Source organism: Prosopis cineraria, unplaced genomic scaffold (assembly GCF_029017545.1).
Source record: "Prosopis cineraria cultivar Desert tree isolate PC_DT_omini unplaced genomic scaffold, ASM2901754v1 PC2, whole genome shotgun sequence".
NCBI lineage: Eukaryota > Viridiplantae > Streptophyta > Magnoliopsida > Fabales > Fabaceae > Prosopis > Prosopis cineraria.
This window is the reverse complement of record NW_026555333.1, coordinates 21,822,210-21,894,298: the sequence shown is the minus strand read 5'-3', so window position 1 is coordinate 21,894,298 and position 72,089 is coordinate 21,822,210. Positions and strand designations below refer to the sequence as shown.

Sequence of the window (72,089 nt, the reverse complement as noted above, 5' to 3'; positions counted from 1 at the left end):
TTTAGCTTCAGATTCCTACTCAACTTTCTAATTTTTTAAGCTGAAATGCGAATCTGGAGGCTTAAAAATCAGGCTTTGGTTGTGGCCAAAGATCAAAATTCTAGATTCTAAATGTTGTTCATATAATTGAGCCCAAATGTGATCCAATGCTATTTAAGGTCCAATTCTAAGCCCTAATTAGGGCCCGATAGACTTATTAGTTATTCGTACATTATCTTTTAATCCGAATTAACTCTCAATTATCTAATTTGTCCTTGATTATCTAATTAACTTTAAGTTAAATTTTTCAGGATGCTACATTTAATACTTGGGTAAGATTCCTATCAACTCTCCTTCTTCTTTATGTGAAATTATATGAGTTTAGGTATTGTTAGGTGTTGATTTTGATTTTTCTTAGGTTTAGACCAAACCCATTAGCTTATTTAAGGTCTTGGACAGTTAAATTAAGTTTCTAAAGCTATGTTTGCATATTTTATAGTGATTTGAGATTTCTAGTTAGGGTTTAGATGAACCCTAAGTGAAATTTAAGATATTGGGAGCAATGTGGATAAAGGATTGATATTATCTATGTATTTGGGTGATAAATAAAATTAATAAAATATATTGGAAGTGTTAATGGAGTTATAGAGAGAACTTAGATATAGTGAGTACTCAAAATTAGACAAAAAAGGAGATTTAATTAAAATTATAATTGATTATTAGAGTTTAATCTTGTAGATTAAATATTAATAATGTGTTGTGGTGCAAGTGGACATTTGTGAAGTTGGTAACTGGCCACATTAACCCCTTTTTGTAACAAAAAGATTGAAGTAACTGAATAATCTAATCCTTTCACTTATGTATTTGAGTGATTGTGGGCTTGCAAAAAAAAAATATGTAATTATTTATGAAAAACTTGATTTATGTACGACTTGTTAATGTTTTAAAAAATTTATGTGAAGTGATGATCTAAATTATAATTTTATGAATAAAACCCTATTTATGTGTTTCACATGAATTGTGAATTAGATATACTATGAATTGTTAAGTGGACTTTGAATATTCATAATGAGAAAAGATGTGTATGTTTGAAATGACATGAGCATGATCATTATAAGAGGGTGAAGTTCACCTTAGAGTTATCAGGGGATATTGTTTGAATTCATATAGTACACTAGTATCGTAATGGCCTCGATGCATAGTCCTATTCTTGTTTGGAAGTCTTAGTACTATTTGAAATAGATTGGATATATGACACCCTAGGTATTTAAGGAAAGGGAGAATCTGTGGTCTATAATAGATGAAGGCGCCTTTGGCCCATATACCTCCTACGATTAGCGCACTTGGACTACTCCAATCACATGAACTTGGTCCTGTTATATTGTTAGCCCATAGATTTGATTAGAGGAAATAAAGTAGAGAATGTTGATCATACATTGTTTGGAAGGTTACATGATATCATGTGTTTGAAATGTATCCAATGCCATGTTTTAATTGCCACTGTACATACTATATACTACTCTGGTATGCTTATGAATAGATTAGATTATTTGACTACTGAGTCCTCAACTTACCTCATGGTTATATTTTATAGCTGAAGGCCAATAGGACAAAGGAAAAGAAGACTTAGCTAGGATTTGATGAGCTTAAGTTTGTATAGCTCTTTCCCTCTCTTTTGGTTTTTGGTAACGAATGAAGTGTATTAATATGCTAACTTAGGAATATATGTTGTTTAGATGCACTTGCATGAGAATATGTGAATTGTGGGTATCTCAGCCTATGAAAATGTGATTGTGATGAAATTATTGTTAGGGGTTAAGATACTAATGCAAGTGGTAATATTATGATATTTGTATATGTTTGGATGGCCAAGAGATGTTTATGTTTAGCTTTGTGAACACCCTTTGATTTATTGTGAAATTATGATTGTTCAATCAAGTTGATTATAGTCCAATTAAATTGGTTTAAGTAGTCTTAAAGTTATTGGCACTTGGTTGGTGGGTTTAGACACCCTCGTGGTTGTTTTAAAAGGAAAAAGGATAATTTTGTGTTTGGATGTCCAACTCTTAAATGTTTAAGTATTTGGTTATGAGACTAGTGCCAAAATTTAAGTGGTTTTAAGAGCTATGTAAAGACACTTGAATTGCTTAAAGTGGACATCGTGTCAAAATGACACATTCCAAAAGTTGGCTGAAGGTGCTATCATGACAACAATAATACGTCGCATCACACTATAGAGTGAGAGGACTCTCCTCTCTGTTCCATTCACCTAGATGGATGGTGCAATTTGGAAGATGTCTAAATTGTCCTTCTTTATTCATTATACGACTTAATTTGTGTTCCCATACTTTAGTTACGTCATTTTACTTGTTTTAATCTATAGTTTAAACTTAAACATATTTTTAAAAGGGTTTCTTAGGATCTCAACTTTTAAATTAATTCTTTTTAGAACATTATGTTATAATAACCTTATATAATGATTTAATTAATCCTGATTATCATAACAGTGTTATATGTTCATATATTGTGTTTTGGTAACATCAAGGCAGGAATTACATAATACTTTAGAATTATTACTACATCGATCCCGTGCACTTGTGAGAGCAATCAAGTTTTTAGTGTCGTTGCTAGGAAAAGCATGTAACTTTGTTATTTTCCCCTTTCCTTTTATTTTTTGGGTTAAAAACAAAAAATAAAAAATAAAAATTCCATCCTTGTTTGCTTGACTTTATAGCTATCTCCAGCTAAAGATGTTAAACTTAGTGCTTATTAGGAAGGAACTCATTTTTTTATTTGGAATTTTTACTTTTAGTATTTATCTCATTTTTTATTTTATTTTTAGGTAAAAATTCCGTCCTAAGATTTTCTTTGATTTTCTCCTGTTTGAAATACCTTGCTCTCTTAACCTTGATGACTATTTTGAATTGATTACCTCTTCTTGACTTTGCTTATTTGGATCATTTTGCCTCAATGAGCCTTATAAGTGATAGTTGCTATCATGCTTGACCATTTGTGTTTTTTTTTGGGGTGATCACTTGTTATCATTCTCTATTTTTTGTGTGCTCATTTTAAATAACACATTTTGTGGTACTCGATTACTTGTTCTATAATTGTTGTAAATTCTTGAATAAATCATGGTTTTGTTCCCATACATGGCCATGTTTTTGCATAATCTTATGCATTTATTCATCGCATTTTTTTAGGACATGCTGAAAGTTGCGGCAACCAACTTACTAGGCATTCCTCCATCCTTGCATAATTGCACCACCTATTCCAATGGGAGTATTAGTTTCTTTTTCTGTCCTTCTCTTGTTCTTGTTTCTTTGCATTTAAGTGTGGGGCGACTTGTTATTTATAAGGTTAATATGTAATTTTGCCCCTAAATTATTCATGGAGGAGTATGCCTCTAAACTATTCAATATAGTAATGTGGCATTTAAATTAATTAAATTGGAGTAATTTGCCCTCGCCATTTAAAATCTAAAAATGTCCATCATCTAAAGCAAGTGGGCTTCATTAGTCAAACTTCTTACTTAATGGTTAAACATTTAGGTTTTAAATGGTGAGGGCAACATTGCTCTGGTTTAATTACTTTAGGGGCTACATTTATGTTGAATAGTTTAAGGGCAACCCTCCATGAATAGTTTAGAGGCAACATTGCACCTTGATCCTTATTTATAACACTTGCAGGTTTAGCTCTTTAGCATTGGGATCGTAGTTTACAAATGTGATCCTTATTTTTGGGCTTATTTTTAAATTTCTTTTAGAATGATTGTTTTTATTTAATTACTTAGATCTTTGAATGAACTCAATTGTTTTAGAGGGAGCAGCTAGACTACATAGGATCCTTTGGGGTAATATAGGATAAAAAGGAGACAAAGTATTAACTATTTTTATTTTTTTTCTTTATATTTGAATGACTCTTGCTTCTAAGAAGTTTTAGGAGTATGATCCTGTGAAATAGAAAAAATGGGAAAAAAGAGATAAAGTAAAAGCTCTAAAATCCATTCCGCTAACTCAATTGTGCTTAGTAACTAGGGATCTTCATCACTAATGTCGATGTTTGTATCAAATGGTGCAGTTGAAGCCATGAGTGTGCTAGTAGCACTTTAGTGCCATGGTTATCTAATTTGAGTAATCAAGCCTCTGTATACAAAGATATGAAGGTTCACATAAAAAGACTTATAACGGCCTAAGGAAGTCATAGAGCTAAAAAAAATTGTGCATGAGTGAAAAGAGGGAGAAAAAGGAGAATTAAAGACAAGTCCAACATGTGGTGACCCCATTGCACAAATTGAGAAAGCAGATATGGTCTAAAAGATATAATTTTTTTTTGTTTTTGTAGACAATACCAAGTTAACCTTGAGGTTGAATTTCCCTTAGTGGTGGTTTATTGTGGGACTAACTGGAGCCTCTTTCTTATTGAGTTTAGTAGAACATTTAGTGTTTGTTTTTTTTTTAGCATTCTTTGTCCTTTTTTTGGCCAATTTGTCTTTTTTTTATTTCTTGGTTTTGAGGATGAGTTTGGAATACTTTGATTCTATTGCTTGAGGACAAGCAGCAATTCAAGTATAGAGAAATTTGATAAGTGTATATTTTATTGGTAAATAAGCATAGATTTTGGATTATAATCAGTTAAATTTATTATTATCTTATACCTATTTTACTAATTTTTATATATTTTCCTCTAATTGCTCTATTATACAATAAGAAGAGATTTTGATACATAATCTACTCATATTTTTTTTTCATATTGTGCAGGAAATATTAAAAAAATTAAAGGACTGAAGAAAATAAGAAGATGGAGCTCTTATTGTATGCATGCATGCATGTATTTCTAAAGAGAGAATATATATTTATTGTATATACACACCCATGAAATAGGAGAGAAAATAATATATCTTGGAAGAGAAAATATTAGATTTCAAATCAAATAAAATCAAGAGAAAAATAATATTTTGGTATTTTAGAACAATTAGGAGATTTTATCTACAGAATATTATAAATAAGGGCTTCAAAGGTTGTTCAAGGAGAAACTTCATATTTGAGAGTAAGGAGGCAAAGCACGGATTCAAAATGAGTTCTTCCTTGTAGGAGTTTTTTTTTCCTTTTTTTATTCTTCTTATTTCTTATGTATTTTCTATTGAAATGTTTTGTATTGACTCTGTAAGTTGTTGTTAAACTCCCAGTCAAGGTAAGGAGTAGCTTGATTGGGATGTTTTTTACTATTTTATTTAGTTATTTTATTTTTCCCATTAAACTTGACATCTTGTCTATGAGATTATAATTTTTCTATTTATATTTATCTCTATCCTTTTAAATTATTTTTTATATTGATGGCCGCTATAACGATTGTTTGTAGGTAGTTTGATGAAATGAAATGTGAAAAACTTACCTAGTCCTAGAGAGATTGATACAAATAACTAAATTATGAATTAAGAGTTTATGATGGCTTAGGTCATAGCTTTACGATTTACTTGTAGAGTAGAATTTAGCAAAAGTTAGATTTAACTCTAATTACATACATCTTAAGATACTGAAAGGTAGTTATGACATATTAGAAATAATTGTCACTATAAAAGAAGGGAAAATGATTAATGAAATTATAATAAACCATTCTAATATGTGAATCATGATCCCTGGTGCTTATCTAATTGGTTGGTCCATTTCTTTTTATTGCTTTTATTATTTGCATTATTTAATTATGTATTAAATATCTTTTTCAAAACTATTGTTCTTTTTTATAAATAACAAAGTTAATTGCTTTCCTCTAAGTTCAACTTCTGGAATACTTTGAAAATTATTACTATATCGATCTCGTGCACTTGTGGGAGCGATCAATGGGTTAGGCTTGCAATTGACACATCAACAAACAACTATAGTGCGGTTATTTACAGTGGACTCATCTAGGATGACAAAGGGAATTGAATTACAAGCTTTTTGAAATACCTTAAATATCATCCTAGGATAGCTGTTGAGTTCATAGGTATTCTTAAAAGTCTTATCATCTACTAAAATAGAAAGTTTAACAAAGTTAACATCTACTTGGACTTTATTAAAGCAATTACACTCATCCATAACGAGTTCTCTATTAATCATTTGCTCACTAAAACTATCAATAAAATTAGAAAACTTACTATAAAAAATTAAATGATCACCTTTGAGCATATCTTTAGAAAGGTAAATAATTGCATTGATTGGCTGGCTCACTTGACCTACATTAATAATATAGAAGTTTAAATTTTTTATATTCTAGTGGTTGGTTGCAACAACCTTTTGTTTGCTGACACAATCTAAACTCCCTTCCTGCACAATTTTTTACCATGGTCTTGTATTTAACATTATATAAAAAAAAAAAAACACCTTCAATTCCTTGCAATCATGAAAAAGCAAGCGGCACAAGACACGCATATAAAACATTCCCTACGCCACAACATGTAATTTTTTTTTTTTAAAAAAAAAAGTTGTCCGAACATATTGCTTTTTTCCCAGTATAAATGTGCGTGTGTGAGAGAGAGAATGCCTATCTTACTTAAATGTTAATTAAGGAAGAATTAAAACGCCTGTCTCTGCGGATATATGTTTGAAGTACATGCATAACAAAATTTCACTTTTTCCAATATTTTAAAAAATATTTTACTGACTATCAACAGTGAGTTTAAGTGATTTGAATTTGTATTTTCCTTTGAGCAGTAAGTGTTATTATGGACAGGCTAAAAAAAAAAAATTACGCCCATATGATTTGACCTCACATGACCTAGATTATTCAGAATATTTCATATATATCAATCAACATTTTGAGCGGGGAAAAAAAGGAAGAGGAGAAAACGTCCCTATTTTATCACCAAGCTAAATCTCAAGGTCATTATTACTTGTATTTTCAAGTAAAAATTTTGTAGAGCAGTTACCCAATGACATGATCAAAATCTAAAAGCTTGTTTGTGTATAGAGTTGCTAATAAAGTCTCCCACCCCTCCCAACTGCTGGTACCTTCTCTTCCATTATTGACTTCCATATTTGTTTGTTATATCTTATAACTGCTTTCCTGCTAAATATGTTGTAGTTAATACATAACCTTCAGAATATCCTAGCAACACAAGAATAGCAATAATCAATATTCAACATCATGTTACAATAGGAGTTACATATTTATAGAATGTAAAGTGATGAACATAGAAAGAAAAAAAAAAGTGATACATCACATTTAAATTTTAAGCTTGATCAGTATGATAATAATATATACAAGTACTTAAAATTTTTAATAAACGACAATAGAAATTGGTTAGATAGTTATAAGTTCATGTACGTGCTAGTTGCCAAACCAACATTCTTTTTCCTGACTCTTTTATCATAATCATCCCATTCAACGGTCAAGAATTGTTGCTACGGGATAGGTAATAGTTTTTTGACGTAAAATTTGCCGGCAACAGTTTTTTTTTTTTTTTTTTCCATATTTTAGGCTAAAAATCATAAAATTGTTGCCTATAGTAGGATAATAGGCAACGATTTTGGGATACCGAAGTAAGTAACAATTTTTGCCTGATCCTCACTATATAACTATAGGCAACTTCAGGCCCAAAAAAAAAGTACAGGCAACTCTTAAAAATTATTATAAAAATATTAAACAGTTAAAATTTAATATTTTTTTTTCACTTATGATTTGAACTCTATTTACTTGAAGTGATGAGATGGCCCTAACTACCCTTCCAAAAAAGACTTTTAGTTATAGTAGTACAAAAATATTTTACATATATATATATATATATAAAGTAATTGTTAAATTAAATTTTTAAATTAATAAATAAAAATTAAGAAAACAAAATAAATAAATAAATAAAAGAATATAGATAAGTTATAAAAAATGAAAATAATTTTTTTATTAATAGAAAAATTATAGGCAAAAAATTTTAAAAATGACCAAAAAGAAGATTTATTGAAAACATTTATTTTTTATGCTTATTAAAATATAGGGAATAGTTTTAAAATATTGCGATAAAAGTGTAATTATAAACAACAGTCTTTTGTGTTGCTTATTTAAAAATTTTATTATAATACTTGAAAACTATTGATTATTCTACTTTGCGAAATAATTTTCAAACATTATCAAATATTAATTGTTTAAAGTAAGTATCAATAGTAACATATAAAAATTGTTACTTATACTTATATTAGGTAATATTTTTAAAGCTGTACTGTTGCTTAGGGCAAAAAATATTGTAGTGTGTTTTACAAGAACTAACATGCTTTTTCTCTTAAGTCCAAGCAAGTGTGAATCTTCTTTTGCTTTTCCTTGTGAATTCGCTACTTATTTGTTATGCAGATTTTCTTTTTTCCTTCAAGTCTTCATCCTCATATACTGCACGTCGGGAGATTACAGTGCTCCACCCCCAATCTTTATTTTTTATATTATTAGTAAAAGGGAACTTTATGAAAACATATTTTAAAATAAAATGAAAATCTATTTTATTGTGACTATTGAATATGATGAATTGGCAAAAATATTTTTTAACAAGTTATTATCCATATTTTAATTACTCGTAATTAATCAACTGTGGAGAAAGATCCAATCATTCTTCATGGCTGTCAAGCTACATTGTTTACCTTGTTATTCACATAAAAGCATAAGTGAATGTGTGTCTGTATTTATAAACTACATTTGATATATGTGTGTGTGTATATATATATAGTAACTAATTTGCTATATACCCTACCTGAAATAAATTATCTGTCTTCACATATTTATCAACTTGTTGCATAAAGTTAATAACAAGTATGCCACATCATATCTACAAACGAATAATATAGTTATGTAAGGCTGAGTTGAATAGTTTTTCTTCCTTTTAGTAAAGCTAATAATTTAAAATAAAGTATAAACTCGAGTAAACAAGATAAAATAATTAAAATTATAAAGAAGTTAAAGAAAATGATAAAAGATGATGACACAAGAAATTTAATGAGGAAGAACCCCCAATGTGAGGAATAAAAAAACTCATGGGCAATGAGCAAGGAATTTCACTAAAAATAATAATTACAATAATTATCTCTATGATAAAGGATAAAGAAACAAAATATATATATATATATAGAGAGCTTTTCATCAGTTAAAAATTTTATCTTGGACAATAATAAATATCTCTGAAAATATTACATAAAAAATATGATAAATTTATATCAAAATAATGTATAAAAATAATTATAAAAAATTATAAAGATTTGAATTATAATCTTATCTTTTTCTTGTTGGACCTCATATAAACTCTTCAAATTTTGTGAACATGACATCCTTGAAGAGTAAAGTTGTTGGGCTTCAATTCATATCGTTGTTGCGTTGTTTTCTTTTTCTTTTTTCTTTTTAACGCCTCTGTTGTTGTAGTTGACACCTATGTATTTTCGAGAACACTTTTTAGTTGTAGCATTTCAATACGTGGGCCTACATTCAGGACCTTTCCTTATGGGTTAAGGGTTAAGCCCATTAGTGACATGGTCCTTTTTTCCCTCAGAAATATCATACTTTTATTTCCCATCTCGGGTGCCATATAGCGGCCCAATAAACATATTTTGCTACATATAAAGAACTTAGCTTGATTATGGCTCTAGAGTATATCATAGAATTGGACTCCAGCAAGTGCTTTGGAGATCTGGATTTGAGGGTGCCTATTGTGCTCTTTGAACTAGTCTGTGCCCAAAGACGCACCCACATATATATATATATATATATATATTTATTTAAGGGAAAATATTACTCAAAGACTACTAAGACAACTTAATATTTAAAAAAAAATAAAAAAATTTAAAAGGAAGAATCACATTTAAGGATATGAGAAGATAATTATTCATAGATAAATACCAACACAAAATGAATTATTGTTAAAATGGGAACATAACTTTTTTTTAAATGAGATTTATTATTAGTCCTTACCTATGAATAAATTTCTTCTCAAGTCCTTGTATGTGATTCTCTGATTTTGAAATATTACTACAAGATGAAGACATTTATTTTAAAATGATTTTAAATAGGAAAAGACTATAATAGCCCTCCTTTTCTTTTTTTTTTATTTGTCAATTAGCAAATTATTTTTTATTAAATGTTAATGAGTACTTATTAATTAATTAATGACTACTTTTTAAAACATGATCTATTTTTATCCCTTTTCATAACCAAGCTTCTCTAAATTCTTAAAGTTATCAATTAGTGAATGACTTCTTATTGCATGCGAATGAGTATTTGTTAATTAACAAAATGACTAATTCTTAAAACATGAATTATACTTATCCTTTCCTACAACCAAGTTTTTTTATATTTTTGAAATTGTCAATTAACATTATTTTAAGCAAGGGTTTTATATTCTGTTCCCATCTAAAATAATTTTCAAATCAGTCCCTAATCCTACAATAATATTTTAAAATCTTTTAACCTTTGTTTGATATTAAATAATCTCAACAGTGCTCCTACGATATTTTCCCTATGCTTAAACTTTCTAGCAAAATACCTACATCATCAAACTAATTGTATTGTTTAAGTAAGAAACTAGATAGATTTTACAAGGTCTGGTAGCCTCATAACCAAAATAAGCATTTAGTCTGTCGGCATGATGAGCCGTCCGTGTGAACCTCTTCAGTGTCCCTGCCAAACAAAAATTCATATTTTCTATCCTCAGGAGACACAAGATTGAAAATGATTTGTGTAATGTTGCTGTAACTTCAAATCTCTCTCCGTGCTGTGAGCACCAGTAACTCAACCCATTAAATTCTTAACTAGAAGTCAATCTACTTTTTTTTTTTTAAATCATCATTTGTAGGTTGCCATCGTATCAGGAATTTTTTTTTTCCTTTCCTCTACTGTTCAAAACTGAATGAGAAGGACTTTAACACCCCCAGCAATCAGTTGATACGCTATAAACGTTTCATGAACTATGACATCCTGCAAAGTGCATTTAATTTTATGTCCCCTGCAAAACAGGCTATTATATCAGTTCAATATTTCTACTATAATGATTCGGATGAACGTGAAGACATCGTTGTTTTTTTAAGTACATAACCTCGTATTATCTCTCAGGAAAAGTATCAAATTTGATTTAAAACTATCCCCCCCTTTGAAAGTTTCATATCTCTGAATCTCATCAATTATTCCAACTACATCTGCAAGGGAGGAAGATTTGTTTCTATATTATAATAAATTAGTTAAATGAGAGTGAACATTGTAAATAATCGAAGATGTGCTCATAAAACCATGTTGATAGTGCTGTGAGGCAATTCCTTTTCAGTTGTGTCTTTAAGTACGGGGATATGTTGTTGTAAGCATTGAGAGGAATATCATTGTGCTCATACAACCATGTTGCCATTAAATATGACAACAAATGAATGTGGGCATGGGCTAGCCATAGATTGATTTTGATCCGTTATAAAATTCCTAAATAATAGCTGCCTCTTTCTTTCTTTCTTTCACAACCATTTGAAATTTCTGGATCCATCAGGGCTTCATCAACTACGTTTGCCCAAATTTTGTTTTGCTAGACATTTTGATAGTGTACAAAAAGGAATAAGACATGTTATTCTTATCGTTGGTCTACAAAGGAATCAGGGTAGAGAGAGCACAAAATAGGAAAAGTATGAATACAAAACTATAACGTATAATACTTTTCATCATACCTCTCTGTCCATTAAACATCATCTAACACATACTAATTTTTGAGTTGTCTCACCACGTTCTATGTTCGTCATGTATGAATTTGATAGAAAACCCATATTTCAAACACTTCATCCTCTTTATAAATAATGTATCAGTAAAAAAATCTATTTCAATTTGGCCCAAGGTGAGTAGGAATGAACATATGTAATAGATGGTGTTGTAAATTAAATTAACATATAGTTATGTAAACATATGTAATCAGAAAAATAAAAGAAATCTAAATTTATAGAAACGTAACACCTTTTTACAGTCAGAAAAAGGTTTGTTTGGTCCTGTTTTCTATTTTTAACGTTCACAAAACAATTCTATAGAATAGTTTTTCAGACCAAGTTCTGAAAATAAAAAAAAAATATGTTTGAATTATTATTTTGAAAAATGAGTTAAGATATATTTTTATCCCTAAATTTTTCCTTGAGAAGCACTAAACATCTTGTATTGATAAGTATAGCAATTTCATCCTGAATTATTTTGTCAAGGAACGTTAGCCACTTTGTAGAAGAGATTTTTTGCTCCTCAAAAAAATAGTTTAAAGGTAAAATTACCCCATGTATTAATATAGGATATCTAGCACTTTTTGAAAAAAAGTTCAAAAGTACAAATGCACTATAACCCTTAGAAAATATATCTAAAATGGTGAAATAAAAGGTGAAAGAATAATTTATTTTATTAACATAATTGTCACTAATGAGAACATGATATTTTTTACTTTTTCTTTTGTTTTGCATAACAAAAAATGACAAAATATCTAAAAGATATTCTGGTTTTTTTTGGTTCTGCAAAACAACCTTTACTTTTTTTGTTTTTCAGAATGGATAACAGAAAGCACATTTTCAAATTGGTCTGATGAGAATAAAAATTGGTCTGATAGGAATTACATATTTCTAGCACAAGTACTGATAAGAATTTAAATATAAAAAAAATTCAATATATCATACTTAAATTTCAAAATTGGTTAGTACAATAATATATATATATATATATATATATCATCAATAAATGACAATAAAACCAAGTGTGATTTCAAACTTGATTAGTACAATAATTTTTTTAATAAATATATAAAACCATATATATATATATATATATCAAATGAAAAGATATAAGTAAATTACTACTTGATCCAAAACTATGCAACCAATTACATATATAAATTAAAGTTTGCACATCTGGAAGAATAGAAACAATAGTACTTTGTAAAAAAAAAATCAAGTATAATTTGATTTTCAATTCTTTTAACGTGTGACCAGTGACATTTTTTTAAGTATAAAGAAACATTATGTTAAAATTATTTATAACTTCTTAATTAGAACCTATTAGGGATTACATTACCTCTATGTTGGTTCTAACTCTTCCGAAATGATTTCCAACATCTTTCATTAACTTTTCAATTACTCCTACTGCATTATTTTAAACTACTAATGATAACCCATTAGCTATCACATTACCTCAAAGTTTTTTCCAACTCATCATCACCCAACATGGTTTCCAACCTCTTCTGGGAGAATTTCCAATTCCTATCGCATATGATTTCCAATCCCTAAAGCATTTATAAGGGCATTTTTGTCCTTTCAATTGCACAGATGAGCTAACTGAATATTACACCTCCTCATCATCATCAATTTAGAGTTGGTAAAATAGGCTAGCCTTGCCCTAAAGAGCTAGCCTCTTTAAGCTTATTATTTGAAACCCTCATATGCTAAGTTCAATCCTTAGCATAGTAGGCTCAGGGATGGCTCATTGGCTTTGAGCCTTTTTATCTTTTTTTTTTTTATCAAACTGAAAGTATTTGAAAGGCGTTAAACAGACTTAGAAGTTTAGTTTAGGATTATTTTTATAAAAAAAATATAATATATATATATATATATGCGGGCTTAAAAGAGTAGCCCTTGACCTGTTCAAGCTAGCCCGCTTAAAATGAATCCTATTAGGGCTAACCTTTTTTGTAATTTTAAGATCTTATATGTAAGCTCGACCCTCTTATTAAAGGGGCTTAAGTCCTAGCTCTAGGGATATATATGTACATATACTACTCTATATATACTACTCTATTTTTATTATAAGAGAAGCTATCAACTTATTTTTTTTATATAAACAAAATTACATGTTTTAATAAATATTTATTACATATTTTTTAAATCGTCCCTTATAATTTACATTAATGAAAAATAATTAATGTATGTTTATGTAATTAACATAAGACATTTTAATCTAATTTTTTTATTTTTAAATATAATTATTATAATTAATTAATTTTTTTAAATTGTGTGATATAATTTTTTTATATATAAAAATAGAGAGTATATATATATATATATATATATATAGCCCAAGGAAGCAACACAAACAATACAGGAAGAAGTAACAGAATGAAGCTAAACTAAGCCCAATACAAGGAAAGCCCAGACTGATTTTGTGTCGCACATCCCAATATTTTCATCACTTTCCTTTGAGTTATGGACTTCGACACTTAGTAGTTCCCCAAATTTGAGGTCCTGAACTGTAATTTTGCCATTGAATAAGTACTCAAAAGTGAAAACCGCAAATCATTAAGTATTGTAAAGAACATATTCCTTGACCGTTAGATTAGTCTCTTCAAATTTTTTAACCTAGCTTTTTTACAATACTTTTTGTTAGATTATGGATCCATCCTGATGGGCCGGATGCATATTAATATTTAATTAAATTAATTTTGACCAAAATAAAGAATTAATTGTGGTATGATTCTAGACCGAATCTAAAATATCTTATTTAATTAAGGTATTGTAATTAATAGAGTACATATCATTTTATAATCATCATGTCTTAACTCTTACAGTCTACCCTCTCCTTTCTCTCTCACTCTCTTGTAAGGTGCATAAAGACTCTAGTAGTCCCGGTCCTATACCCAGTTCTAGCGTGTCGATCTCTCACCAATTGCCCAACACTTTCACATAATAAGAGTAAGTTATCCCACTAATTTCACAAAATAAATAAAACAGGAAAAATATAAATTTTGATCCTTGGAAATTCATCAAATTTTGTTTTTATCTCTTGCAATTTTTTCTTGTGTTTTCAATCTTTATAGTTTTAGAAAGACTGGATGATCTTTGTTTTTTAGGTCATGATAATTTTTATTTTTCAGTAGTTTTAATTTTCATAGGGATTGAAAACACAAAAAAACTATGAGAATTAAAAATAAAATTTAATGAAACTATAAAGATTAAAGATTATGTTTTTCCAATAAAAAAAGATTAAAGTATATATTTGCCTTTAAAATATTGCGTGAGAGGCACCTAATATTCTAAACTAATAAGAATGGGCAATGTTGTTACCCTCCAAGTATTTGAAACAGTGCAATATCAATCTTTTTGACAAATGGATAACATTGACTATTAAATGGGCAGTTTTGACTGGAACCTGCATAGTTGGTATGCCACATGTGCTCAAGCGCTGAAGTTATCAATGCAAACAAAATGCGAGTTTACAAAGGACTCAACATCACCACCAAGAAGATTCCTTTGGCTCAACGAAACAGCATCTTGCACCACCTCCTCGAAGACATCCACCCTGCGAATAGAGAGTTCTCATCATTGACGAATAAGGTATTAGTAAAGAGACAAAGGAAAAGTCGATGACATGATTGACTTGGGGATAGTGGATGAGCTAGCTCAATTCTTCGACCTGGAAGCGAGCAACTTAAAAGATGACTTAGAGCACCGGGTTAGGTTGAGGAAGGCCATCAGAGTACACTTATGGTACCTACTTAGAAGGCCATTGCCGATAAAGGAGGAAACTCATCGGCTAGCAAAAAGGAAAATAGGGAAGATCTTGTGGCTTAAGGTGCCTGGTGGGACCTATGGAGGCTGGACGCCAAAAAGGCGTTCTAAGTAGCGATGACACCATTTGCGAATATACGTAATGCATCTTCTGCAACTTTCTTCTACTCTCGTTCACACCATTTGTGAAGCTCATTCTCTACGACTCTCTTTGCAACTTCAGCCATCTTAGCCCTTTTCGACCTCCTATGTAATAGCCTTCATATCCTCAATCTCCTTATGAGTTTCGTCTAACCTTTGGATCGCCTTATGCCATGGCAGCAGCTACTTTCATTTCGACTAATTTATCAGACTCCTCAACTTTTTGACTTAATGATTCAAACTCCTCCCTTGAGATTGTAATTTTAGCATCAGATTCAAAAGTTGATTCGCACTACGCTAGTCCTCTCAGATAAAACTTCAATCTAATCAAGAGCACTTGCCTCAGCTACTTTTGCCGCTTCCGCCTCCTCCAACACAGGCATGCCAACTATGCAAGATCCAACCAAAAGTTTCATTTAACAGTCAACGTTACCCATCTGTTAAAAAAGATTGACATTGTACTGTTTCAAATACTTGGAGGGTGAGATTGCCCTTTTCGTTAGTTTAGGATATCGAGTGTCCCTCTCGATACTTTAGGAGCAAATATGCATCTTAACCCATAAAAAAATCTTTAAATAGAAGCCATGTACTTCAATTGCTGTGGAAGTTTCTACTAGGTGCAATTAGTATTCATAACTTTTAATTGGTGCAATGTTATTCTAGAAGCTTTAAAAGTTATGCAATGTCACCCTACAAAAACGTTTGACCGATGTTGACTGATATTTTGAAGGTTAGATGACAATTTTGCCTTAGAAGTTTATCTAAAGAAGTAATTGGTATTTTAAACTTTTAATTGGCACAACGTTTTTGATATCAACTTTCAAATTAGAATATTGATTCAACAATATGTTGTAACACAAGATCAAGACAAGATTTTGGATTCAATTATATTGAACACTTTTATGCTACAATTCAAGCTACTCTATATTGCCCATCAAGGGCAACTCTAGAAAAGTATGTATTTGTTCATGGCTAAGCATATGCAAGCACTACTAGACAAATTAAAATTAATGATACTAATTATAGGCGTTAGTGACAAAAATTCTATGATGGACATGTATAGGATTAGTGACGGATACAGGATGTTGTCATATTTTAGTTAAATTTTATAACTTTAATAACCGATTTAAATCTATCACTAATTACATAAATTAGTTATAGATTAGTAATGGATATAGGATATTGTCATATTTTAGTCAAATTTTACAACTTTAATGATTGATTTAAATCTGTTACTAATTTCTGTCACTAAATCTTTATATTAGTGACAAATTAATGATGGATATTTTTAATTAAAAAATTAGTCAAATGTGTTTAAATATTTTATAAAATTAAATCATTTATAATATATACAGAGAGATTCACACAATAAAAATCTGCGAAATTATCAATTTAAATAATTACACAAATAGTTTTTTCCACTTATTATAAGTAAAATATATAATATAAAATGATAAAGAAAAAATAACAAATACTTTTTATTATGTAAATTTTAATATAAAAATAAAATTTTTATCATATGAAAATATTTTAATTGTAAAATAGATAATATAAAATGATATACAAAAATATTTATTTTCATAATATGTATTAATTGATATTAAATAATATATATATATATATATATGAAAATATATATTATCAACATATTTAAATAATAATGTATTAAGTATATAAAAAAAATAAATTAAGTTAAATATATAGTTGAATAAAGTAATGCGTGTGTATTAAATTTTTCGTATTAAAATTAAAAAGTCATTACAATTCAATTAGCAAAAGCAATGTATGAAAACAGAGAGAGTTTGGATTCAAGACAAGGCAATATTACAAGTGAAGGAAATTAAAATATATCCTCCACATGGAGATCCAAGTGATGGGTGATGTGTGCTTGAAAGGTGACATGAAAGTGACTGGACTCATAAAAAAATTTTAACTATAAAATAAATTAGTAACGAAAGTATATTAATTAGTGATATGTATTTTTTGTTACTAAATTAGTGATGTCATATTTGTGACGGATTAAATTCAAAATTAGTGATGACTTTTGCTAACTAATTTCATTTTTTTTCTAGTACTAAAGTTGAGACATGCCCATGGACACTACAAAATAAGAGCAAGTATGTATTTTGCTCAAGGAAAAGCTTGTGGAGTGCTTAAAGGTAAAGTTGGTTTAATTTCATCTCGAAACAATCTTGGATAAAATCCCTTTTATCAAAATCTAAAAATAAAAATGCTTTTTGAATATTGATAATGAGTTGTAAGATTTTCTTATAAATTGAACACTAATAACCAAAATGCATTACACTAATTAAAAGTTTATGATATCAATTATTCGTTTATAAAATCTTATAGGAAAAAATTACTCTTTAACCTAATCAGAATTTTTCAACTAATAATCAACATTAGTCAATCTTACTATAGTATAAAATTACCCCATTTTTAAAACTTTTAGAGTTCAATCAAAAGTTAAAGATGCTAATTGCACATAGTAAAAAAAAATTTAAGTAAATTTTCCTTTTAATACTTCTTTTATTCAATTTTTACCCCATGAGTTAGGGTATAAAAGACATACTCGAAAAAAATGTAACTTATTTCGATTTCCATGTTAAAAAACACGACCCATATATGTAGTTCTTCCAAATGAAAGTGCACCATAAAAAACATATTCCAAGTCATTGCTTTCTTATGCTTTATTTTATGATGATCAAAAAATATTCAACAGCTATCTTTGACAAGTTTCATTGCCATTTTGTTTCGTTGCATATGAAGAGAATAATATTCGTTTCTTCATTTTCACATTCATTTGAAATCAAATAGAGGAGAGAATGCGTGATGAACGCGAGTGTGAACAAGAGAAAAATAAAACCTCATAATTCAAATTTCAAAGAGTCATGGTCATCTTTGACCCAAAAAAAAAAAAAACAAGTCATGGTCATCGATTACGACATGACATGATACTTTGGCTTGATTCATGTATGCTTCAAGCACTCCTTAAATTAACACCACTAAGTCCAACATCATTCAATTAGTATTCCACTAATTTGAGAATAATATGCGGCGTGAATATGGTTTTGGTGAAATGCAACATTGGTAGATTTATTAATTAATTAATTATATTAAGTTTCTATCATAGAGATTTAATTTATTTAATTAAATTTCACTGGATAACATCTCATATACAGAGGTAAAATGAATTCAAATTAAAATATCTCTAGTCAAATAAGTATATCACTTTGGCATTCATGCAAAATAATTGAGCAATTAGATTCTTCTCTCGGCGATAACGTACATTACCATAAAAAAGTTAAATAAGGCAGTCTCATACCTGTTGTTTTGTTTGTGGAAAATGACATATAAAAAAATATATATTTAATGATTATTTTAATATAACTATCAATTTCTTAAACATATATTATATTTGACAATTATTTTTAAATAATTATTAATTTATTATTTTTTTAAAAACATATCTATTTGACATTTGAAACAAGCTTCAAATAGATAATAGTTGAAGGTTATTTTAAAATAATCATTAAGTATTGTTTTTAAAATGCCTTGCAAGATCTGCTTCATTTCTCATTTAAATTCATTGCATTTCCTTCCAAACTCCCAAGACCTCTTCAAAAACACATTTTTGGCTAAGATTTTGATGCATTAGGCCACTCAGGCCTGTTTGGGTAAGGAACATTTGGCATTTGAAAAGCACTTCATAGCTTTTCAAATGTTAAAAGTTGTTTGAAAATTTTTTAATAGAGCAAAATAATTTTTGAAACATGAACTGAGAAGGAGTTTGAAAGTAAATTTTTAAAAGTAAGTGAGAGTTGGAATTGAAATTGTAACATCCCAATATAAATTTTAATAGTTAATTTGGGTTAATAGAAAATTAAAAAAAAATAATTTTAAAAGAAATAAAAAAATAATAATAAAATAATATTATTAAATTATTATTATAATAAAAAAAGGTGTAAAAACAAGAAAGAAAGGAAGAAGAAGAAGAAAACGAATTTGCTTCGTCCGCCGCCTCAACAGTAACAGTAATAAAATAATAATAAAAAAAGAAGAAGAAGAAGAAGAGAGAGAAAAATAATTTAAAAAAAATGTGGGACCCACTGAATTTTTATAAAAACTCACCTTCCTTCATTTCCTCATTCATTCCTGCGCGCGAGCTGAGGCGGAGAGAACGCGAGTCACCGGTGCGAAATATCTAAATTTTTAAGGTAAGAGTTTTAATAGGATATTTAGGGTGTGATTTTAAGCTTTTCAAGACTAAGTAAGTGTTCTAAAAACTTTTCTTAGTCATCCTTCTTATTTAGTTTCTGAGTTTGTAGTGGTAGAAAATTTAAGATCTGGAAGAGGGATGAATTTATGTTGAATAAATATGATTTTTGAGGTTGTCAGTAGTATAATAAATGTTCTAGAGTATAAATTTATTGATGATCTTTGAATCTGTGGCTTATGGATCAAATTTTAAACTAGATCTGAAAATATATGTTGATTTATTGAGGTTTAGATGATTATTTGGGATGAGAAATGAATTATTATGGTTATAGGATTATGATTCTAAACTAGAGACTTAATTTTTAATTTTTGGGTATTTTAGGTACGAATTTATGAAATAAAAAGAAAATTTTGATAATAAAATTAGTTTAGAAGTTGATTTTTAGATTATTAATGTTTATTGATAATTAAAAGAGGAGTTAAAAATTATACTTAATAGTATTAACAATAGATTTGTATTAAGATTGAGATTAGGAATTATGTTATATTTTTAATTCTATTATTAGAATTATTTTATTAGTTTCAAAAATTGAAACTAATATTTATAAATAATATGTTATTTGTAGATTGTATTACTGGTGAAGATTGTGGTGAGAGAGAAATTTTAAGGAATAATTTATTGAAAAAGCCACAAGGTAACCATGCTTTTAATTTATGATTAGTGTTACTTCATGTTAATTGGGTGATTATTGAGAAAATTATGAATTTTTTTATTGTATATTGTGCAATATTATTATTATGAATTTGTTTGACCATTGTGGGAGGTGTTGGGAGACTTGCTATTGTTGTTGTATTTATGTGCCACGTGGTATGCCCCTATTGGAGCTCAATAGGTGGTTTGTAAGGGCTCGGGCTAATCTACCTTTGGCCGGGTAATTTAGCACCGAGTGAGGGCTACGGCTCGAGGTTAATGGAGGGATATAAGGATGGTTGTTTGTGTGTATTGTAATATTTCATATATTTGTTGGAATTATATTATTTTTAATTCTCACTTAGTAAGCACACACTTAACTGTTTGTATACACTATCATAAATTGGCTTTGGTTACTGGGACTTTTGAGTCTCATTATGTGGTTAACAATTTTCAGGAGAAGAGCCACGAGTGACACGTGGAGGAGTCCCAGAGGCTTAGTGGTATAGATCCACTGTCTCTTTTGGGTATTTAATTTATGATTTATAATGTATTATATTGCCAATATTAGGGCTTTTTGTTTATTGTCAATTATATGAATATATAAATGTAATCATGCCTTTCAAACTATTTCTATTTTTAGTACAATTTGGATGACTGTAATTTTAATATTTGGTTTACTTTGGATTGGTTAAAATGGCATGATTATAAGGCCAAATAACTGGCTTGTGTTGAAAATTTATTAAATTGCTTATTTTACTTGTTGGGAGTATAAGGATGGACAAATGTGATTTAGTTTACTTGTTGGGAGTATAAGGATGGACAAATGTGATTTAGCCTAATGGCATGTGGGAGGTAAAAATTTATCTGAAATGTTAATTATAAAATATTTTATATTGAAATTATTGATATAAAAATGTGTTGGGTGGCTGTAACCCAACTATGGTTGAGTTAAATTATTTTAAAAAAAAAATTTTGGTGTGTTACAAATTTTGGTATCAGAGCTACATGTTTCAAATTCTTATAAATTATGAAATTGTTATACATTAACCTAGTTTATTGGCAATATACATTAGTAAATCATAATACTTCTCCATTATTTTTCTTGTCTTGAGATTAGTGTTAACTTAATTATGTGACTTCCATCCTTTAGGAGGGGAGAGATGGTGTCTAAAACTAGGAGAGGTGGCGAAATTGTCGGTGATTCTATAGAGCCAATAGGAAATGACATACCTTCACTGCCACAACCAGAGCCCACACAGCAACAAATCGGGCAGGGCGAGCCTATACAGTCACAACTAAGGCAGGATGAGCCAACTATGAGGCAAATGATGGATCTACTATATAATCTTAGTGACCGCATGAAGAGACAAGAAGAAGAGTTGGCCGCTTTAAGACAATATAAGGAGAATTCCAACCGAGAGGGAAATGGCCAACAAGAAGGAAGCCATACCAAGGTATTAAATGCGAGCCAATTGCTGATGAAGGCTTACCTCCCTATTCTCACCATGAGACTAGTTCGAAGAATGTGAGTCTTCACTCTGACCAACAGACATCCACGATCACAAAGATCTGGAGTACTTTTCGTAAGTTTAATCCTCCTACTTTCGATGGAAATCTTAAGCCAGCGGTGGTTGAAGAATGGATAGATCAATTGGAGAGTATTTTTCGTATGGTTGTGTGCACTTCTAATCAAAAGGTGCAGCTGGCAATATTCCTACTACAGAAGAGTGCTAAGAAATGGTGGGAAACATCAGGACCGAAGGATGATTCCTCTCTTACTTGGGAAGATTTTAAAGCCATATTGTTCGAGAATTATTTTCCTACTGCACTGAGAGCAGAAAAGGAGGCTGAGTTTCATGCATTTCGTCAGGGTGATCTAGATGAGGATGAATTTATTGAACAATTCTCAGAATTATCTAAATACTCTACTTACCTCCAGAAACATGAAGATACGAGTGGATGGCTGAACGATTACTAGAGAAGGCGAGGCCTGATCTAAGGGAACAGTTAGCCCCTTTTGAGATCAAGACATTCAGTGAGATGTGCAATAAGCTTCGAATAGTTTCTCGGAGGAAGAGAGAGGCTAGATTAGAAGCTGATAGAGAGAGGAGGAAAGAACCTCATGGGAAGCCCCCTATCCACACCAGACCCATTGGTGGAGTAGAGAAGAGGAGCAGTCAAATCTTTGGAGGCTTTAGAAATCAGAAGAAGAAGGGCTACTACCATAAGGGCCAAAGCTACAGAGGGAATCAGAGTGGGAGTCAGGGGTCCTACAGGAGCCCAGCTACCTTTAATCCTACTTCCGGTGCTGCTAGTAATCAAGCATGCAGTAAGTGTGGGAAGTTTCATTCTGGTGATTGTTGGGTTTGTTACATCTGCCAGAAGCCTGGTCATATTGCCCGATTCTGCTATCAAAATCAGAATAGGGGTAATGATCAGAGACCTACAGTACCAGCACGAGTGTATGCCCTCTCTGGGCCAGAGGCTGCTAACAACCCTAATGCTATCCGAGGTATAATCCGAATCCTTGATAATGATGTTTGTGCTTTGTTTGATTCGGGTGCTACACACTCTTTTGTGTCTGATGAATGTATGAAAAGATGTAAATTGCCTGTGTGTACCTTACCTTTTGATGTGAAGATTTCTACTCCTGCTGGTTTGACTGTAAGGACTGCTAAGGCATGTCTAAATGTAGAGGTTGAGTATGAGGGTCGAAAGACCACCATAGACCTCATTTGTTTGTCTTTGTCTGGGATTGATGTTATTGTGGGGATGGATTGGTTGTCTGCAAATGGAGCTGTACTTAATTGTCAGAAAAAGAGTGTGTCACTCTCAGCTCTTACTGTAACCCCTGTAGAGTCCCAAAGTCCTATGTTGTTGTCTGCAGCTCAAGTAGAACAGTGTATAAGAAAGGGCTGTCAAGCTTTTATGATTTTCTTCTCAATCAAGGCAGAGATTGAAGAAGGTGTAGATCAGATTCCAGTAGTGAGAGAATTCCCTGACGTCTTTCCTACTGAAGTGATCGGTTTGCCTCCAGAACGAGAGGTTGAGTTCTCAATTGAGCTCGTACCTGGTACGGGGCCTATTTCTAAGGCACCCTATAGGATGTCTCCATCGGAGTTAGCTGAGTTGAAGAGACAAATTGAAGAGTTGTTAGAGAAGGGGTTTATCAGACCGAGTGTATCACCATGGGGGTCACCGGTACTGTTTGTGAAAAAGAAAGATGGAAGCCTTAGATTGTGTATTGATTATAGACAATTGAATAAGGTAACCATCAAGAACAAGTACCCCTTACCTCGAATTGATGATTTGTTAGACCAATTAGTCAATTCAGCAGTGTTTTCTAAGATTGATCTAAGATCAGGGTATCATCAATTGAGGGTTAGAGCAGAGGATATCCCTAAAACTGCTTTTAGGACTAGATATGGGCACTATGAGTTCCTAGTGATGCCGTTTGGGTTAACAAATGCCCCAGCTGTCTTCATGGATTATATGAATCGAATCTTCAGGCCTTATCTCGATGAATTTGTTGTAGTCTTTATTGATGACATACTTATTTATTCTCGAGATGAGGTGGACCATGCTAGACATCTTAAAATTGTTTTGGAGATATTAAGAGAGCACAAGCTCTATGCCAAGTTGAGCAAATGTGATTTTTGGCTTAAAGAAGTTAAATTCTTAGGCCATGTTGTTTCAGAAGAAGGGGTAGCAGTGGACCCTAGTAAGATAGATGCAGTGATGAAATGGGAGCAACCTCGAAGTGTGACAGAGATTAGGAGTTTCTTGGGTCTTGCAGGCTACTATCGTCGTTTCATTAAGGGTTTTTCACAAATTGCAATGCCCTTGACTAAGTTGACCAGGAAAGATGCTCCATTTATTTGGACGAACGAGTGTGAAATTGCATTCCAGGAGCTGAAAAAGAGGTTGACCACCACACCGGTGCTCACCTTACCTGTTCCAACTTCTCCTTATACCTTGTATACTGATGCTTCTAAGAAAGGTTTAGGTTGTGTATTGATGCAGGAGGATCGAGTAGTGGCTTATGCCTCTCGACAGTTGAGACCTCATGAGGAAAATTACCCTACTCATGACTTGGAGCTTGCTGCTGTGGTATTTGCCTTGAAGATTTGGAGGCACTATCTTTATGGTTCTTCTTTTGAAGTCTTCAGTGATCATAAAAGTTTAAAATATTTGTTTGATCAAAAGGAGCTCAACATGAGACAGCGCAGATGGATTGAGTTTTTGAAGGATTATGACTTTGAGTTGAAGTATCATCCAGGGAAAGCTAACGTAGTCGCCGACGCTCTGAGCAGGAAGCTTGTACATACTGCTCACATGATGGTCAGAGAACATGAATTATGGAGTAGTTTTCATGCAGTAAATGTAGAAGTAGTCGAAAATCGTTTGGCTGCTCTACATATTACTGAATTTGAGAATAATTTTTGGGAAGAAATCAGAATTTCGCAGCAGAAGGACGATTATTTGAATAAGATTAGGGTAGAGATTGGGGCTGGAAAGGCTGAACATTTTGATGTGACCGATGATGATGTCGTAAGATATAAAGGTAGAGTGTGCGTGCCTAATGATGCTCGATTGAAAAATATCTTACTTGAGGAGGCTCATCAGAGTAAATATACCATTCACCCAGGAGCAACTAAGATGTATCATGACTTAAGACGTGGTTGGTGGTGGCCAAGGATGAAGAGAGATGTAACTGAACATGTAACTCGTTGTTTGACTTGTCAGAAAGTCAAAATTGAGCATCAGAAACCAGCCGGGATGCTACAGTCTCTTGATATTCCAGAGTGGAAATGGGACAGCATTTCTATGGACTTCATTACAGGATTGCCTAGAACATCTTCTGGTCATGACACTATATGGGTAATCGTAGATCGACTCACCAAATCAGCTCATTTTCTGGCTACTAATATCAAGTATTCTCTCGAAAAATTAACTGAAATCTACATAAGAGAAGTGGTGAGATTGCATGGAGTGCCGACAAATATTGTATCTGATCGTGATCCGAGATTCACATCAAACTTTTGGAAGTCATTACAGGAAGCCATGGGTACTCGTCTGAGTTTTAGCACAGCTTACCACCCCCAGACCGATGGGCAAACGGAACGAACCATACAAACTCTTGAAGACATGTTAAGAGCTTGTGCCATTGAGCTTAGAGGTAATTGGGATAGTCACTTACCATTAGCTGAATTTGCCTACAATAATAGTTTTCATTCTAGCATTCAGATGGCACCTTATGAGGCATTGTATGGAAGAAAATGTAGATCGCCACTGTGTTGGACAGAATTAAGTGAGAGAACTGTTTTGGGGCCAGACATTGTTGATGAGACTACCCAAAAGATTGCTTTAATCAAGCAAAAATTACTCACAGCTCAAAGTAGACAAAAGAGTTATGCGGATAAGAGGAGAAGACCGCTTGAGTTTGAAGTAGGTGACCATGTATTTTTGAAAATCTCTCCAGTAACTGGTGTTGGAAGAGCTATTAAGGCTAAGAAGTTGACACCAAGGTTTATGGGGCCTTTTGAGATCTTAAAACGAGTTGGACCAGTAGCGTACCAAGTAGCATTACCACCCCAAATTGCTGGAATACACAACGTATTCCATGTGTCACAACTGAAAAAGTATCAACCAGATCCTTCCCATATAATTGAACCCGAGGAAATTGAACTCAGGGAGAATTTGACATTCAAAGCTGAACCAGAAAGGATTGTGGATTACAAGGACAAGCAATTAAGAAACAAGACCATTAGATTGGTTAAAGTAATTTGGAAGGGCACGACTCCAGGTGATGCTACGTGGGAGACCGAGGACAGTATGCGACGTGATTATCCTCGTCTTTTTGATTAAGTGAGTAGTTAATAGTTACTAATTTTAAATTTTGAGGACAAAATTTCTAAAAGGAGGGGAGAATTGTAACATCCCAATATAAATTTTAATAGTTAATTTGGGTTAATAGAAAATTAAAAAAAAATAATTTAAAAAAAATAAAAAAAATAATAATAAAATAATATTATTAAATTATTATTATAATAAAAAAAAGGTGTAAAAAAAGAAAGAAAGGAAGAAGAAGAAGAAAACGAATTTGCTTCATCCGCCGCCTCAACAGTAACAGTAATAAAATAATAATAAAAAAAATAATTAAAAAAATGTGGGACCCACTGAATTTTTATAAAAACTCACCTTCCTTCATTTCCTCATTCATTCCTGCGCGCGAGCTGAGGCGGAGAGAACGCGAGTCACCGGTGCGAAATATCTAAATTTTTAAGGTAAGAGTTTTAATAGGATATTTAGGGTGTGATTTTAAGCTTTTCAAGACTAAGTAAGTGTTCTAAAAATTTTTCTTAGTCATCCTTCTTATTTAGTTTCTGAGTTTGTAGTGGTAGAAAATTTAAGATCTGGAAGAGGGATGAATTTATGTTGAATAAATATGATTTTTGAGGTTGTCAGTAGTATAATAAATGTTCTAGAGTATAAATTTATTGATGATCTTTGAATCTGTGGCTTATGGATCAAATTTAAACTAGATCTGAAAATATATGTTGATTTATTGAGGTTTAGATGATTATTTGGGATGAGAAATGAATTATTATGGTTATAGGATTATGATTCTAAACTAGAGACTTAATTTTTAATTTTTGGGTATTTTAGGTACGAATTTATGAAATAAAAAGAAAATTTTGATAATAAAATTAGTTTAGAAGTTGATTTTTAGATTATTAATGTTTATTGATAATTAAAAGAGGAGTTAAAAATTATACTTAATAGTATTAACTATAGATTTGTATTAAGATTGAGATTAGGAATTATGTTATATTTTTAATTCTATTATTAGAATTATTTTATTAGTTTCAAAAATTGAAACTAATATTTATAAATAATATGTTATTTGTAGATTGTATTACTGGTGAAGATTGTGGTGAGAGAGAAATTTTAAGGAATAATTTATTGAAAAAGCCACAAGGTAACCATGCTTTTAATTTATGATTAGTGTTACTTCATGTTAATTGGGTGATTATTGAGAAAATTATGAATTTTTTTTTTATTGTATATTGTGCAATTATTATTATGAATTTGTTTGATTATTGTGGGAGGTGTTGGGAGACTTGCTATTGTTGTTGTATTTATGTGCCACGTGGTATGCCCCTATTGGAGCTCAATAGGTGGTTTGTAAGGGCTCGGGCTAATCTACCTTTGGCCGGGTAATTTAGCACCGAGTGAGGGCTACGGCTCGAGGTTAATGGAGGGATATAAGGATGGTTGTTTGTGTGTATTGTAATATTTCATATATTTGTTGGAATTATATTATTTTTAATTCTCACTTAGTAAGCACACACTTAACTGTTTGTATACACTATCATAAATTGGCTTTGGTTACTGGGACTTTTGAGTCTCATTATGTGGTTAACAATTTTCAGGAGAAGAGCCACGAGTGACACGTGGAGGAGTCCCAGAGGCTTAGTGGTATAGATCCACTGTCTCTTTTGGGTATTTAATTTATGATTTATAATGTATTATATTGTCAATATTAGGGCTTTTTGTTTATTGTCAATTATATGAATATATAAATGTAATCATGCCTTTCAAACTATTTCTATTTTTAGTACAATTTGGATGACTGTAATTTTAATATTTGGTTTACTTTGGATTGGTTAAAATGGCATGATTATAAGGCTAAATAACTGGCTTGTGTTGAAAATTTATTAAATTGCTTATTTTACTAGTTGGGAGTATAAGGATGGACAAATGTGATTTAGTTTACTTGTTGGGAGTATAAGGATGGACAAATGTGATTTAGTTTACTTGTTGGGAGTATAAGGATGGACAAATGTGATTTAGCCTAATGGCATGTGGGAGGTAAAAATTTATCTGAAATGTTAATTATAAAATATTTTATATTGAAATTATTGATATAAAAATGTGTTGGGTGGCTGTAACCCAACTATAGTTGAGTTAAATTATTTTAAAAAAAAAAATTTGGTGTGTTATAGAAATGCCAAATGCAAGTTGGAGCATTTAATGAGGGGACCTCATTTTATAAATGACCATGTTACCCCTTATTGTTTTCTCTCTTCTAATTTTGTAAATGGATTTCCATAATTTTTGTAAGTGGATTTTCTAATTTTGTGGATCACCATGGTACCTAATTTTGTTAGTGGATTTTCATAATTTTTTCCAACATATTAAAATTTATATTTTTTATTCTTATTATTTAACTTATTAAATTTTATGCTATTTTAATTTTTTTCACATTTTTTAAACATTTATAATATACTATATTTGTATAACAAAAATTACAAACAATCATAAATTAATGTCTTTTTTTATCATTATATATTTAAAAATACATTTTAAAAGTACAAATTATTATTAATTCAAATAACTTTTAGTTTACCAAATTAACTTTTAAAAAAATATATTCAAATACAAATTTATTACAATAATTGACTTTCACTAAATTGATTTTTGTCAAATGAACTTTCAGCAAATAGACTTTTGACAAACTGAAAATCAAACACACTTAATTATTTTAGAATTTTTATTTACAAATTAGCTAAGATTCTGGATTGTTTAGGTATGGTATGTATAGGTTTTGCAAACATGTTTAGCAATGATTTTAATGAAAATATAGTCTATTGTTGCTATTTTGCTGTGTTCTAGACTGTATTGGTTTTTTTTTTAATCAAATGTGAAAGGGCTTCTTTAAAAGCAGATCCCATCTTTTTTTTCAAAAAAATTTTCCTAATTACTTGACAATTAAAATAATTGTCAAATATAACAATACTTAATAGTTATTTGAAATAACAGTCAATTATGTCTATATATTTGATGAAAAATTTCGTATATTTTTATTAGATCCAAGACTAATTTTTACCAGAATTACTTGATAGTTATTATGAAATATTCGTCTAATATATAACATAACTGTCAAGTATTATCTTACAAAACTAGAAAAATGTCAAACCTAAAAACCCTTAGTTGATGGTGTTTTTTCAAAATAACTATCAAGTAAGGCCCCTTAATTGATGGTTATTGACCATCAAGTAAGGAGTCCTTCAATACATGAGACTCTACCTTATAACTTGATAGTTAAAAACAGTCAACTAAGACAAAAAACTAATAGTCAAGGAATGCTTTTTTTCATAGTAGTGGTACTTATCAATGATCTGTTAGTCTGATGGGAGAGAAAAATAAAGGAATGAAAAGTATGGCACAATAAAAGAAGGAAAAATTTCACTGAAGACTCCTGATCTAGAGATTATAAAAAAAAGAACTTATGAATTTCTAAAATTTTACTACAAATTTAAGGTATTAAATTAAAATTAAAATTTTTTAGGAAATGAAAAAAGTGTCCGTATTGAAAGAGAAAAGAAATTTAACAAGAAAAAACAAATTATAAATATGTAAGGCTATAAACAAGTGAAATAGGGCAATGAATAATGGTCTGAAGGGTCCTGAACAACATACAATAGGGACACGAGTAAGTTGTGCTAACATGAAAGCAATACTTGCAATTAATTCAAGTAAAAGTGTTGTAATGAATAAGTAAAGTAAGGTAATGAATAATAGTCTGAAGTATAATTAACCACATTCAATAGGAACACAAACAAGTAGTACTAACATAAAAGCAACACTTGAATTAATTTAAGTGAGAGTACTATAATGAATAAGTGAAGTAGGGAAATGAATAATAATCTAAAGGTTAATGAACAATATATAGCAGGGACACGAACAAGTCATGCTAGAAAATTTTAATAGGGACAATCTTATCATTTTTAAAAAAATTTTAATTTCGATTCAGTAAAATTCAGGAATTTACTTTTTTCTTATCCTTGGTCTAGGGGTTTGTAGTGAATTTTTCTCCAAAAAATAAAAAAAAAGAATGTCATGCATAGAAATCATAACTTCATAGCCCAGACCCGCTGTTAGCATATGAACAAATTAAATCAACAAAATAAGGGATAAAGCTGGGTGTAGTGTTTGGTTGTTTATAATACAGTAGTCCAAATAATTCTGAGTTTGATAAATTTGTATTATTAAAGTGTTAACTTGTCACACACGTAGAAAAGGCTAAAGGACAAATTTATCTTAAAAATATTCAGCTACGCATGATTGAAATTTATAAATATTTAATAATGCAATGTCGTTCTATCGTTTTTAAAAACAACACATCATTGTTCTTATTTGAGATGTCTAAATAAGTTTGAAAAAATTTAGCTCAAGGCCAAATATTTAAATTTTTTTTATTATCAATAAAATAACATTAAAATAAAATAAAAATTGAAAATTTTAATATTTTTAAGATACAAATCAAAATTAGCTAAAATATAAAATAAAAATAATATTTAATAATTTAAATATTTGGGCAGCTTAAAAGCTCAAAGTAGTAGGATTGGGTTTGGTCACATGACTGATTGATTGAAGACCAAGATAGTTCATTGCTCCAAAATATCAGAACCGGATCCTCTCAAATTCCTTCTCCCTGGGCGTCCCTCAACAGCAGGAAATCTACACCCTTCAATCTACATCCAATGCCTCAAGTCTTGCCATGTCATCTCATATTAAAATAATTTAATTAAAAAAAAATTTATACTTCACTTCACTATTATGTATATATATTAGGATAACAATTCAAATTGATTTTTTTATTTTCTGTTTTCAAAACTTGTCTTAAAAAATTACTCTGTAGATGTTTTTAAATAGATTTTTGTTAAATAAATCAAGTTGAAATTTAAATAAATCAAACTGTAAGTCCCTACAATCTAACTTATATTTATATATAAATATTTTTTTTGGGTTATATATAAATATAAGTTAGATTGCAAGGATTTTATAATCTAATTTATTCAAACTCTAACCTAATTTATTTAACAAAGACCTATTTTAAAAAATTTGCAGAGTAATTTTTTAGGATAAAGTTTAAAAACAAAAAAGAAAACCGTTTGAATCATTATCCTAATATATATACATATATAAAACAGTGAATTAAGGTGTAAAAAATTATTTTTAAAATTAAATTATTTTAATATGGGATGTTGTGGTAAGATATAAGACATTGGAATAGATTGAAGGGTGTAGATTTCCTATGGTTGAGGGATGCTGAGGAAGTGGGAGTTTAAGAGGATCCAGATCGCCAAATTATCATCTTGAAATGTCAAAATTAAAGTCTCAAATTATTTCCACATACACAATATATATATATATATATATATATATATAACCAGATCCATCTTCAACCTCAACATCATAACGAGAACACGGCGATCAAGCTCAGATCCGTAGTGCAGTGCGTTGTGAGAGTAGCTGTATTTGTGGTGATAGGATTACTGGGTGGAGGAGCCGAAGGGGTTGTGTTATGCAACACAGACACGACGAAGCTGAGGCCAGCACCCGCTTCCTCCGACAGAGACGTGCTGTGCGGTTGTCCGGCATACTGATCTGGCATGCATCTGCAAGTGCAAGTCTGTGCTTCCTGCACTTGGGATTGACAAGTGTGGTCTCTCCCCTCCTTCACAATGTAAAGGTAATATAATCAATCCTTTTTTTTTTTTTTGTAATCAAAAGTTATTAGGTGAAATATAATCAATCTCTTAATTATATTTTAGCAAAAAAATCCTTTAATTATACGAATCTGAGTTATAAAAATTTAAAAAAAAAAAAACAGAAAGACTAAAAGAAAGACAAGAAAAGAAACAATGAATCTGGGGAAAAATCATTTTCCTGTTCAGATTGATGATATAGAATGATTTAAAGAGTTGAGATGACCAATTACGTAAGAAATTGTAGGATATATTTAATTCAATTTACTACATTTAACGTTTTTCTTGCGTCAAATTTACTTTGATTTAGATGAGATGTAGTTTGTTTTTTGGTTAATTGTATAATTATGAATTTAAATCCTTTGAAATTGGCATTAATGATTTTGGTGAAACTTTTTTTTTTATTATTTTTCACTCATTTTATTATTTTTTTATGAAATAATTTTTTTATTAAAAAATATAAAGCATTTTTTGAGAAGTTTGATGTTAAAAAATATAATGCATTTTTAATCTTTCGAGATGTAATCATTGTCTTTTTTCTAAAAGTGTCTTATTGATGAATGGCGTTATATTTATTATAAAGTGTTTAATAGGAGTAAATAAAAAAGATATGATTAATTTGAAAGTAAATAATTATTTTATTGAGGAGTGAGATTCAATTAAAATGCCTTATATTTTTAAATGGAGGGAGTATAAAATTTTCTCTCTCTTTCTTAAAAAGAAAATTTTTACAAAAGTTCACCAATTACAACTCTAAATGATATAAATCCGTATAATTATATTACTCTTTCTTTTTTTCTTTCTTTCTTTTAACAAACCACTCATTGATTTGAATGAGTTATGTTGGTTCATCATTTAAAAAAAAAAATATGATCAAATTTAATATGATTTATTTTAACTTTTTTTTTTCTGGATTGTAGGCTGACAGGATTATATGTAGAAGATAAATATTAATATGATTAGAAAGAGGATTTGAGGAGATATTATAATTTATATCCATAACTACGGTTTTCATATATTGTTTTTCGTTGGCAAAAAAAAAAAAAAACTGCTCTGTTTTACCATGTATATTGATCACATATATAAGAGAAAAAGTTTAGTTTTTGATAGATATGTTATAAATGTTAACATTGAAAGTAATGTTATTTACTGCCCCTCCTAATATTTTAGATGAAATCAAACATATCTCAACATGAAATCAAGACAGTCTGTTAAAACATTTTAAATTTTTACATTTAAAATAATGTTATTCACAAGTAATGACTCTTGCTTTTTTCTTATTGCAGGGAATTGAAAGTGTTTTTAGCTCATTTTCATTATAAGCATTGTCTTAAATCAGCGCGCCCTTAAATGTTTCACCACCATTGGAAAAAGTTTACTAAGGACTGAATAATTTGCCCTTCTCCGAAATAAATAAATTTCCATTAATCATTTGTAAGCAAGACGTCATGTATAGTGTCTCGTGTTTGTGAAATTTATATTCCACAAAAACTTTAATCCACCAACAAATAGAGGTTCAATGAGCACACAGATGAGAATAGTAAATTACAAGAAAAGGGTATTAGTCAATTCACAAAATTGGGTTAACATGAGGCAGAGTATAGATATTGGGAAAACTAGATTGGCTCTCGTGTGTTGCACGAATTTTACATGATACAATTGTCTGAAGAATCTAAAGCACCTACAATTAGAATTTGGGGCACATTTATAAAAGTGTCAGTACTTTCACTTTAATGTTTAAATGATTTTTGATTGTCAAGTTGCTTATTTCTTTTGTTTCCATAATTTTATTTAAGAAATTGTCCAAAACTTCTATTATTATTTTTCAATATCTAGCTTTTAGGATAATATTTATTTATATATTTTCAACATAATTTTTTCAATAATACTTCCTCTAAATTTTTCTTACAATTCTAATATTTAGATGTAATTATTTAATTTTTGTTATTTGAAATGTGTCCATAATTAACTTTTTAAACAATTTTCTATTTAATATACATGATCTTAATGAAATAATGTTTTTCTTTAAGACGTAGGAAATAAATTCAGGAAAATGTAACCTCACCATATCATTATAGGAAAGAAATATTTATTTACTCACCTCTGAAAAGATATTTTTTCCCTTTATCTAGATTATCGTATCAGAGAGCTAAAATAGTCAGATTATGATGTTAATTTTTGTACGCTGTCCATACACATAGGTATGCATTAATCACACTCATATTCCAGTTGAGAAACCGATACTTGGAAACTAAGCAAGTTGACAGGATTAAACACTATGCGTTTCACTTATTACGTCCATTCTGAAATCTCTTGTTTAGGGAGCCATTTTTTGAGAAAACACATTAGCCATTCTCCCTGTCGGTGTTGGAATCAAATGGACGCATCCATTGTTTTTCTCAATGAATCATGCACTGAAGTTAGAGTAGCAATGTCTATTATTTAACTTTTACGAAATCATGCATGAATCAAACCCCAGTCAAATATGTTCCCTCAACTATATTCTTGTGGATAGAGAGGTAATAGTGCACAGCAATTATTTTAATGTATGAATTATTTCATTCTAACAAAAAGAAAAAGATTTATCTTCTAAGTAGTCGTATCATGTATGTTATTTTTAATATGAATTTTGTTTTTTGTTATGTCTATTTGTTCAGCTCACTAAAATAGAAGCTTCAATTTCTAATTCCTGCTTATTTCCAGAGTTCAAGATGATTGTTCATGTGAGGAGACGATAATATCAAAATTTTGATTTAGTTGAAAATGACTCCCCAATTTTTGGAGCCTGGGCATCCACAAACATTGAGAAACCAATCATCAAAGAACAAAAATCAACTTCATTGAGTTCAACATCCTCAATGCCCCTTAGAGATTGCCATGAACAGAAGCAAATTCAAGAAACTTGCCATCTTTGATATCTTTCTCCATGGCACTTCGTTCAGCAAAATGGTAATGGACCCCGTCTTTCTCCATACCTCATGGGGCACAAGCATGAAAACAACTGAGTACGTGGAGACAAATCATTTTGAATGCCTCATAAGTAAAGTCCAACTGACGTTGTATAAAAACTACCAAAACAATCAACGGTAATGAATCAACAATGTATTCTATAAAAGCATATTTCCTTCAATATTTTAGGGTTCTTCCAAGGCCCTTTGTCGGATCTAAGGCAACTTCCCAGATCTGCACAATTGCAGGTGCCTCCAAGAAAATCAGGCATCTTGCTTCATTAAATGTACACAATCATTAGGCACGGTAGAATAAACTGAATATTCTGAAGATGCTAGAAAAGCAAGAAGGTATTGGTGAATAAAATATTAAAAACACTGAGAGATTTCTAACATGCCGAAACATGAAAAAAAAACTGGAATCAGCTATAGCAAGCAACGTGCTCTGGTACTTTGTTTCCAAGAACCAATGCAATTTCCAAATAGGCATTATATTAAATAGAGAGAGAGAAATGTTAGCAATCAAACACATATTAAAGAAAAATATTTCAACCTGCTAGAAGGCTGCATTTTTGCATGCATAAATTTTAGAAGTTGTTTTGGAATCAATAAAAGTTTTGCCAGTGTTCCACAGTAGCTTGAATCCAGGCCAGAGTTTATGATAAACATTTGGCAAAGAGTCTACATCATAAATCAAAGACAAATTATTCATCAGTTAGACCATACCAGATGTTCATCAACCAAATTTTCCAAAAAAGCTAGTATCAATCTCCAATTAAAAAAAATCCAAAAATGTACAGCAAGAAATTAAAGTGGGATTGCTTACCTCAGGGTAATTATCTCCATCAATCTTTTGTAGTCCCATTATGAGTTCCCGAGCAGACTTTGTAAAGTTCTCCAAACCCTAATAATAGATGTCATAAGAAATAATTTGACAGCAACTTTAGCAGGGAACAATTATTAGAAAGTAATGACGCCATGGACATCTAAGATTGTGGTGCTTGAATCTATGTGCCTCTTGGCAGCAATGGTGTAGGCATGCAGGAAACTTAATTGCAAAGATTTTCTCAAACTCTTGGACATGGTACTTTACATATCTATCCAAAGTTGTAACTTGTATAAGTTTATTTGTTTGGATCAACCTTTCCAAGTCTTTCAATATAAACTGGTCTTCCCACCTTAACAACACCATGATGACAGTGAGGGTAATACTCCAGAACCTCATTTAACTCCTTGTACTCAAAATCCTAATTAAAACAAAAAATTAAGCATGAAGGGTGTAGAAAATATCAAGTACTCAAAGTTCAAGTCTTATCCCCTAAATTTTTAGAGGCGGAAGTCAAGTAAATATTTTGCATGTAATATCTATATTGCCTCCATAATGGTGTCACCACCAAAATCTTTCATCCATATGAGGACATCAGCCCACATGCGCTTTGCCTTTTCAATATCATATTTCCTTGCTTTTTAAGTACCTATACAGTGTAAAAATTAAGGAGAAAAAACAGTGAGAAAACCAATATCATCAAATTAATTTCAACATCACCATAAACAAATTCGCAACGAACTATATTGAATTTTTTACTGTGACATTTTTAAATATTAAGAATTTAAGATATATGAATGAGACTTCTATTTGAGTCTCAATTTCTCAGCCACGATATCATGTATAGCAATGAAATGGAGCACATAAGCTGAGTTCAAAGAGCTATGGTTGAAGTACAGGTTTAACATCCCTATAAAATACTCTTACGTACAATATCCTCTTAAATAACATGCAATGTGCCAGAAAAAATTTCCAAGCTCAATATATGTAGGCAATAATAAAGGAAGATTTTGGCATAAATCCTAAACCTGCTAATAGAAAATAAATTGCAACAAAAATCAAATTCTTCAACATGAATGTCCACATAAAGAGAGAAAAATTAAAATTTTGCTGTCTTAAAAAAAATTCACCTTAACATCATGTGGTAACCTTCATGTTTTTCTGGGGGCAATTCATCCACGATCAATGATTATCTGAAGGCATTAACAGCCTATAGTTCCTCAACATCCCGAACATCCTCAATAGAAACCGATCTAATCTCACCATCACTTTTTCTCTTGCCACTCTTTTTCTTAAGAGCTTGAATTTGGTAGGCGCATTAATTGCTTTCTTTTCGAGAGAACCATTTCTTATCCATCTTTCATCCTCTGAGTTCTCAAAATCAAATCTCCTATCCTGTTTTTCATCACTGCTAGAGAATCCTCAAAGCCTGGAAGCATTACGCAAACATATAAAATGTATGAAACAAATCATTTTGAAACAGTATGAAACAAATCTTCATATTTCCTTTTCGAATGCTGACATCAAATCAAACTAATGTCCTGAAATGGATCTTAATTCACAAGCAACTGAGGGTTTACAGCATCAAAGAACTTTCTTATAATTAATGTATAACCAAAACAAAAAAGAATTCATAAGATATTCAATGAAGCAACTATTTCATTTAACCAAATTGCAAGATGACATTATTATGATCCAATACTTTGGAACACTGAATGAGAAAAAAGAAGCAGCAGAGAAAATTCCAAAAACCTTTTCATGGTGTTTCTTGCCATGATTGGCATTGGAAACTTGATGCCCACTTTTTTCTTTCCTTTTTTCCTTGTCTTTATCTTTGCTTTGGTCTTTATGGCAATGCTTGTGCTTCTTATGCTCCTTGTCCTTCTCTCTGTCCCTGTTCTTATGCTTATTATGCCTTTTCTCCTTGTCTTCAGACTAACTTTTCTCCTTGTCTTTCTCAGTAAAGGCTTATTATTATCAGTGTACCCCTATGATTTGGCGATAATTCAAAGTAGGCATTTCTTTAACAAACTGTAAGTGTATTAATTGTGAGAGATTGTACCACAAGCTATGATAAGATTCCAGATAATATTCCCATGAAGACTTATTCAAGAAGAAAGCATCAAAAGATAAATTCAAATTGATTTCATTGTTTATTTTGCTCAGTATTTTATTTTTAGATATTTCTTTAAATTTAGTATTTTATTTAGTCAAATTTTATTCTTTAGATTTTATTTAGATCTAGTAGTTTATCTATTTAGATTTTATTTTAGATTATAGTAGATATCATTTAGTTATTTTAGATTATAGGAGATATTATTTAGTTTTTTTAGACTATAGGAGATATTATTTAGTTATCTAGTTATCTAGATTTTATCCATTATTTTAGATTGTATTTAGCATTATAAATATGACTAGCAACTTAGAAGCTAGCATATCAGCTTATCAATAAAATAGTCTTTTAAACCCTTTGGAGATTCTCCTGAGCGTGGCTATTAAGAGAAATATAGAATGAGATTCTTGTTCTATATCCTCCTAATAGAGTTATTCTTATTTTAGTTATTTTGAGCACCTATCAATTTGGCATCAGAGCCATGGTTACCACACGTGCTGGCCAAGAAACCAACTCTTCTGACAATTCGTCCAACAATGACCCAGAAAATCCAAGTTCACTTATGTCGATCATTTGGCCAAAATCACGCAGCAACTCGAAACTCTTGATTTATTAAAAGAAAAGGTAGAAGCACTCGAAGCCTCAGCAATCAATAAAAACAAGAAACCTGGAGAAGCACATCGCAGGCACTATTATGAAGATGAAGAGAGCGAAGACGAGCAAGAAAATCGCAGACACACCAGATTCCATCGCACCAAAATTGAATTTCCAAAGTTTAGTGGGGGTGATCCACGGGGATGGATCTTAAAGGCTGTAAAGTACTTCAAGTATTACAACACACCTGAAGAAGAGAAGGTGGATGTAGCCTCACTGGCATTGGAGGGTGACGCACTAGAATTGTTCGCATGGATCAGTCATGAACGAACACTCAACTACTGGGACGAGCTCGTGACAGCATTCCAAGAGAATTTTGGACCACTCGAATACCAAAATCCAGATGAATTTCTTTGCAGCATTAAGCAAGAAGGTTCAGTTCAAGAATATCGCACAGAGTTCGCCAAACGATCGTCGAGGGTCAAGAATTGGCCGGAGCATTGCTTGCTCGGCGTTTTTTTGAATGGGTTAAAAGAAGAATTATGATCAGATGTCAGAATACATAAACCACGATCAGTTTACAGAGCAGTAAGTCTGGCTCTGGAGATCGAAAGCAAAACGCAGCTTACCCGGACAAGACCCAGTTTGATCCAGACCCAAACCCGCTATCCTAACCCGAGCACACTTGGGGCACATGACCCGAAATACTCTAAAGTTACTTTCTCGACGTCTTCGTAGAGAACATCAACGCCATCAGGACCCAAATCAGCCAGCGTAGCATCGACAAAAAACTCCTCCATGGATTTCGAACACCAATGCAGGAGAGACAAGGGACTGTGCTTCCGATGTGGTGACCTCTTTCGGCTTGGGCACCGCTGCCGAGGGTCCTTCTCCCTTATGGAGATTACAGAGGAAGGCGATGAGGTTGCCCTTCCTCTTGAAGACGGTGAACCTGAGGAAATAAGGATAGAAGGGGCAGAAATTTCATTAAATGCTATATTGGGTAGCAACACAAGGTCAGCTATGAAACTTAAAGGCATGTTGCTCACAAGAGAAGTACTATTATTAGTGAACAGTGGGTCTACTCATAATTTTATATCAGACTCATTAGTACAAGAACTACGTCTTCCTACTCATTATATTTCTGCATTTAGAGTCCAAATTGGGGATAGCAGTATTGTACGATGCAATCGAGTATGCAAAGATGTGAAAGTTAAGCTCACAGAACTGACTATTAAGGAAGATTTTTTCCCTTTTTGCTTGGGAGGAGCCGATCTGGTGCTGGGCATTAAGTGGCTAGCATCTCTAAATACGGTGCAAGCCAACTGGAATGAACTCTTTATGATTTTTTGGTTGAATGCCAAGCGGTATAAATTACAGGGAGTCCCTAATGCTACTAGTGGTGCTCAATTTAATTCAATGCAACAAATAGAAGCTTCCGCTAACTCTACACCTTTTCAATGTTTCAATTCGGAATCTTTATTTGCAGAATTTTCATTTGTATTTGAAGAACCTTCAAACTTACCACCCTTTAGAAATCACTCACATGCCATTCCCCTACTGCCAGGGGCCAACCCTCCCGATTACGACCACACAGGTATCCATATTATCAAAAGGCCGAGATTGAAAAGTAAGTTGAGGAGTTACTTAAAAAGAGGTTTATTCAGCCTAGCTCAAGTCCATTTGCCAGTCTAGTTTTATTGGTCACAAAGAAAGATGGTTTATGGCAATTCTGTGTTGACTATCGAAAATTAAATGGCATTACAATCCCAGACAAATATCCAATTCCCAACATTGATGAGTTACTAGATGAATTACACGGGACAATCTATTTTTCCAAATTGGATTTACGTTCTGGATACCACTAAATTAGGATGCTACCCGAGGATATTTACAAAACAGCATTTCGTACTCATCCAGGGCATTATGAATTCACAGTTATGCCTTTTGGCTTAACCAATGCCCCAACGACTTTTCAAGCAGCTATGAACTACTTATTTCGTCCTTATTTGAGAAAATTTGTGCCGGTCTTCTTTGATGATATTTTAATATATAGTCCCTCTTTTCAACAGCACCGAGCTCACTTGTGCATCATCTTGCAAACCTACAGGAAAGTGTGTTTTGTGTCAATTTGAAAAAATGCTTTATGGGGAAACCAAAAGTTCCCTTTTTAGGGCACCAAATTTCTGCCCAGGGAGTTGAAGTTGAGACTGAAAAGGTGGAGGCAGTACGAGAATGGCCTATTCCTAACAATGTAAAGGAGTTACGTGGGTTTTTAGGCCTTGTAGGATATTACCGGCGTTTTGTGAAGAATTTTGGGATTATTGCGCGACCCCTTACTGAATTGACTAAGAAGGATGCCTTCTTATGGTCTGAACTAGCTCAAAAGGCCTTTGACAATCTTAAACGTGCACTGGTGAGGGCACCTGTCTTAAAGTTGCCCAATTTTGAGGAAGACTTTACAGTTGAATGCGATGCATTTACAAAAGGGATTGGAGCTATACTTATGCAAAACAACCATCCCATTGCCTACTTTAGTAAAGGGTTCTCTTTCTCTAACCGCTTCAAGTCCACTTACAATCGTGAACTCCTAGCTTTAGTTCTTGCAGTTCAAAAATGGCACCATTACCTCCTAGGGAGGCACTTCTTTGTCAAAACGGATCATGCTAGCCTTCAATATCTATTACAATAATGAATTACTACTAACACTCAACAGAGGTTGATCATCAAGCTCTTACCCTTTAATTTTACTATCATCTACAAGGCAGGAGTAAAAAATAAAAGGGCGGACGCATTGTCAAGACGTCCACAGCATGCAGATTTTTTTCAATTGGCCGTACCTTTTGCTTCTAAGTTGGATAATCTCCCCCTTGAGTTGGCATCAGATCCCTTCACTAATGAAATAATGCAAGCTTTGCAAAAAGATCCGTCATCCCGACCTAAATTTCACCTGGTTAATCAAAAACTTTTCTATGACAACCGAGTGGTCATTCCTTATTCATCACAATTGCGACCAAAATTACTAGCAAAAGCCCATTCGACTACTATTGGGGGACATGGTGGCTTTCTCAAAACATTTAAACGCCTTTCAGAGAATTTCTATTGGCCTGCAATGAAAGCAGATGTGAAGGCCTATGTGCAACATTGTGCCACTTGTCAGCAAAATAAGTACCAAACGTTGGCACCAGCTGGACTTCTTCAACCTTTACCTATACCCTCACAGATTTGGGAGGACATGTCACTAGATTTTATCACAGGTCTTCCAAAGTCTGGCAGTTTTGAGGTCATCTTGGTGGTAGTGAATCGGTTGAGTAAGTATGCCCATTTTCTTGCTCTCGCGCACCCTTACACTGCTAAGAAGGTGGCCACAATCTTTTGTGAGGAAATTATCCGACTACATGGGGTACCTTGCTCAATCATCTCTGATAGGGACCCTATCTTCATGAGTTCCTTCTGGCAAGAATTATTTAGATTGAGCCAGCCTAAGTAGATGAATACTGCCTACCATCCCCAAACAGATGGTCAAATAGAGGTAGTCAACCGCAATTTGGAAGCCTATCTGCAGTGTTTTGCACATGAGCAACCCAAGTCTTGGCACAAATTTCTTTGCTGGGCTGAATACTCGTACAACACAAGTCATCATACATCAACCAACCATTCTCCATTCAAGTTGGTTTACGAGCGAGATCCTCCTCCCTGCTTCCTTATATAAAGGGTGAAACACCCGTGGCTGAACTAGAAGAACAACTAGAGACAGGGATGCAATGCTCAAGCTTCTGAGGGATGATTTGTGTAAGGTTCAAGATCGAATGAAGGCTTATGCTGACAAGCATTGGCGGGAAGTTGAGTACAATATTGGCGATGTTGTGTGGCTACAAGTACAGCCTTTTCGCCAACAATCACTTACCAAGTGAAAGTTTAAAAAATTATCACCTCGCTTCTTTGGCCCGTACAAGATTCTTCGTAGGATTGGCAAAGTGGCTTATGAATTGGAACTTCCGGCAGAGGCCCGTATTCACCCTATCTTCCATGTATCTCTTTTGCGCCAGGCTACAGGGATAGATCCACCACTCACACCAACCCCCTTACCGCTTTCTGCTGATTTTGAGTTACATGTAAGGCCTCACCGAATCTTAGATCACCGATGGACTTGTCATCAGCACTTGAACTATTAGTAGAATGGCATGACCGACCTGTGGAAGAGGCCAACTGGGAGGACTACGATCTCTTGCATACTCAATTTCCCTCCTTTCAACTTGAGGACAAGTTGAGTTTCAAGGGGAGGGTAATGATAAGATTCTAGATAATATTCCCATGAAGACTTATTCAAGAAGAAAGGTTCAAAAGATAAATTCAGATTGATTTCATTGTTTATTTTGCTCAGTATTTTATTTTTAGATATTTCTTTAGATTTAGTATTTTATTTAGTCAAATTTTATTCTTTAGATTTTATTTAGATCTAGTAGTTTATCTATTTAGATTTTATTTTACATTATAGTAGATATTATTTAGTTATTTTAGATTATAAGAGATATTATTTAGTTATCTAGTTATCTAGATTTTATCCATTATTTTAGATTGTATTTAGCATTATAAATATGACTAGTAACTTAGAAGCTAACATATCAGCTTATCAATAAAATAGTCTTTTAAACCCTTTAGAGATTCTTCTGAGCGTGGCTATTAAGAGAAATATAGAACGAGATTCTTGTTCTATATCCTCCTAATAGAGTTATTCTTATTTTAGTTATTTTGATCACCTATCAAGCTACCCCCACCATAAACGAAATGAAATGCCTTTGCTGATCCCGTCGCATCCTCCTACCAAATCAATCACCATTCTCCACTCATTCCGAAGGTATATGAAATTCATGATTTTCGATGATTAAACCCAATAACCCAAAATTAGTAGAGATGATTAAATCAATATGCAATATGCAATTTGTAACAACTAAGAGAGGAAAGAAAAAATCATCAACGTTGCCTCAACAATTCCAAAATGATAAAACAAAAAAGACTTACCTATCAACTTTGTTTGGAAGACTGACTTCTAGCACAATGTTCCGTGCAATTAATAGCATTCAGCACATGTTCCAGCAAAATTGCAAATGAACTTTGTTTGCTTAATTGTTGAGTTAAAAAAGAAGAAGAAGAAGAAGAAGAAGAAGAGTGATTTCACACAGTTCGTTGCTTCTCACAATGTTCCTGATGCATGAAAAGGACAGAGAGATATATAGGACCTGCTGTGAGTATTTTGTTCCACATTGGAACATAATTTTCAAATGAAGTTGGCGGATCCATGGGATTTTGTTTAAATTAAACATGGAAAGCTTAGCAGTTGAGCAACGTAATCTTTTAAAAGAAATAGTAAAGCGAGTTGAACACTTTTTCCAAAGACAGGTCTTGAACTTTGGGTTCCCCCCTTCTGGCCATATTTATAAAAGCAAGAAAGAGACAATGAAAAAAGACTAAAGATTTAAATGAAATAAGAAAGATGAATGAAGCAAAATACATACCAGTTCACAAGATTTAGAAACAGAAACCTCTGCAAGATTTAGAAATCTTCTCCAAATGCTACGCTAGAAAATAGCCAATAAGAGTTCCATCACCAATTCCCATAGCCTAATTAGCATCTCCACTCATTGATTTGGATATTACCATTGTTCATTTCTTCATCCTCGATATCACATTCCTTAGATATGCCAAATAAAGCTCACCACCGAACTCAGTTTCAAAACAACTTTATTTGCTCAGCATTTGCCAAAATAGAAAATTGTATAAAATCGTAATAAACAATCATGAATACCAAAATAAGTAAAAAGAAGAAACATAGAGCCGGAATCATCACTATTCAGCCTGAGTGCCGAAGGAAATTAAATAGAGTGGCTTTACCTCTTGGAATGGCTCTAACGGCTATCATTGACAAAGATGAGGTCCAATTTGGGGGGGTGCTGGAAAGACGATATAGGATGAGAAAATGATGTGAGAAAGTTGGGAGATGATGGAGGTTTCAGGTGCATGAACATGGGAAAATGAAGCAACTTCAGAATAAAGAGATCAGAAATACAATTGTGAAACATCAAAAATGAAAAACAGATGGCCAAGAAAAATTTAGTCATTAACCTGTGCTCTCATACTGGCATGGATTCACAAGACACCTTTGTAAATGCTCCTGTGAAAATTGCAATGCATTAATGTCAAATTTGAAAGTTGGAGGGAGTGGGCATAGCACGTAAAACCATAAAAAAGATGGGAAAATATTCAATAAAACGAACCAATCACAAAACACAATTAACCTTAAATCAAGCTTGATAACTAAAAAATTAAAATTTAAAAATAAAACCCCTGATAATTCGACATAGTTAACATTGAATAAGGACAGAAATGAATAAGCGGGATATATGCAAACTGAATTTGAGGGAGAGATTGAAAAATAATCAAATTAGAGTGACCAATGAGATTCAAGAATTTTTGGACCAATCAGCTTCTTTCTACAAGATTTGTAGAATGTAGTTGATAAACAAATTGTCATATCCAGAGAGTAAAGTGAGATTTACTCGGTTTTCCGTTTATTCTATTCTTAGAAGTGAAAATGCAGCACCTAGCAGCAATAAACCATTAGTGGAAATAAAAGATATCATACACAATTCATTCCACTTGCTTATAAATTAACAGTCTACTCTTCCAACATTTGAATGACATGCATAAAGTGAACTTACCTATAATAATTATCAAAACAGATGAACTTCTCTAAAGCTTCAAAGAAGTTATCCCAATTCATGTAAACACTTAAAAGTAAACTTTATCCTCACTCATTCATTAGATGTATCTAAAGCAAACTTCAAAACTGAACTCAGATAGATCATTATTAGTGTTTGTACTTCTTTTTGTTTGCACGGTGACTAAGCAAGGGGGCCTCCAAATACGGGTCTTATGTAGGCATCATCAAACTTCCTCCAATAACGATGTAGGGTGTATATAGGATTTTCCATCAACATTGATAGACTTACCTTTGCCCGGCTGATGTTGGTTGCTGCAGACACCTCAAAGGACAGCGATGGCAGATTCAAGTCGTCAATAGGTGGATCGGATTCCTGATGAGCGATGTTCTTCCTTGACGTTCTATGGGGAAGAAGATAACAGAGAAGTGGTTTTGTGAGAATGCCAAACACCTGTGATGAGTTGATTCTATCATCAGATCAACAAATTTCTGATTGTTATTGTTGTATAATAAAGGTGCAGGATTATTTTCAAGCCTTCACTAGACAGCTTGTTTTAGCCTTCTGCTTGGGTCAAAACATACATGACCAAAACATCTACATTTCAATTGTTGCTACCACTATCTTCATTGTTAAACGAAATCTCAGCAAAAGGCTTGTGCTTGCACACACTTCAGGTCCACTCGGCTTTAATGTAATGACATGTTAGAGATTATAGTTAAAGGAATATAAAGCTATTAACAATTTGAAGCTTGAGTTAAAGCAGTCCATGAACATGACAGTTAAGAACAAAGGATAATTGAAAGGAGGAGGATGGTTTAATTGTTTTCTAGTTTAGTTTGTTTGTTTGTTTTCCAAATGCATGCAAAAAGAAAAAAGAAAAAAAAGAAGAAAAAGAATAAGAAAGGAGGAGGATGGCTCTTGCAGAAGAGGACAGCATCTTTTTTGGCCAAGAAAGCATCTAAAGAATTTAATCATACCATGTTATTATTCTAGGATTTATGATATCACAATCAGAGAAATATGCCAACTCACCAGCGTGCTGAAAAGCACAACAATGATGGTGTTGGTGATCATTGTTGCATCAACAGGATCAGATGTAACACCAGCATATGTGAACTGCACAAATCGAAATATAAAGGATTCAGAAATCATTTCCTGGCGATATTGTAGTTACTAAGTTTCTTTTTGGGTTAATGTCTAGAAGATTTGTTACATACTTGTTTGAAAGCCAGAGCAATGGAGACTGCCCCCCTCATAAGTCCAGCCCACCAAATGATTATCTGGAAGTTATAACAACATAAAAATGCCAAAAATTTCAAGTAATTTTTTTCATCTTTGGATTGTAACTTATCATATCAAACATGAATGTCAACCTGGTGCCTGAATGTGATCCTTGACTCTCTGTGAGCACGCCTATTCAAACAATTCGCTAAAGCAGAGAGAGGAAAAACAAATGCAGCCCGTCCAAGTAATATCAGGAAGATTAAGCAGCTGTAAATTCCCATCCAACTCCCAAAACTGCAATGAAGAAATAACTTGAAAGAGTCCTCATTGTCAAGGTGATATGCTGCAATGTATCTCACAAGGCATTTAAAAAAGATTCCAGAACTACAAAATTCAAGTTTATTTTGTTCAAGTTTCAGCCGCAGATATTGTGAGCAGCAAAGGACATACTCCGCAAGCAAAGGACATATTCTGCAATAACAAAGAGGTTGAAAAGAATAAACAATAACTTTTTGGACCTTTATGTGCCATTTCAAATACAATTTCAATCTACGGAAAAGGTAAAAGCTTATGTAGACCTTATTATCACTGATTATTACTCATCATGATCAGTACATCATGCTTCACCACAGAATATAAGTGTCATCCTTGGCCCACATGAAGTGTTTTGTTTTTTTAAGAACAAAAAGGAAAAATACGTAGTTGATAGAAACTTCAGCATGAGTATTATTTATGCAACCTGAATTGATGCTTTTCTTCCTCAGTCAATGACCACTCATAATGTAACTACAGAAGATGGTTTGTTACCTTTGGTAAACTTGATAAGATAAATTTATGTAGAAATGAGGATAGGAATAGGACCTTAATTTGGTAACCCTCCACTTCTCCATGTCCAGAGCATCCATGCCCACATAAAAAAATATAAAGGTTTCTGCAATAAATGACATTGTCGCAAAGACATGCCTAGAGAAGATTGAACAGGTAAAATATCCAAAACCTTGAGTGTAGAAATCATCAAATCATAAAAGACAAATTAATCTATACCTGGTTGTGACTCCTGAAGTTTCAGTCACATTATGCCATGCATAGTGAGACATTAGTATTCCGCAAAAGAAAACAGTGAGGATTCTGCTAAGTCCTAGAAGCTGCCAAAAAAAACAAAATGCAGTGAATATGGATTGTTTAAGAATAATTTATTCAATAGACATATAGACTGTTCGTATATGCTAACAAAAACAGTTTTGAGCAAAACCTTATTATATAAAGCCCCAAAATTACCAATTACAAATGGTATCATTTTGCCCCATCCAATTGAACAACTAACGTGTTGTCTTTCAGAAGTTCAAATTTGGTTTGGCCATAAATGCTAACCATAAGTTGAGCTCCTAGGGTTAACTGAATCCAAAACCAGAATAGTTCTATAGCAGACATATGCATGAACTCCAATGCACCTCTGCTAACATGTAGGATAGGTATGCCATTAAAATCATCAATGCAATTTCACGAACACTTGAATCTCTGCAAGCATATTTAGATTCAGAATCAGAAAAGCTATTTTTGAAGTTTGGTATTGCCAATTCAGACCATGTTGATGATTATCACATTCAGGAGAGTTTTAAAAGAAAGTTATTTACCTTCAAAGCAGAAGGCTTTCAGGATTTATGCAGTGAGAAGTCCAGCCTGCATGAACATGCATTTGTTTACTATATGAAATGACAGAAGAAGAACAATAAGAAGAAAGAACCCAGCGAGTCTGACATATAAGATACAATGTTTAGCAGTTCACTGAAAGTAACAGACATCCGTTCAATAATATAACTTCCAAAATTGATATTGTTCCATGTGAGCGAAACAGTTCCATAAAATTTATATTGTAAGGAGAAGATGCTGAGTAAAATTATTGACATGAGGTGATATTCACAGGGTTAAACTAATTTAGAAACATGAAGAATAAAGAAAATTATAAAACTTTAGCCATTAATGATACTCCCTGACACGATGGTGCTAGCTAGTAGCATGTGACAGCAGTACCATCAACTAACAGAGTGTTCAACAGAAAGTCATGAAGGCATTTTCAAGGCTGAAACTTACAATGAATCCAAGGGCAGTGCTTGTGGAGAACAGATACAAGAAATCTCCAATGACATGGAGTGCCCTACCATTAACTTTTGAAGCATCTAGCTTCTGCACTGCATTGAAGAGAACAACTGACGTTGCATCATTTGCCACTCCTCCCCCAAAGACTAGGCTGCATAATGAAGGAGTTTCATCTTGATTGAGAACCTGCAGCAGATAAAGTTTGATAAATAAACAAGCATGTAAATATGTTAAACAAAAGAGAATTATCGCAATCTAACCTGCCTGCAAGGTACAAACAGTATCTGTTGAAGAGAAAATTGTTCCTATAGCTGAATTAAAAAAAAGCTAATCATCATGCGAATCTGATACACATTGACGAAATTAGATAAAGATCTACATTTCCACGCAACATCCAAAAGATACAAGAAATCTCACCAAGATAATCTTGCACAGTCAGACCAATAAAGTTTAACTTGGGGAATAGCCGCCAACTACCTAGGTAAAGGACCAAATGCAAAGATTTGAGGTTTTTCTTTCTTTGACCAATAAGACTTCACATTAAATCTATGTAAACTTCAAAAGGAAAATATCAGAGATTATGATCTACCAGATACAACAATAGATGCCAATATAAAAACACCGATCACCCCAAATAGCATGATAGTTAAGAAGTTGTGGAAGAACTGTTTCCTTGACCTGAAATCTGTCATCAAGAAGATGTGACTCAGAACAGTGAAAGTTTTTGTTGCCAGAGCTGCTTCAAGACTCATGATCCTGCAAAAGACATAAGTTCGTACCCAGCATTGAATATTATGGGTGGCAGGAGATATATGAAGAATAGTTCTTCATCAAATGTAACGACGCGAGAACTCTTCCCCTTGGTGATGAACAAGAGTACCATTCCAACAATACATCCCTGCCCAATAAGTATACCCAACGTACTAAATATGTATGAGTAAGATTAATTATCGTTTTATAGTCTCAATCCTGATCAAATTATCCGCAGAGTAATAGCTTGCTTTGTGAGGGGAAAAAAAGATCAAATGCACAATGGGGGAAAAAAACGAAAAGAACTCTTAAAGGCTGACGATGGAGCTGATATTTTAACAATGTAAGCTAAAACGGATAAAGAAACTAAAAACATTGTCATTAAACGTCCAGTAATTTTAACAATGTCATATGATAAAACTAGAATAGTGTTCATGCCAAAGAAACAGAATAACTACACACTTTTGGCCAAAAAAAGAAATTACACAATTTAACTTCCATTTTAATGGATCATATAAAGTTTATCAGTTTCCTTTAATATCAATAAAATAAAGACTTTTAGGTAGATGTAAAGGGATCATGATTGACTTCAAGTTCCATGTGCAGCGAAGTAAAATATAAACTGGTGATGTCGAATAGGAAGCTTTCTTTACAAAAGCCCAAATCTCAAAGAAAGGTTTAAAACCAAAAATAAAAAGAAGAAGAAAAAAACAAAACAAAACAAAAAAACAAAAAGAAAGATAAAAGTAAAGAAAAAGGCGGTCACCCATCCTTCATTCTTACTGAAACTATACCACGGACTAGCTCTACTCATTCTCAGTAGCTTGTGGTAGGTGAAAGAATGGGGCCTAAAATAAGAGACAATTACAGGCAGCAAATTGATTCATCTTTCGACATTTACCCAAAGAAAGCTATAAGAACTTGAATGCATGTCTTAAGCATTGATACTTCATAGCCTTCAATTCACACAAGCAGCCAAAAATTTCAACTATGGCACAGAGGAAATGAAATAATAAGCATACAGAAGATCATAAAATAAAGCGGCAATAAATTGTCAAAGGAAAGAAGCGTATGGATGATTACAGCTAGAATGGCAACGATGGATTCATTAACCCAACGGTTTTCTTCGAGCAAGTGACCGATGAGCAAGCAGAGGCAGAGAACCGCCACGAAGAGCGAAATGGGTATCACCTGTGCGTGCTCGTGAGCTAAGTTCTTTGCAGCGTCCGGTATCCAATTCAGCATCGCCATAACCATTCTTCTTCTCTCACACTCATTCACCGATCGTGTATCAACCTTGTAAACGCATCGCCGAGCCCATTTGTACAGAAAGTCCATGAAATATGAATTTTATTTACGACAATGTTTTGACATATTAAAAAGTGTTTTTAAATTTCAGTTAAATATAATTAATTTTAATTATAATTAATTATATTATAACATGATGATAATATTTAAATGTTATTTTATAAAATTAATTTTAATAAAATTAAAAATATTTAAATAATTTTAATTAAAATTAATTTTAAGTATATAAATTATTATAAAAAATATAGCTTTTTAAAATGTAAATATTAATAAAATTATATATAATATTATTAAATTTGTTAAACTCTATTTGATAAATAAAATATGTATAATAGTGATCCATTTAATATTTATATAATTATTTAATGTGTAATTATATATTAATTAATTAAAAATTTAAATTATATTTTAAGATAATATTAATAACTTAATTTATGTAAAAAATATATGTATTTGATAAGAGGGGAGGAAAGAGCACACAAGAAACACTAATGACAATGGAGAGAGGATACGTGGGAAGGACATTTGAGAGGGGTATATTTGGCACGTCAACATTCTGGCAACTTAAGGCCCCAAAAAAAAAAAAAAAATCTGACAACCAATAAATGCTGATAATTGTAAATATTGGAATTGATAAGCAAGTATTACGAGCTTCAAGTAAAACGTGCTTATAGCTTAAATAATTGATTATAAAGAAATTGGGGTGTTTGAATTTTTTTCCCAAATCATGATTTTAGTCAAAACAATCGATTCTTTGGGAAATACAAACAAGCACTTGGGAAAACACAAAGAGGGGTGCTTATATTTTCCTTAGGTTTTAGTCTCATAATTTTTTAAATAATTTTAGTTCCTATAATCTTAGCAAAATTGGATGATGTTAGTTCCTATAAATACCTATTCAATCTTATAATTCTAACATCATTTGCTTCATCAACAAAAAAATTTCTCTATTGAACATGAACCATCAAATATTGAAAAAATATCATTAAACATTGAAATATTAAATTAAATTTTTTAAAATAATAATAATAATTTGTATAAAAAATAATTATTTAAATGATATTAAAGTTAAATGATTGAAAAGATATTTTATAAAATTATATAGAAAATAAAATTTATATAAAATAAGAAGATGAAATATACACTTTAACCTCTAATTAATAATTTTTTTAAGTTTTTCAATTCAGTCTTTTTCATAGTTTTGTCACGAAATTTGGCATCAAGGCCAAAAGGATAAAATATTTGGTAAAAAAATTAATAAATCTTAAATATGCATTGCAAATTAGTTACTGAAAAGTTTTCTGAAGTTTTTTTGGTCAAAAAGTTTTCTAAAGCTTTTTTTTTTACTGAAGAGATGCATTCATAATAAAATGAGATTATATTAAGGATATATATATATATATATATTGTTAAAATATTTTCATAATCTATCACCTCTTATAGTAAAGATAAAGGATGATCAAAAGTACAAAAATATGATCTAACTTATGAGAAAACTTAACAAGATGTCAGGATAGGGTTTAGAGCATCTGCTAATGTAATGAATGAATAATGGTATGCTTCAATTCTTGTGAAACAAAAAACGAACATCCTCCATTACATCCTTAAAAGGGTGTAAAGGATCACATAAGTTTTTTAAAGTTTGATTGTAGACTCTCCAAAAATTATATTTTTGCTTATTCGATTATTAATTTGTAGTCACAATTCAAACTTTTATAATTAACTTTTCATATTTTTATCTAATTTTAAATTATTTTTTATTTTATTCACCATTTTGTTATAAATGGGAGTTCATTCTACTTTATAAATTATACATTCTATCAATTATAAATTATAAATGGAATATCTTGTTATAATAAGGCTGAGAGAGAAGGAATTTTTTTTATCTTATTTATGAGTCACATTATTAAATTTTTATTACAAAAATTTACTTTTACCTTCCATTAAATGTAGAGAGAGAAATATATTATTAATATATATATATATATATTTAATAGAAAATTGAGAACTTATTAAAATTTTAAATAGAATGAATGAGTTTTAATTTTTTTATAACTTATAAATAGAATTAAATGAGTATATATATTTAACGTAGGATAATGATATTTAAGAACCTTCTGATAAATATCCCATACTATGAATATTTAAAAGAAAACTATTATTCTTTATTGGGATCAAAATTTTTCTCACATCCATTTGAACACGTGACAAGGGGGAGGATACAAATCTCTGCACTGACATGACACTTGAATGATGGGATTAAAATTTTTCTAATTGATTTTTTAATATTTATTTTATATATTTTCAATATTTATTTTTATAATTATCAAACTCTCAAGTTAACTCTTTAAGTCTAATATTTTACATTTATAGCTCACAAAATTATATTAATTCACTCATAAATCCTAACTAAATATAAATTTAGTTAAACTCATAAGTTTACCTTTAAATTTATTATTTTTACATTTTTAACTTGTAAAATTTTGTCAATTAATATATAAATTTGAACTAAATACAAATTTGATTAAATTTATTAAGTTCATCAATTTTTATTTAATTCAGCTAGTTAAGTATATACTATGTAAAACTCGATTCATAGAAGTGATGGGACCTGATTCAAAGAAAAAAAAACTTAAAAAGAAAAACTAATATTAATAAAAAAATATCAAAAATAAGTTATCCTATTGTGAAATTTTTATGTTTTGTATGATAATCTATCAAAGTAGATGAATTTAATTCCAATGATTTATATTTAAAATGTATTTAAATCAAATTATGGCCATATTTTATATTTTAATTATTTAATCATATATTTTTAATAGATATTTATTAATAAAGATAAATTCTTTTAAGTTTATAATCTGAATTTGTAATTTAAGTTTACATTTCTATTACAAATTTATTTAAACTCATAAATTTGACAACCTTGTCATTTTAAAATTTTTAATAGTTATTTTTAAGACGTTTTCCGTGCTTATTTTCATAATTATTTTATTGATAAATATTAAATATAAGTATTTTTTAATATTGAAAGCATGAAAAATGAATATTGAAAGCATTTAAGCAACTTTTGAAAAATTACATAAAAACTAAAAACACTAAAAATAAGTATTGAAAATGTAGAAGATGAAATATAGAAGGTAAGTACTTGAAAAATTAACTCAAAAAATTTAATTTCGATTAACAACTATAATTTTTTTTAAAAAAAAATTTAGAATCTTTAACCGTAAATAATATTTTTAAAGTCCATTAAATATCATTCCCCCTCCAAGGTATTTAGATACCTCATAGCCAATTACTCAATTTCATCACTAGAATATAAATAATATTTATACAAATTTTCCAATATATAGATCAATTTAAAATTTTGTAATTCTCAAAATATAAAAAGTGACTTACATTGAAATCATGTAAGAAAAAAATATGTGTTCAATAAAAAAATTATTTAACCCTCTAATTTTGATAAATTTAATTTATCTAAAATATTTCATTTAAAAAGTTAAAAATATTAACTAATGCAATATTTGTCAACGTACAAAAAGAATACGGATCTAAAATTTGTCATTTTATGAAATATATATATATATATAGTAAGACTTAAGATACGTACGTCATTGTGAGGGTGTGCAACGGCTTTTTTACTGACATACTACAAACAATAAAAAAAAAATTATTAAAATGCTGCATCGTGAAGAACATTTATTCAAATACCATACTGAAAATCATTCACATAAAGAATGAGTTTATTGTTATGAAGAAATTGTTTTGGCTAAGAATGATTTTATAATCAAAAATTATTTTTTTATTTAAAGAAAAGTGAAATTGTACACTAGATGAATGATTTCAGCTTTTTTATTAATATGACATTTTATTTATTGTTAACTGTGAGAATCACTGCTTTCTCTTCTTGCTTTACTTTTTTTACTTGATTCATTTAAGCATGAGATAGATGGCCACTTACTATTATTAATACTCCTCCAACTTTCGAGTTTGATAGAATATCTGAATACATGCAATGGTATTAAAGATATACATAACAATGGATTCAATGTATTAGTAGTAATACTAGGTATATAGTAAGTTTTTCACCTTTTTCTACTAGTACCATCTTTTTTCTACTAGTAAGACTCAAATCATTTGATTTAAAACTCAAAGCTTTGAATTATGCAGAAGATAGCATACGCGCCATGGCTAAGTGTCAATGGGTCACGGCTCATAAGCCCCTATGCCATGTGTCATGGCGCATTGCACAATTTTTGACAACAAACTTTTGCTGTCATATGACAGCATTGGGAGTGAACTTTTGATGTGTTTTAAATCTCTGTTTAACGTCTGATTGAGGTGATTTCAATGTTTGTAGAGAGCTTTCTCCTACCTCTAATTAATGGCATAAGTTTCATACTCAAATTTATTTTCTACAAAGAGTTAGATACCCAAACCTATTTTTTACAATTTTTTCACAATTTCACACAAATGTGGTATCCAAACTCATACACAAGTACAAACTTGAAGCTAATAGACAAATGTATCAACTTGATGATCTAGCTATAGTCCTCATTGAGATCTCCAATCCATCTAGTGCATATTCATTTTTAGTTGGAAGATTGTGTTTTGATATTACAAGCATTGAGAAATTGGATGTTCAATGGTTCACCACACAGAAACCATTACCCGGTTGGTGGGTTCAAAGCAAAAGAGAGGTTCATTTGATGAACTATGTTCTTATCATTGGTCTCTTGTTTGTTTTTTTCCCTCGCAATCCACAAGTAGTGGTACTATTATGTCATTTTTGTACTTAGGGGAATATACTTTCTTGGACAACTCAACGATTACCATCGTTGCAAATAAGGATGTGCAAAAACCCAGCAATCTTGTGCAACCAAAAAAATTTTGGTCAAGTCCAAATTAGAAAAAATGGTTGAGGGTTATTTTTTCCTCTCAATTTTACTTGAAGGATTAGTAAGCATCCTAAACTCAATAACGATCAATTTTATCTCTTCACATTAAAGATTATACTCCTGTCAATTGAGGGAAGAGGAAAGTAAAATTAGCCTAGGGAGCCTAGGCCAGTATGAACAGAGTAAGTCACACTAGGCGAGCTTAGGTGACAATAGGTCAGTGTTTGAGTTTTTGATCTAGGCAAGTTGAGTTGATCAGGTTCATTGTATAGAGTGTCAAGAGACCTTAAGTTACATAGTCATTACTTATTTATAGAGAAAGGTAGCGTGCTCCTTCAAATTTGAATTGATTTGGTGCTTGCAGGGAGCAAGTAACTATCCATGCCATTTAGACAAAAAGAGTGCACCACTTCATGATAACTGTTAAGGATGAGTGCACCATAATATTTGAAAGAGTGGGATGAGTAGAGTGAGGCTAGGTTGCTAATTATTAAAACACAGTGTTCCATTTATTCTCATGGAGCCACCTACCATTACGCCTCTATTATGATGGCTTTCATATTGGGCTTTTGCTACCATTACTTTTGGGCCTAGGATGCAAAATTCAATTTAAACAAATATTTTATAAAAGCAAGGGATCAAAATAAAGTATTATGTAAAGTTAAATGATTATAATGTACATTTTATTCTTTATTTATTTCTTTTCTTGCTTTGAAATCAAATTATTCATATATCACACGTAAAATAAAAACTCTTATAACATAACATAAGAAGTATACATAAAAATAGGATGAGAGAGAAATGATTTAAGGGAAATTATTTATTTAATTAAGGACAGATTAATCTTCTGTCATTAAAGCTTTTCCAGTGCTATTGCAAGCTATAATAATTATTAGCTGATGTTGGTAGAAGGGCATGAGCTTGATGAACTGGTTCAAATTTCAATATCCTCTACCCACACAGTGAAATTAGATGCAGTCAAGAAAACACAACCATGTGTACTTAATATACTTATCGATGGTTATAAAAATGCTGGTTATATTTGTTTTCAATTAATTAAAGTTTATTTCGAAATATAAAGGAGAATATAATTAAGTTCTGGGCTATTATCCATATTATAGGGAACTAAACTGGTTCAACTTGTTTTATCCATCAATTTAGTAAGTTACCTTCGAAAAGAAAAAATGTAATATATTTATTTACGGATTCACTATTCCAAAAATCAAAGAACTAACCTTTTTCTTTTTTTGTGGTAAAAATAACATAAATTGAACAACTAGTAATAACTAATGGTTGCATGGTTCTTGGTTAACATACTATTTAAAGGCATATTTTTTAGAAAGTCATGTATACTTAGCTTTGTTCATGTGTGTCAATGTGTGTGTTATACTTTATGGGAAGTTGAAATTATTTTCAAATGAATATATTAATTTTTAATATGAAAGGATTGTTTCTTACAGTTTGGAGGTTCATTCATGAAAGATATTTTTGAAACATGCATTGAAATAAAATATTAATGAAGTATATATAATTTTCTTCCAAAGTTTTACTTCCTCCTGGTCATAACTACGCCAACCAAACAAAACCTTAATAAAAATAAATAAAATTACCTTTAATTTTATGCAATAATTTAATTTGTCTATGACTAAATCAATAAACTTTCCAATTAACACACACACACATATTCACTACTTTTTAAATTAAATATATAAATAAAAAAATTGACACGTTAATTAATCATGATCCATAGATGTTGAGGTTCATCAATGAGTGAGAGACAATGAGCACCTTTACACTGACGTCTTTAAAAACACAAGGTAGTGGGACTAATGCTATGATGGATCTTAAATGAATGCCTTGGAAACTTTAAACTGGATTTGGAGCTATCATCTCTGTTGTCTGAGTCTCCCTTAACCTTAATGGCTAAATTCTCAGTCCTTTTACTCACACTACAGTAGCATGACAAATCATCAGACTCAGGCTTCATTAGCACTGCACAACATGCCTTGTTTATGATTGACGAAAGATTGGTCCTCCATGACATGGTTCGAACCTTGTCATGTTCACAGGGGGCCACCTAACGCTACCTTTGGCACCACTACAGAACATGCCTACCACCATTATTGCAGCTAATACCAGCCATTGCACTAAAGCTTTGAGGTTGATACTCATATTGCACTTTTTTATGAATGATTTGAGTTTGTGTGCTTACTTAGTGGTGATTTATAGGGAAGCTTGGAGTCCTCGGTCAGTTGCGTGAACTGAATATAAAATATTAAATATATATTAAATTTAACATTTTAACACTTGGATGGATGTAAAACATAATAAAAATTATACTAAAATATAACTCTTCACAATCTAATAGAGGATGCGAAAGCAGAATTGTACTAGTTTAGGATATAATTTTGAAACACAACAAAAACACAAGAACAAAAAGAAAAGGACAAAATTTTTAACGAAAATAAAGAAAGAAATGAAATAAATAACAGGATAATAATTAAGGATAAAATCTTCTAGAGCACTTACCTCTAGGAATCTCAACCTTTGAACAGACCACAAGAGTTGATTATGCTCTTGATTTAGTCTGTTTTTCACACAAGATGGTACCACAAAACACTAAGGCTCGTAAGAGTTATAAACTCTAAAATGAATAATTTCATTCAACTTCTCTTTCTGTTTACAAGAGGGAGCATGCCTAATATATATAGGCTCATAAACAAGACTATTTTCTAAAATCAAAACCCTAATTTTCTAATACTAAAAGGAGAAAGAAAATAATATAAAAAAAGGAGAAAATATTTAGCTACATAATTTAGGAGATGTAATCCTAAAATTATGGGATTACAAAACTTAGAAATTAAAAATAATATAATTAATCCTAATATTTGACTAGACTCAAAATAAAAAACTATGACTAGTCTTGCTCTTTAAGAAAGGGAGTCAAGTCAAAGGACCACTAAAATAGTAAACAATTAAGGAGACAATTAAGGAATCATAAAGGATTCAAAATCATGCTACCCTTGACTTCTTCACTAGGGTTTCATACCTTCTTGCTTGCAAGAGTCTCCACTTATAGTCTTCCTTACATTGGGCTAGGATTTGCACCTTTTAGGCTTGACTCTTTATGAATTTGGATCTTAAATATATTATACATGCCTAGATGCTTTCCTTTAGGCTTGAGAGAAGTGCCATAATACTCTCCAAGCTCTTGGACTTCTTGCACAAGATTGAACAAGGCTTGCTTCATGGCTTTAGTTCAGGTTATTATCATTGGAGCTTCAATATGTTGTAAAGGGTCTTTAGGTACGTTAGATTGAAAGTGTTAAGCTCCTTATTCCTTGCCTTGGGCTCCTTTCATGCCACCATGCTTATGATTACCATCCTCAAGCTTTGTTGCCAGTAATGCCATGTCATTTGTTCCATGGGGTCCATTATTCCTTCTCAGTTGGAAATGATTCGTCCTCGAATCTACAAAATCATATAAAGATAGATCAGAAACATTGAATGTTGCACTAATATTGCCATAAGAGCTAGGCAAATCAATCTTGTAAGCATTGAATTTCAAATGATTTAGATAAATTAGGCAAAACAAGTAAAAGGTCATTTAATTTACCCTTTAGGGTTTGGAAAGCCCTTTCTTGTGTCTCACCTCATATGAAGGTTACATTCTTCTTAATAAGTTCATTAAGAGGGGAGTAATGCTAGAGAAATCTCCAACAAATCTCCTATAGAAGCTTGCTAAGCCGTGAAAGCTTCTCACTTCACTTGTATTCTTAGGGGTTGGCCATTCACTAATAGCCTTAACTTTCTCCTTATCCACACAGAATCCTTATGATCCAACAACAAATCTAAAAAAAGATAATAGAATCCATACAAAAGAAACACTTTTGAAAATTAGCATATAGCTTATATTCCTTTAAGGTGTCAAATATAGTTTTAAGATAATTCACATGATCAGTTAAAGATTTACTATAAATTAAAATATTATCAAAGGAAACTACAATAAACTTACCTATAAACTTTCTAAAAACATGATTCATTAATGCCATAAAAGTACTAGGAGCATTAGTCAAACCAAAAGGCATAACTAACCATTCATATAATCCAAACTTAGTTTTAAAGGTAGTTTTCCATTTATCACCCTCTTTCATACGAATTTGATGATAACCACTGCTAAGATCAATTTTAGAAAAGATAAAAGCACTATACAACTCATCAAGCATATCATCAAGTTTAGGGATAGGGTGTAACATCCTGAGTTTTAATTTCCTGATTAATTAAACCTAATTAGGATAATTAAGTAATTTAAAGTGGTGTGTGGCCAGAGAGGTCTAATAGTCATGTTTGATGCTATTTTAGCCTTAGTTGCGGGTTTGGTATCAAGGTGGACCACCCGAGCATTGAAAGGGGAAGAAAAAGAAGAGTTGAAGTTGCTATGCCATACGCCACAATGCGTAGATTGTCCGCCGCAGTGTACAGCCATCTCTGAGTGAGGTAAGACCTCTTTGTGCCATGTGCCACGGCATGTTGTGCGTCCGCCGCGGTGCATGGCCATTTTCTGTACTTTATTAAAAGCAAAATGAGACAAAAAAAAGAAAGAAGAGAAAAGAGAGAAAGAAGAGGCGTGCCACAACTCTGCTAGCGTTTACTTGGGGATCACTTTGAGAGTATTTTGAAAGCTACAAACACCTAAGATAAGTATCATACTCATTAATCTCCCATTTTCTTTCATATTTATGAGTTTATGGTTAGGTTTGATAGTGAAAGTGAGATTTCAGTCTATATAGATTATGGGTCTGAATTTGTTGACTCAAATAGAGTTAACGAGGTAGATTAGAGTGTCTAAACCTAGGTATAATGAGTTTTGATATTTTGAATTGTTGGGCACCATAAATACCCGAAAATTCCATTTATTATGGGTGGTTGGAAGTTTGTGATGCCATTAATAGGGATTTAATGGCTTATTAATGCTATTGAGGGCTAAAGGTAATTATTAAACCCAATGGTTAGGTTTTACCTTTTGAAAAGTGAAGGTTAGGCAATTTAGAAATAGAGATTGAGGGTTCAAATGTTTGAGTTTGTTATGTTGATGAAATTTAACTTGGTTAATTATAGTTTTGGCTCTTGGTCACCTATTGGAGTGGAAATCCAAACTTGAAAGATAATTGATTAAGGGGTAAACCTTTGAATTCTTAAAGGTTTGAGATAACCGGGAGAAAACTTTACTTTGGGTATTGTATGTTAATTTATTGTTAATTGATTGTTGAGTGTGAATGGTGAATGTTACATGCATGAGATTGATTTTTATAAAAAACTATATATATATATATGTTTCATTGGGTGTATGAAAATGCTATTTTTGATTTGAAAGTACAATATGCAAAGTCAAGAGAGTTTTAACTATGGATATCGTTATTGTTGAAAGATGCATGTGATGAGGTAAAGGTAGTTGTTTGTTAATGAAAAATGGATTTTTGAGAAAAGGCGAGAATGCACACTTGGGTACTATAGGGTCGTGAGCCCAACGTGGTTGTGATAATAGTGAATAAATGAAAGTGAAAAAGCAAACTCAAGTGAGTAATGATTATGGCATGATCAGTGGCGGAAGTTCGCCTAGGGATTTAGGAGTAGAGAAAATTCATATGGTAATTAGGTTGCCTTCTGGTGCACGGGGGCTATAGCCTTGTCTCACTGTCTGTCGAGGGACTATCCCATAGTTTGTCGAGGGACTAGAACCTAGCTATCTCCACTGGTTCAATAAGGAGAATAGCCTATGGTATGAGATAGTCCAGGGATTTAAGAATGGGGAAAGCCGTGGTCTGAGAGTGAGTCCTGTGATCTTTGGCTGGGTCACATCTCACGATTGGTGAGCTTGGGTAGTCCAATCACACAGAAAAAGTTCTAATCAGTGTTATAACCTACGGTTTTAGTCTGAGGAAATAAGAAGAATATAAGGTTGGTTAATCATTGCCGAAGTGAATATATGACGTGTCACACATGCTAAGTAGTAGTAGGTCGTAAGAGTATAGGTCATGTCATATATTTGAGAATATGGTGACAATGCACCTGGTTATGTGAGTAAAGAAGTTATAGAGTGTTAAATGATAAATTGTGATATATGTGGACTTGTTTTACATATTTGATCTCCTTGTGCATTATTTGTTTTATAATTGATATATAATTGCATAGGGTTAGGTTAACCTTGGTTACTGAGTGGCTAGACTCATCCCTTTCATTTAATACTTTTTAGGCTCTAACTCAGATGTTGAGAGGGAGAAGACTAAAAAGGCAGGGAATTAGCATATTCCTACTGTATGCTTCTAATTTAGCTTTAATTGTGTAATAGTATATCACTTGCCAATTCTAAGATGCATATTACCTCACTTGTACTATTTTGGTTGTTGAAAATGTTAGAATTGTATTTTGGGCCCTTAGCTTTTGTGTATGTTGTCATATATATGTTTATAGGGCTATAATACTAATGCAAGTGTAGAAATTAAGATTTAAGCATGTTTTGAATGATTTGAGTTAAATGCAAATGCTAATTTGCCTCACCCTTTGTTTTTGGTAAAATGAGGTTAAGTATAACACCCTCAAATTTACAAACCGATTTTTCACAAATTATTAATTTAATAAATCATTTTTTTATTGAATCCTTATCATACTCTTATCATGGTAGAAAAATTTGTACCATGATACATCCAAAACAATATACCACAAGTCTTAAAATATCTAAAAGAACAATTAGAACTATGTGGGACAGACATAATCCTCATGGCATGATATTCAAATCAGATCATAAATCAAGAGGGACAGACATAATCCTCTTGGTCATATAAATACTTTTAATAAAAAGGATTAGAGTTTACATGCTTCACAAATAAGATATGTACTAAGTTGGCACAAGATACATTGTATAATCTAAATTAAGAGGCAACGTAAAAGATGGTGTCTCATATACTAAAGTTATGCCTCTGGTGCTTTCTCGGCCGGACTCTCTCCTGTAAAAATATTAATCACGGGGAATGAGACTTAAAAAGTCCCAGTAACCAAAAATTAATATGTAATGATGCATGCGGATGTAACTAATCATGCAATTGCTAAGTGGGCACACAAAACATTTAACCGAATAATATTTTCAAACAAACCGAACAAGTATTTAATTGCATGACTGCACCTTATATCCTCCTTTCGCCATGCTCGGACGCCAAATCACCCGGCCAAAGGTGAGTTAGACCAAGCGACACGCCACTCATTAGGTCCAATGAGGGCTTACTACGTGATAATAATTAACCGAATAGAAATTCCCATTAACACCATACATTAAAATACCCTGACAAGTCATGCATCATTCAAATATCCAAACAAAAATATATCCGAACAATAATATCTCATCATGACAAACAAAAATAAATTTTTAACCCACTTGGCAATAATTTCAAATAAGTATATACATTATTTATTTTTAATAATTCATAATTTTTCCAAACAATAAAACAACACATAACCATTCACAAACACACCCATCACAACACATTAATAATGGTTACCTTGTGTCTTGAATAACAAGTTCCTCTTCACAACTCCTCTTTCACCACTATCTTTGTCAACACAATCTACATAGTTATTTCATAATACTATATATTAATTTTACATTAAAATAAATAACTCTAATTTAAAGAGTTAGAAAGTCTTAGATCTATAATCCATATTAACACTAATTTAAGATTTATGCCTCATTTAACTTCCCAAATTCTTTTTTAAAATTCTCATACCCTAATAAACTATTGTTAAGCCTCAAATCACTTCTAGTATCACAATTTCATCTTTCTATATTCTAAAAATTCGTCCAAAAATAAATTAAAAATTTTAAAATTATCCTGAAGCCTCAAATCACCTTTCTATAACCTCAAAGATACCTATTCATACTTAAATAAATATTTAATAATCAGAGGTTCATCCCTACATCTCAGATTCAATATAAATTCAACCATATAGATCTAGAGTTTAACTCAAAAATTCTTAAACATGAGTTTCAACCTCAAGAAAATATTCTATAATATTTATTATACCTCTAAGAATTTCAACCTATATTTTTAATCCATCGTATCATCAGATTAACTATCCTATAGAAAAATCCTAATCAAAATATTTACTCTATCCTACAAAATAATCATATCACTAGAAAGCTAATATTATTTAAAAAATAACTATAATATTAATTTTGTACTTAAATAATTTTTTAAATGCTAATCTAAACAAGAAAGTTGGAACATACCTGAAGAAAAAGAAAATAATCCCCCCTTGCGAGAACACGCCGAGCAACGTGAGAGGAAGAGAGAAAATAATATAAAAATAGGATTGTGGGTCCCACAATTATATTAAAAAAACCTATAGGTTTAAATTTAATTATTCAAACCTTTGGGCCATTACTTGCAATTTTCACAAATTGCATCTTGGGCCCTTAGTTACAATTTTCACAAATTGCAACAAAAATTTCTTTTGGCTTCCTTTGCAATGCGCCTCCTCCTTTTATACATGAGGAGGTGCCTTTCCTTCCCACATCTAATCGATGTGGGACTAAACCCCCTCCCCCTCTTTTTTTTACTTTCTTTTTTTTAACTCACACACACACACACAAAAATAATAATAATATTTATATATTCTAAATCTTAAAAATTATATCTTAACTAAACATTCCTTATGAAATTTTAAACCTAAGTTTTTAATTCATAATTAAATACCTAACCATAATATTATTTCTAAATAACCTCAAATGATATAAATTCCTATTATTATCATTTTTTTATCCTCAAACCTAAATTCCATAATTTCTTTATTATATAAAAATCAGGATGTTACATTAAGGAGTGAATTTTTATTATATTAATATTTTGATGCTGGTGACGTGTTGTATTAGTAATCCTAGGTCCATTAGACATAGTCCAGGTGTTAGGAAAAGTTTTTTAGCACTTGTTGAGGGTTTTGGACACTCATTTTGTGTAAAAGTGTTAAAAAGTGGTTAAAATATGTTTGGGTATCCAATTTCCTAGTGTGACTTGTTTTGGAAGTAAAACCTGTGCCATTAGTTAGTATAGAAAAAGAGCTTTTTATAGATACCTAGATCATGTCATTCGGACGTCGGACGAAGAATCGGGGTGAGTCAAAAGTTCCTCGATTCTGCTGTCATTTTGACAGTAGAAATAGTGAAAAATTCGTGCAACACGCCATGACGTATGGCGCCTGAGCTGCGGCGCATTACTTTGAATTTCAATACATAATTTGTTTTCAATTGTTTTCGACTTCTTTCACTCCTCTGAGGTATTTCATGTTTTCGGAACTTATTTTTACTTTGATATGAAAGGTTTTGATCAATTTTTAATTTGTTTCTATTTAGAAAACTTGGGATCCTTACTTTTAGATTGAACCTTTGGTAATCACTTTTCAAAGCTAATCCCTCAATTACCATGAGCTTTATTTATTAAATGTGTTTAGTGGAGTGTGAACGTTACCCAAGGTAACAATACTTTATAGTGATTTTGTTGATTGCTTTACAATCAATACACATCCTCCAAGATTTATCTTTTTTGGGCACTAAGATAACAGGGACAATACAAGGGTTGAGGCTCTCACGCACAAAGCCTTTCATCATTAATTCCTTTACTTGGCACTGGATCTCCTTAGTCTCTTCAGGTTTAGTACTATAAGCATGTTTATTTGGAATATTAGCTCTGGGTAAGAAATCTATCCTATGCTCAATTCCTCCTAAAGGAGGAAGTCTATCGAGAACCTCATCAGGGATTAGATCTCCATAATCCTGCAACAAAGAGACAACACTATAAGGCAAAGTAGGGTTAAGAGTGTCAGTAGAAAAATAAATATTAGGAATTACAATTAGAGCTCACTCACTCATCAAAGCCTTTTGAATCTCACTTTTTCCTGACAATAATATTTTCTTTTCACTATTTTCTTTCACTCCCACCATTCTATTGTTCTCTTTTCTCACATTCTCACCACTCTTTTTTCTCTCTTTTTGATTCACTTTCAACTAAAGTAATATACTCTTTCTTTTCTCTCTCATTCATGCCACAATCAAGGAGATCTCTCCTTTGCTTGTGATCTTGAGCAATCTTTAGTTGATTTTTGTAGGCTTAGATAGGCCTAAGAAGATTTAATACAATAGTCTTGCCTTTAAAAGGCACTTTGTAGCACTTTCTAAAACCATCATGGGTAGCCTTACTATCAAATTACTAAGACCTACCTAATAATAAGTGTCCAGTAAATATAGGGGCTACATCACATGATATATCAAAAATATAAATTCCAATAGAGAAAATAATCAACACTTGCTTAGAAACCTTAATTTCAGCATAATCATTCAACCATTGCAATTTATAAGGCTTGGGGTATGAAATCAAAGATAAAGATAATTTATCTATAAGTAAAGTGTTAGCTATTAGTGCAACTACTACCATCAATTAACATGCTACACACTTTCTCTTTGATGAAGCATTTATGTGAAAAATATGCTCACGTTGCTCATGTTTATCATCCTCCTTTAGCTGAATATTAAGAGCTCTTCTTGCCACCAAGATAGAGTCAATAACACCATTGCATTTAGGCTCATCATTTGATTCATGGGAGGTAGAATCATCATCAACATTATCAATATCATCTTAATCACTTTCATGCATACTATCATAGCTTTGTATATAAGCTCTTCCTTGTCCACCAAAGTGTACAAGTCAAGCTTATCTCTCAACTCCGGCCTTAAGCCATCCATAATTCTTGACATTGCTTCATGTTTGTTCTCTTGTATGTTTGCACGAAACTTCAAGATATTCAACTTGTGCACATACTCCTTCACAATCATAGATCCTTAATAAGACATCCTCAATTTTCTATTCAGCTCCGTATAGTAGTAGCTAGGGATATAAGCCTTTCTCAGGTATCTTTTAAACTTCTCCCAAGTTTTAATGGGCTTTTTTTCAAGTTGGCTTTTTTTGTACTGTAAATCTTGTCACCAATGAACAGTATAGTTAGTGAAATTCAAAGAAGCAGTTTTTATCTTCCTTAACTCAGACAAATCAAGAGTCATAAAGATTTAGTCCATCTTCATTTCCCAAGTAAGATATTTTTTTGAATTGTTGCTACCCTTGAATGAAGGATACTTTACTTTTTGGTCTAATAAGTCAACATCACATATTAAGGATTTCTTTTCCTTAGGAGAAGGGGGCTTTTCATACTCCTCATCATCACTGGGAGTCTTATGCTTCTTCCCCTTAGAAGAGGAAGTATTCAACTTATCTTTATCCTCCTTATGGAACCGATGATCAAGTTCCAAGCGAACCTACTACAACTGTGTTTTAATAAGTTCTAAAACAGAGTTCATATCAACACTAGTAGATTCATCCTTATTACTCATATTCATAGAAGTACTAGAAACTATATAAGATAAAAATGGATCATCACACACACAAACTCATGTGTTTACTCTCAAGAGAAATAAAATTACTCGTGTTTCACTAAAAAAAATAATGGTTTTTTTAATGATGAAAAACACACTTGCTTTTACCACTCATTAAGCTTATGGATAGAATCCAATAGTGAAACCAAACACAAATCAAGAAACTAAGAAATAACCAAGTAAATATCTTTTAAATTAAAAAAATAGAAAACAAGCACAAGATTAAACGAGGATAATTTTTTTGAATTTTTTTAAAATTTTGAAACAAATAGGAAAGAAAAATTTTCAAATAAAATCAAGCTTGTAAAAGGGAAAAACACATGTGACAAACAAAAATAGAAATAAAAGTCAAAGAGTCAAATACTTAAAGATAAAAAATAGGAAGCCAAATAGAATAGGAGAGTAGCACAAATAGCAAAATAAGATAGTAGAGAATTTGAAAAGTGCTATCAAAAATTAAAAATAAAAAAGTGACCAAAGTAGAAGACTTTCTTACCTCCCAAGTTGACTTTTTTCTTTAGACAGCCTCTTAGTGACTTGGAGTTCAAGAATAACCTTTTTCTCATAATCACAATTCACAACAATATGTATATATATATATATATATATATATTGTAATTTTTTTTGAATTTTTAGATTTTTTCCTTCTTTTCTTTTTCAACACACTAACAGTTTTTTTCTGCCTTTTTTTACAAGAATTTTTAGGTATTTTTCTTTTTTTTACTAGTCTAATAAAATAAAAACTTACATAAGATGGAAAAGTCATAAAGATGAAGAAGAGAAAAAAATCAAAAGATAGAAGTAAATGAGATAGATAAGAAATGATTACAAAAGAAATAACTCAAGATGAAAAAAAAGATAAAAGTAACGAAAATGAAGAAGAAGAAGAAAGGACAAAAATTCAAATCACAACTAGCAAATTAGCAACCAAAGCTTTGATGTCAATATTAAATATATATTAAATTTATCATTTTAACACTTGGATGGATGTAAAACATAAAAATTATGCTAAAATATAACTCTTCACAAGTTGTAAGATGGGGAGAAGGGTTCCTCCCTTTCTTTCCTCTCCTTTTCCCCCCTTTCCCAATCCCCACCATTCATCAAATTTATAATTAAACTAAATTATTTAATAAAATAAAATCAATGGTGGGGATTGGAAAAGGGAGGGAAAAGGAAAGAAAAGAAAGGGAGGAACCCTTCTCCCTGTAAAGACATGCTAACTAGCTTCATACAATTAATATATTATAATATATAAAAGTGTAACATTTTAACATTTGAATGCATGTAAAACATAATAAACAATATACTAAAATATTGGGAAGATATAATCTTTGGTCCCTATAGTTTCATTGAATTTTATTTTTAATCTTTGTAGTTTTTTTTTCCAGTGTTTTCAGTCCTTATAGAGACTAAAATCATTGAAAAAAAAAGGAAACTATAGGGATATGAAAAATAAAGATCATCCAATCTTTCAAAAATATAGGGATTGAAAATATTAAAAAAATATAGGAATTAAAAATAAAACCTGATAAAAATATAAAGAGCAAAGATTGTGTTTTTCCTAAACTATAAGTCTTCACAAGTTGTAAAGATGGGCTAACCAGCTTCATACAATTAATATATTAATATAAAAGTGGAACATTTTAACATTTTTGTGCATGTAAAATATAAACATTAAATACTAAAAATCTAACTCTTCACAAGTCATAATGAAGGCTCATGCAATTAATACATATAATAAAAAAATAGGATATAAAGTTAAGTATATGTTATAGTATTATTATATATAATTTATTTTCAGCTTTTCATTGAGGATATATATAATTTGTATAGAAGTGCATTAGTAATTAACCAATGTTTGAATCTCAATCGAGGTGCCTACATTTATTGTATAGAAGTGCATTAGTAATTAAGCCATATCAACAAGTTGTCCAACAAAAAGAAAGTTAAAGTTAATGGTAGGAACAAAATATGTATCATGAATAGATAGGAAAGGCAAGGAGACAGTATTAATATAACTAACAGGCATTTGAGAATTATCAGCAATGTGTATAGGATAGACAGCAGAGTTAGGTGTCATAGAGGAGAAGAAATTTTCCTGACCTGTCATATGATTGTAGCAAGTAGAGTCAAAATACCAAGTGAATTTATCAGTGAGAGTGGATAAGGCAGCAGATGGGCTAGAGGAACCAGAGATGAATGTACGCAACAAAGTTTTAAGTTCAATCAGAGAGGATCCTAAAGTAAGTTGAGCAAGATTACATTTTTCCAATCAAAGATGATAATTGCAACCATTCAAAGTAACTAATACAGATTAAGCAACATTTGAATTTGCCATTTTTTTAAGGAAAAAAAAGGCTTATAAAAGAGAATGAAGAATTAAAAACATCTAAATCAAAGACTGTGGTGCGAATGGCATAGCACTCATACCAGGAAACTAGTCAATGACTTGACTGTTCAAAATGACATGTTAGATGTTCTTTACTTGCTGACAAAATTTCAACACGATCCAACAGTTAATGAATATAAAACTATCAATTTACCAAAGTTGCTTGTGAATATGCAAAAATAAATTTAAGGTAGATCTAAACTCGTGACAAAAGATGGCAACACTGCGGTGAAGGAAAGCTAACGCTCTTCAAAACCTAACTTATTGTGGGAAAAAAATATTATATGGCTCTAATACTATGAGATCTATTAGAGACAAGAGAGAGAAACTAGAGAAGGATTGAAAAATGTCATATCTATTATTGAGATGAATGTTACATTATATACACACGAAAAATAGAAAATACAATAATAACTATATAATAATATCAAATAATATCTCCTAATAATAATTGAGATATATACACAATAATAATAAAAGATATTTGGAGAATATTTTAGATAACAATTTGAATGTATGTTGAGCATGATTGCCTCGAATAAGAGAACATACTCCTTTTAATTATATTTATAAGTCACTTTTAGCATTTTTATCAAAACCAATGAAAATCTTAAACTTCATTAACTCTGTATAAAAATTTAATACCATAGCATTTAATAACCTTCTTAACTTTTAATGGAAGCAAAAGAGTAAATATAAATATAATAATCATTGAAGTGTCCTATAAATAAGACTAAAATAATAAATACTTTCCCTGCCTTGTAAATAGGATGAGGAATATACTATATTCAATAAAAAAAGAGGTAAGGCAACATTTAGACCAATTAATAAATACTAAAATAATAAATACTTTCTCTTTGCCTTGTAAATACTTTCTATGTATTGGTGAAAAGCTAGCGTTATGGTCTAGTTAGCACAAAACAAATAGGGAGAATGACAACTAATTCCTAAGGAGACCAATTAATTTAACTTAAATCCCAACCAATTTTAGAATAAAATAAAGTCCCATGCATTTTTTGTGTGTGACAAATCTAACTTATAAATGAATTGACTTGAATACCCTTAAATTAAATATATGATTAACATTTGGAAAATAAGTTGCAAATTTGTCAATTTGAAGTTAAAAATTGGGAGCTAAACTTACAAATTCTTGGGACTGTTACAATAATGACTTTGTTACTTTTTACCTTTAAATATTAACATTTGTGTTTCCTCTTAAAATTTGAAATACAAGTTACAAACACATTAGTTTGGGACTTCAAAATTGAGAGTCAAACTTGCAAAATTAGGAGTCAAACTTGCCAATCCTTCGAGTTGTTAGAATAATAACTTTACTGCTTTTCAACTTTAAACATTAACATCAATGTTTCCTCTTAGAATTTGGAAAGTAAGTTGCAAATTAATCAGTTTAAAGTCGCAAAATTAGGAGTCAAATTTGCAAATTGTGTTTATTATTAACATTCTGAAAACAAGTTGTAAATTCATCATAATAGAGTTGCAAAATTGGGATACAAAGTTGCATATCCCTATATCTATTAAAATAAGTCACTTAAGGATCAAGGGACTTGGCATTTTCAAATTTTTAAATAGAATAAATTATTCCTCTTGGGACTTAGTTGTAATGTCCTCCAATATTATCATAACCTTAGGGCCAACTAAATAATTGATAAAGATACCAAAGGAAGATAAGATCAATCTTGGCCATTTATAAATCCAAAGACTAAGTTTAAAAGCTTGGTAGAAATGGGATCCCAAAAATAAATTAACTTTGAAGAAAAGTTTTAAAGGCCCTTAAAATACTTTAAATCACAGTAAAAATAGTTTAGGAAGCATGAAAATAGGTTGAGCATTGGAAACAAGTTAAAAATGGTGTCAAAAAATTCATTTTTCACAAAATTGCATCATCCATCATAGTCAAGGGTATGCTTGCCATAGCTTGTGGTATAGAGAGCATCCACTACAGTCAACGATGTTGTCCATTGCGACTGACACTCTTTATATCATGTATCACGGCCAGCCAAGCCTTTAGTTACGGCACACATGTTGTGACAATGAAGCTACCATTACAACATTCCAAACTCTAACTTCCAATGTACATAACTTTTAGATCAGACCTCAATCAGAGATTCAAGTTAAAAGTTATGAATATCAAAAGTTCATGGTTGATAGCTGTCATAACAAATGCTGTCATGATAGCTTTAGTCATGGCTTATAGATTGTTTGTTAGAGCTAAAGGAGTTATCAAGACCATTTGGCTGCAACTAAAAGAGAATTGGCTATAGCCAAAATTTTACCAAAAGTGTTGGTCGCGGCTTAATGTTCTCTAGCCGAAGCCAAGTACCCTTATTAATTGAAAATGACCATTTTCCCCTCATTTTGACTTTGTTTCAACTTTAATTAATTTTCATGCTTCCTAAATACATTTTAGTCTATTTATAGTAGTTAAATGACCTTTGAAACTTTGTTTTGAGATTAAATGATTTATAGGATCCCATCTCTGTAGGGTTTTTTGGCTTAGCCTTTTGAGTTTTTATATAGCTAAAATTGATCCTTTTTCCTTCCATGATATCTTTTATTATTAATTAAATTGGTTATAGTTATGATTGTAATTCTGCCTTTAGGTTAAATTTGTGCTAATTATGTGTTTAAGTAGAGGTTTTACACAGCGTATAGCCCATTTTTTGTAAAATTTAGTTGTGAATCTAATGTGAAAA

General features: G+C 31.4%; 1 protein-coding gene and 1 pseudogene across 12 annotated transcripts; both read right to left on the bottom strand.

The window, feature by feature from the left end:
- Positions 1-34,757: 34,757 nt before the first annotated feature.
- Positions 34,758-45,137, bottom strand: LOC129302060 (phosphatidylinositol/phosphatidylcholine transfer protein SFH10-like). Of its 12 annotated transcripts, none has more exons than XM_054940728.1 (9): positions 44,031-45,137; positions 43,537-43,719; positions 37,560-37,838; positions 36,938-37,236; positions 36,356-36,456; positions 36,124-36,228; positions 35,808-35,885; positions 35,535-35,662; positions 34,758-35,257 (listed from the first exon to the last, which is right to left on the bottom strand). In XM_054940728.1, exons 5-9 carry the CDS (start codon positions 36,410-36,412, stop codon positions 35,128-35,130), a joined length of 498 nt encoding a protein of 165 aa, XP_054796703.1. In that variant the 5' UTR covers positions 36,413-36,456; positions 36,938-37,236; positions 37,560-37,838; positions 43,537-43,719; positions 44,031-45,137; the 3' UTR covers positions 34,758-35,127. The 12 variants fall into 12 exon arrangements, 4 of the variants coding, with proteins under 4 accessions (XP_054796703.1, XP_054796706.1, XP_054796705.1 ...); XM_054940731.1 differs by having other exon boundaries at positions 34,758-35,253; XM_054940730.1 differs by having other exon boundaries at positions 36,160-36,228.
- Positions 45,138-45,145: 8 nt separating this feature from the next.
- On the bottom strand, positions 45,146-50,601 carry LOC129302641 (sodium/hydrogen exchanger 4-like; annotated as a pseudogene).
- Positions 50,602-72,089: the final 21,488 nt, after the last annotated feature.

What these genes read in the sequence shown, in the direction of transcription:
- LOC129302060 (XM_054940728.1), bottom strand. Translation starts at nt 36,412, where the DNA reads ATGTGGGCTGATGTCCTCATATGGATGAAAGATTTTGGTGGTGACACC. An exon ending in GTGGTGACACCATTATGGAG is followed by an intron (nt 36,229 to 36,355) that starts GCAATATAGATA and finishes TGTTTTAATTAG; the next exon opens with GATTTTGAGTACAAGGAGTT. An exon ending in ATATTGAAAGACTTGGAAAG is followed by an intron (nt 35,886 to 36,123) that starts GTTGATCCAAAC and finishes ATCTATTATTAG; the next exon opens with GGTTTGGAGAACTTTACAAA.